This window comes from Malus sylvestris, chromosome 13 (genome assembly GCF_916048215.2).
Source record: "Malus sylvestris chromosome 13, drMalSylv7.2, whole genome shotgun sequence".
Lineage (NCBI taxonomy): Eukaryota > Viridiplantae > Streptophyta > Magnoliopsida > Rosales > Rosaceae > Malus > Malus sylvestris.
In genome coordinates this window covers 21,387,624-21,459,712 of record NC_062272.1, presented here as the reverse complement: position 1 = coordinate 21,459,712, position 72,089 = coordinate 21,387,624, and the positions used below count along the sequence as shown (strand labels likewise).

Here is a 72,089-nt window from a genome sequence, read left to right as displayed (position 1 = left end):
TGAGACCGCCCAGGACCGCCTAGCCCGCCTAACCCACCTAGCCGCCCAGCCCGCCTAGATCGCCTAGGCGCCGCCTATGCCCAACCCGATTTTTCCTCCCGATTTTCCCAAAAACGCCTCGGTTGCTAGGCGCCCAGTGCCTAGGCGGCCGCCTAGGCCGTTTTTTAGAACACTGATCCTTAGTAAGAACATCAGCAAGTTGATCTTCAGATCTCACAAACGGAAACATAATAATTCCAGCATCCAATTTTTCCTTAATGAAATGTCGATCAATCTCCACATGTTTTCTTCAATCACGTTGCACTGGATTATGAGCAATCTCAATAACAGCCTTGTTATCACAATGAAGTTTCATAGCACCCTTGGGTTTAAACCCAAGATCTCTCAACAATTTTTTCAACCACAACAACTCACATACACCAAGAGACATACCACGAATCTTAGCTTCTGCACTTGACCTAGCCACCACTTTTTGTTTCTTGCTTCTCCAAGTAACTAAATTACCACCCACAAACATAAAGTATCCAAATGTAGATCGCCGATCAGTGATAGAACCTGCCCAATCTGCATCTGTATACCCTTCGACATTCAAATGACCATTATTGAAGAAAACCAAGCCTATGCCATGAGCCATCTTCAAGTACCTCAAAATACGGGTTACTGCATCCATATGAGCTTAACTAGGTGAGTGCATAAACTTACTTACAAAACTAACTGCATAAGCAATGTCAGGGCGGGTGTGAGACAAATAAATGAATCACCCCACAAGTCTCTGATATTATTCCTTATGAGTAGGAATTTGATTTGGAAATAAGCCCAACGATGATTCTGATCAATTGGAGTATCAACAGGTTTGCAATCTAACATACCTGTTTCAGCTAACAAATCAAGAACATACTTCCGTTGAGACAGAAAAATACCATGCTTGGATCGTGCAACCTCGATTCCAAGAAAATACTTCAATTCACCCAATTCTTTCATTTCAAATTCAGTAGCTAGGTACTTTTGAAGGCGTTGTATCTCTTTCTGATCATCACCAGTCATTATCATGTTATCAACATAAATAATCAATGCAGTTAGCTTACCATTTTGTTGCTTTAGAAATAAAGTATGATCTGAATGACTCTGGATATACCCAGACTTCTTCATTGAACTTGTAAACCTCCCAAACCACGCTCTAGGAGATTATTTCAAACCATACAAAGCCCTTCGTAACCTGCAACAACACCTTTTCCAGGAGATGTTCCAATACCAGGTGGGAGATCCATATAAACTTCCTCCTTAAGATCACCATGAAGAAAAACATTCTTAACATCAAACTACAACAGAAGCCAATCCTGGTTTGTTGCTAAGGACAGAAGAACACGCACAATATTAAGTTTGGCAACAGGAGCAAAAGTCTCTTGATAATCCACCCCATAGGTTTGAGTATAACCCTTAGCAACTAATCTGACTTTATACCGGTCAATAGAACCATCTGCTTTGTGCTTAATAGTAAACACCCATCTACATCCAACGACTTTCTTCCCGTTTGGTAAAGGAACCAAATCCCAAGTAGAATTCTTTTCCAAAGCTTTCATCACAACTTTCATGGCATTAACCCACTTAGGGTCAGACAAAGCATCTTGCAATTTTGTTGGAATTGATACACTAGATAGCTGACATATATAAGATTCATACGGTTTGGACAAACGATGAGTAGACACATAATTGTTAATATGATATTTGGCTTTGGCATGCATATTAGGCTCATATTGTACTTTAGGTTTTCCACGATTAGCTCGTGGAGGCAACTGATAAGTAGAATAATCGTTAGAATGCACCTCATGTATGCTACCATCTAGTACCAAACTGTTAGAAGAATCATCACTGGACGAACCATCATCAGGCAACTCGTTAGACATATCAGCAACATGCAACCGATCATTAGAAGGTAATTCGTCTGACATACTAACAGGCAACTCGCTGGGCACATCTGATCTGTTGTCAGTAGAAATAGTTCCAGGAATGACAGGTGACCGATCACTATCTGTAGCCAACTGATTACTATCACACAACATAATAGGTTCTGTTTCCAACTTTGCCTGTAACACATCATCCATACCATCTCTTCAAATCTGCATTTCACTCTCTTTCTCTCCCTGAAGTGGAGAGTCGGAAGAGGGCTTCACAAAATACGAAACTTCCTCTTGGAATGTGACATCCATGGTAATATAAGTTTTTTGAGTCGGAGGATGATAACACTTATAACCTTTTTGATTGTTAGCATACCCAATAAAGACATATCGGAGAGCACATGCATCAAGTTTACTCCGTTGATGAGAGTAGACATACAGATACGCAATACACCCAAACACTTTCAGAGAAAGCTTTGATACAGAAACAAGAGAAACATGTTTTTGTAGCACATCAAACGGTGTCTGAAAATCAAGAACTCTACTCGGAACACGATTGATCAAATGCACAGCAGCCAAAACAGCATGACCCCACAAATGATTAGGAACACATTTATCCAACATTAAGGAGCAAACAACCTCCATTATTTGATGATTCTTCCATTCGGACACACCATTTTGTTGGGGTGTAAATGGAGTAGTCATCTGGTGAATAATACCATGATCACGAAAAAAACATACCAAAGTGTGATTCATATATTCTCCTCCGTTATCAGAGTTGAAGACCTTAACCTTGGTCTGAAATTGAGTAGACACCATTGTACAAAATTCTTGAAGAAGTAACGGAACATCACTCTTATTCTTCATCAAGAACACCCAAGTTAACCGAGTACAATCATCAATAAAAGTAACAAACCAACGGAATCCATTAGAAGTAACTTTCTCCGGACTCATCAGAATGTATCAAATCAAAAGGCAAAGTAGCTTTAGAATCACTTACGGGAAAGGAAGCACGATGACTCTTAGCCATGACACATGTTTCACACTTGAACTCTGAATCACTACAAGTGCGAAACAAAGAAAAAAAAATAGATGCTTCATATAACTGAATGATGGATGTCCCAATCGTTGATGCCACAACCAAATTTGATGTCTGTTATCCACTTTAGCACTTAAAACTTGATGATTATTTGAACCGGAAACAACAGTATCCTCCATAGTCAAGATGTACAAACCCCCTATTCTTTTACCATGACCAATTATCTTCTGAGTTTGAATGTCTTGAAAATAACAGTACATAGGGTAGAAGTGAGCAGAACAATATAAGGTATCAAGAAGTTTTCCTACCGATAAAAGATTGCACTTAACATCAGGAACAAGTAAAGCATGGACTAGTGATAAGGTTGGAGTCAGAGAGATAGTGCCTTCACCATTCACAGGGGAAGGTGCTCCATTTGCACTAGTAATATACGGATCATGAACATAATCACATAACTCATCAAACACTATAGGGTCACTAGTCACATGATCAGTGACCCCAATATCAATTATCCATTTATTTGTTCCACCAAGATACATAACAACACTATGATTATATTGAGCCACTGAACAAAATCACGAACAATAAAGGCACAAAAGATATGCAGCGAAATGAAAACAATTTACCAGAACACTGTAGCAATCACTGGTCACGACACTGTAGCAATATGTTCACAAAGCAGACCACTGTTCACGCACTGTAGCAAACGATGTACTGTAGCGCGACACTATTCACTTTTTTTTTTTTTTTTAACGAAGGAAATCACGAAAATGTGGGCACAAAATTAAAGCACACAGGTTCCCAAGAGCGAACTGCTCTAATGCCATATTAAACTAAACATGGTAAATATCAAAAATATATATGACAATATTTAGGAATTTCTTATATATACATTAATCTCCAAAATGGAGTGTATATAGGAGTTACAATTGGTATTACATATGTACTTCAGCAATGTGGGACAATAAACTACTATTTACACTTTAACTAATATATAACTCGCAACAAAGAAAACTATAAAACTAGCAAGATTCTGAGAGGAAAGATAATGCTAAATTAGACCAGTGAAGAAACATTGGACCTCGGGGCTGGAAACTTAGTTGGAATTAACATAAACTATAATCATACTATGAGGTAGGTTAAAGAGCTTTTGGGTTGAGATGAGTGTCTGTTTCTAAGTTAGAACCTAAATATTTAGCCCGTAACCCCAACCATTGGAGTTACCTTAGTAGGCCTGAGATTAATTTACACTCCCAAATAGATTGGTTACTCTTAATAACCTCAAAGATAGAAGTGATAACACAAGAGTACCTTTCCAAAAATAGATTGATAATTATATTGCTTAGAGATAATTAAAAAGAATTTATACATGGCTTATTATATTATAGTGCATTTTTGCTCACCACCCGATTTATCATCGTTAGATGAGTTTGAATTTTGAGATTTATGCCTATCCATTGCACGAATCTTGAAATTCAAACTCATCCAACTGTGATAAATAAGATGGTGAGCATACACCATACTAAATGGTGGTGAGCAAAAATGCTCCCATTATATTAACACCTTACAAATTGTTGAATAAACCTTACATACTTAATACACCCCACATTTACTTTTTCACTTAAAAATTATCTTAATACACCCCACATACTTTCCCATAATACCCTACACCCACATTATCAATATACACCTTATATATTGTACATACACCCCACATCAGATCCAGCTGACCCTTCGACAACACTTTACTGACTGCACAATCATTTACTATTGTGCATCGTATAACATCTGTTCTTGACAGTGACATGGTTCTGCTTCTAAGTCACGGTTAGTATTGCCATAAGAATCCATTCAACTTTCCTAATGATCTTCATAGTTATTTACTGTAATGTGTTTTTGATCATGTTGCAGGTCTTATTGAGGAATATGATTCTCTTGCAAGATTGCTAGAAAACAAATCATATATGGGTTTGTTTTCAATTCCACCATTGAAACCCATCTCGTCTATTTTTAATATTTGGTAGTAATTTAGGTGTTTAAATCTTCATGTAATCTTTGTGATCCCTAAAAGATAAATATGAATATAGAATTTTAAATAACGCAGCAAACGCAAGATTAAATAATTATCGATGTCGTCAAAATCACTAAAACAATAAAAATTATGAAGTCTTACCTCATGTGAAGCTTCTGAAACATCAATTTCGTGTTCCATTCTTCAATTTTTTTTTTCTCAATCAACATGTTTATAGTTTCATTGGTTAGGGTTTTGTTCAACAATGGAGGGTGGAAGGTTTTGATAGTTGAGAAGATAAATAATACGCTAAAACTGATTTGGGGTGTATTTAACTTTTTTTTTAAAACCTAATAAGGTCAAAATTGTCATTGCATAGTGGGTTAAATAAGTCATTTAATATTAAATTTTAATGTGGGGTGCTAATATAAAAAACCTTATACAAGATGTCAGATTTTTTGTTTTATTTTCTTTTCGTTAGAAGATTTTTTGTCGTGTCTGTTTCCTGTTCTTTTGTTTTACATCAATATTCAAATAGTTTCTGTAGATTCAGACATATAGTATTAATATCGGTAACACAAACTTCATATTTTTTTCTTTTACAGTTGAAACATGTCCTCAATAAAAGTTAAAGGAAAACATAAGCAAGCAAAAGACAGTACTTCAAAAACAAAAAGGAAATAATATAGAAAGGAATATGATCGAAAAGCTAAGCACCTGAACCACGAGCAGTTTAGGTGCAACATGACTGCTTTCAACATGATTGTTCAAGATGTGAAAGACATCCTCAATAGTAAGCAAAAAAGTATAATTCTATGAGGGACATTTGAAAAGAAAAGTATAATTCAAAGTAAGAATTGAATTAGGAAACAAACACTTCAACGCACTATTTGAATCCAAAGGCCAAAAGAAAGCACAAAAGGGAAATTGCGTTATAGGGTCAACATTCAAATGGTAAAAATAGAACCAATATTATTTGTGGCTAATCAAAATGGACATTTGAAAAGCAAAGTATAATTCAAAGGTAAGATTTGAATTAGGGTACAAACACTTCAAGCATGAGAATAAACAGTTGCACAAGCTCGCACATGACTATGCTACAAACATGAAGAGGAAGCTCGACCAACTGCAGGAATCTGGTGGTCAAATTTTACTTGATCATCAGAGGTTTGTGGGTTTGTTCCAAAGGCATTTATTGCCTTCGTCTTCTGAGGCTGTACTGTGTAATGAAGCTCCAAAGGATCAACCTTCGGTGCCTCCTCCTTCTGGGGTTTTGCCTAGTACTGAGGCTCCGAATAATCACCCTCTGGTGCCTCCTCTTTCTAGGGCTCTATCGACTGCTGAGACTTCTCCTGAGCAACCTTTGTGAAGGCTCCCTCTTGTTTGTTTATTTTGATTCATGTATATGTACAAATTTGTAACTTATCAGAGATATCAATAAACATTTCAATGTATTGTGTTAAATACACCAAGTGGCCTTCTTCACTAAGTTCTTTGAATTTTTCCTTTTGTTGAAGCTTGTATGTTGAAGCTTTGTGAGGGAAACATGTAGGTTGAGGTAGTGCTCCCTTAATTTCCTGAGTGAGGAAACTTCTCGGTTGGAGACTTGAAAAAATCCAAGTCACTGAGTGGTCGTGAGACTTCCGAGTATCAAGGTGTAGTAGCATATGGTAGGAATCCCCCAAGTCTCCGGTCGAGGGAGTTGACGAAGGAGGGGTCCGGCTAGTAGCCAAGTTTCCAAAGTAACAAAACTTCACTATTTTCCTTTCTAAGTGGTAGCCCAAAACTCCTCCTTCATATATATTTGTTATGAAAGTTGTTAGGCCCAAAGAAGAGGAGGCCTAGGCAAATTTTTTTTTTTTTTTTTTTGAATTTTAGAATTTTAGAATTTTAGAATTTTAGAATTTCTGAATTTTCGAATTTTCAAATTTTCAAATTTTCGAATATATATATATATATATATATATTTTTTTTTTAAGCTTTATAGATGAAGCTTTATAGGTGAAGCTTTGTTGGGTATCATGAATTGATTTTGCTTCACACTATCTTGATCAAGATAGTGTGAAGCTTTTGTGTTGAAGCTTTGTAGGTGAAGCTTTTGTGGGTGAAGCTTTTGTGGTGGGTGAAGCTTTTATGGTGGGGGAAGCTTTTATAGTGAGGGAAGCTTTTGTGGGTGAAGCTTTTATGGGTGAAGCTTTTGTGGGTGGGGGAAGCTTTTGTGGGTGAAGCTTTTGTAGGTGAAGCTTTAGAGTTGAAGCTTTGTAGGTGAAGCTTTGGAGTTGAAGATTTTGTTGGGTACCATGAATTGATTTTGCTTCACACTATCTTGATCAAGATAGTGCGAAGTTTTTGAGAATTTGTAGTTGTCCTCCATTGATGAAGCTTTTGTGGTGAAGCTTTGTTGGGTACCATGAATTGATTTTGCTTCACACTATCTTGATCAAGATAGTGTGAAGCTTTTGAGAATTTGTAGTTGTCCTCCATTGATGAAGCTTTTGTTGGTGAAACTGGTGAAGCTTTTGTGGTGAAGCTTTGTTGAATTTCCCAATTTCCTTTTTTTTTTTGGGAAAATTAGAAATTTGAAAATGTGGGAGAGACAACATATACAAATTTTGTTTCCACACTGTTGAGCAAGAAATTGTGATGCAAGCCACACCTTGTAGTAGTCGAAGGTTTGGATGAACCATATAAATTGAATTTACTTCGAACAGTCTTGATCAAGAGTATGTGAAGCTTTCTACGAGTTGTAATTGCCCTTCATTGATGAAACTTTTGTTGGCACCATAAATTGGTTTTGCTTCACACTGTCTTGATCAATAGTGTGTGAAGCTTTTGAGAATTGTGGTTGAACTCATTTGATAAGGCTCTTGTTGGCACCATAAATTGGTTTTGCTTCACACTGTCTTGATTAAGAGTGTGTGAAGCTTTTGAGAATTGTGGTTACCCTCCATTGATGAAGCTCTTATTGGCACCATGAATTGGTTTTGCTTCACACTGTCTTGATCAAGAGTGTGTGAAGCTTTTGAGAATTGTGGTTGCCCTCCTTTGATGAAGCTTTTGTTGGCACCATAAATTGGTTTTGCTTCACACTATCTTGATCAAGAGTGTGTGAAGCTTTTAAGAATTGTAGATGAAGCTTTTGTTGGTACCATAAATTGGTTTTTCTTCACACTGTCTTGATCAAGAGTGTGTGAAACTTTTGTACGAGTTATGGTTGAACTCCTTTGATAAAGCTCTTATTGGCACCATAAATTGGTTTTGCTTCACATTGTCTTGATTAAGAGTGTGTGAAGCTTTCCATGAGTTGTAGTGTTTGCATTGTTACAGAAGGGAAATGTCTGAAGTAGATGCAAGAGGGCTGAATAGCTTGATCTTCGTATGCCATGCACTAAAGTTGTTGTTGGCTTGCAATAAGACTTTGTTGGTGACTATAACTCTTGTTGGGCATAAGTGCTCCCCTAGTTGAGTTGTCAAGTTTGAGGGTTTTTGATTATTTGTGAATGCTAGGAGTTCACATGTACAAGTTGTACCACTCGTCTTCTAGTAGGTGGAATGAATGGTGAGTTGCTTTCATCACTTAGTTGGTGGTACGAAGGTGAGTTTCTTCATCACCTTTAATCACATTTCATCACCTGGTTGATGGCACGAAGATGAGTTCCTTCTTCACCTGGTTGGTGGCATGAGTGGCAAGTTGCCAAATGATACTAGAGTACAGGTTGTACATTTCATCACCTGGTTGGTGGCATGAAGGAGAGTACGGGTTGTACATTTCATCACTTAGTTGGTGGCATGAAGATGAGTTCCTTTTTCACCTGGTTGGTGACATGAGTGGTAAGTTGCCAAATGATATTAGAGTACGGGTTGTACATTTCATCACCTGGTTGGTGGCATGAAAATGAGTTCCTTCTTCACCTGGTTGGTGGCATGAGTGGCAAGTTGCCAAATGATATTATAGTAAGGGTTGTACATTTCATCACCTGGTTGGTGGCATGAAAGAGAGTACGAGTTGTACATTTCATCACCTGGTTGGTGAGAATAAGGGCAAGATGTCGAGGCACATTGTAGCAAGTGTCGAATGACACAAAGTATGTTGAACCCTTTCGAAGCACAGTTGGTTTATGTATGGATGTGTTGGAATGTATGATGTTTATGTATGAATGTGTTGGAATGTATGATGTTTATGTATGAATGTGTTTGAATGCATGATGTTTATGTTGATTGATATAAGTGATGCTTATGAATGTTTTGCTATGCATGAAGGGATCCATGCTTTTGATATGTGAACCATGTTGGTTGTAACACTTAGTATCACATACTTTGTGTCAAAGTACGCATGTTGAAGCTCTGAGTTGGAGTATAAGGGTAGGTCAGCATAGACCAAGTGTTCCATTGCTAGGAACGCAAAAGACTCAGAAGAAGTTGTCTGAATTCCCTTTTCTTTAAATATTTGCGGAATGGCTTTTGTGACAAAAGATCTCAAGCGGTTGAGAGTCAAAACATTTGAAATGTGTATGTTTTCTTATAATAGCATTTCCTTTAGTACCTAGTCCTCCACTTTGAAAGAGTGAGGCTTGGCCCCATAGTTATAATAGTCGACGGTACGTTCACCCCTGGTTGTCTTGATACGAACTTTTATCCCTCTTGTTGTAATGGGCTTGCTGAGAGTAAAAATCCTTCCTCTTACCAAGAGATAGATACGTTTGGTGATTTAGCGAGTAGCTAAATGAGGTAGGAGATGATGCAATGGGTGTCTGAATGGCCAAGATCTCCTCACTTGGTATAACTTGACTTCCACTTCCCACTTGTTGATAGGGGTTAACCATATAGGGGTTCCCTTGGTATGTCCTTACTTCGGCGGAGGCGTGGTTGTAAGCCTGTGCCATCACCTCAGAGTAAGTCTTCCAAGTGTTGGCATTGATCATGTACTTGAAGAAAAAATCACGTAAGCCTGCTGTGAAGGCCTTGAGGGTGGTCTTGTCATCTGCCTCAGCGCAGCGAGAATGCTCATGGCTGAAGCGATCGGCATACTCTCGTAGTGACTCATCCGGCAAAGTATTAAATAAGGCAGGGGGAGGCACCGCTGCCGTTTGGAAGGTCAAGGTCTTCTCATTTGGTTGGATCTGGCTTCCACTCTCTACTTGCTGATAAGGGGTAGCTGTGGGGGGTTTCCCTTGATATGTCCTTGCCTTGGTGGAGGCATGGTTGTAAGCATGTGCCATCACCTCAGAGTAAGTCTTCCAAGTGTTAGCATTGATCATGTACTTAAAGAAACAGTCATGTAGCCCTACCGTGAAGGCTTTGATGGCAGTTTTGTGATGCGAAAATTAACTTAACACATAAATTTAACCATTTTTTGACAATTGTAGTATAAGTATAAGTAGGGATTGTTCTGGACCGGGGATTAGGATGGCTTGCTAATAACCTCTAAACTGACTCAAAAACATAAAACTAAACTTAAAAACACTTAACAAGACTCACAAGACTCAAAGCAAACTTAAAGTACTCAAAACAGCTTAAAACAACCAAATAAACTTAAACTAGACACTAGGAATGACTTTGGATGAAAATTGACTTTTATTTGAATCAAAACATTTTAAAACACAAATTAAAATAGATTCTAACTAATTAGACACACTAAAGTAAAGGGGGAGTGAGTTTTGGACGAAGTTGAAACAAACAAACAAGTATGAAAAACTAGACAGATTGTAAAACAAATTTGAGAAATAAGATGATGGATGAGATAACTAAAGGCTTTTTCTCCACACTTGATATGTATGCAAATAACTTGATTTCCAGTTACTACTTCATTGAATTATGAACGACAATGCTCCAAATTAACCGTGACATCACTAGTTAACTCTCAGATTTTCCTTGTTTTATTGGATTAGATGACATCATTCGACAACCTAAAACATTCTTCTAAAGTTCCCTACATGACATCATAATAGAGATACAATCAAAGATCATTACGTTTAATGAAAATCATAAGCATTGACAAAGCACTTACAACTATGACATCATGTCACTCATGCTAGGAATTGAACTTAACGCGATCGTTTATAATCGACCTTCACTACATGTGAATATAAGTTTGTAATGATTATGTGAAACTTCCTTATATTCTAGCAACGGATTTATGCATGCCAATTAAGTGTCGACCCTTAATTAACAAATACAAATAAGTTATCAATCAAATAGTTAAGCCAATTGCATTCACGATTCAAGAGTTCATAACTGGAATTTATCAAATTATATTGCATATATAATCATGGCTTTGAAATCACCCCTAGCCAAGAGGGGTTTAGCCACTCATATTTACAACAAAATGAAAGGAAATGAATTTAAACATTAGAAACAAAAGAAAGAAAACACCTAAACGCTCCAACGATCCAAGTTGGACAGCAAGCACGTCCAAGCACTTTCCTTCCCTTCCTTTGCTACGGCATAAGGTGTTGGTGAGTGTTTGAAGGTTTGTTTGTATGAAGGAATGGATGTGAAGATGAATGGATGTGTTTGGATGAAGGTTGTGTTGAAATGGGAGTGAATGATCTAACCAAGTATGAACTAAATTTATGTTACACACACTTCCTTTTATAGAGGAAGTGCATGGCAATGGAGGGGAATATGAAGTGGTGTAGCAATTGAGTGCAATGATTCAATGTAATGATGCATGAAATCTAAAATGATAGAGGGAACAAGGAATGGTGTAGCAATTGAGTGCAATGATTCAATGTAGTGATGCATGAAATCTGAAATGATGAAGGGAACAAGGAATGGTGTAGCAATTGAGTGCAATGATTCAATGTAATGATGCATGAATTTGAAATGATGGAGGGAACAAGGAATGGTGTAGTAATTAAGTGCAATGATTCAATGTAATGATGCATGAAACCTGAAATGATGGAGGGGACAAGGGTGATTATGCATGGCATGAGTGGAAAGGTGAGTAAGTGGTGAATCAATGAGTGCAAGGAGGTGAAAGGATATTGTGCACATGGTAGACAAAGGAAAGGAAGTGGAATGATGCAACAAATGAGTCAATGGAGGGAACATGGATGATGATGCACGGCATAGGAATCCAAAGGGAGTGCAATGGTGGTGCACGACAATGATGAAAATGTGAATGGTGGAGTGACACCTCTTTGTGGCTGAGCTCTTTGTCTTTTTTACATTAATTCTTCTTTCTCTTTAACACATTCCTAGCCTCTTTAGTCTTCAATTTCGTCCATCCACCTTGCTCCATGCATGTGCTATTCATTCCAAGCCTAAAACTGCTCCAAAATGCACCAAAATGCATCTTATTGCTTTATAAGGCTTATGGACCTACAAACACACGAAAATACCTTAAAATACGTAATTAACTTAGAAATAATAACATAAATGCATGAGAACAAGCTAACTCAGTTGTATAAATATGCTGCTATCACATTCCCCCACACTTAGCTTTTGCTAGTCATCGAGCAAAACAAAACAAACGAAACAAACAAAACACAACCTAGATCTTCCAACATTTGCCTCAAGGATTTTTAATGAAACATGACATGTTAAAAATCATCATTCCCACAGATTTTGGTCATCTTTACACTTGAGCACATACTTAATCACAGTCACCACTTACTAGTTCACAATTAACCAATTAAAACAATGTTTTGAATGTAGTAACATGCCTTAGAGAATTTGCTCAATTCCTTACAAGATACTCTCTATTTTCACACATTTTCTAACTACACACCCTACACTAGTATATGTGAGAAGATTGATGTAAACACGAAAGACTAGGACTCGCATATGTTATAACAAAGAAAGCAATTTTCTGGAGTTATTAAGCATGTTTAGATATGATCTCATGAATGGAATGCTACTACTTAGATGCGAGAACCAGTGACACCATATGCTCATACCAATTTCGAACTCCACAAATTGAAACACACAACACTCAAGATTGAAGTCAAGGGTTGTAACAGGGCTTGGGGGTAATGGCTAATAAAGAAATGATAGGAATAACAAACGTTCTTAAAGCGATAGCAAGCAAAGCAATGAAATAGACACTTGGAATTCACTTTAGAATGCAGAGTCAACTTTTAAATACAAAGGGAAGATTCATGCAACACTTAGGGCTCTTTTTCATACTCTTTTCAATTCTTTTTTTTTCTTTTCACTCTTTTTTTTTCTTTTCTACCCGTGCCTTATTAAGGACTTCAGCACACACACACACACAAGAATCATTTCCCCCACACTTGCTTTCTGCAATACATTGATTAAAAAGGAGTTCATTTTAAGTTATGCTTTACTATGCTTCAAGAATAAGGGTATGGATGGTCCTAAAACTAGGCTAGGTAAGGATAGTGTGGGTTAACAAAGAACATAGGCTTAACAAGGTTCAACGGGGTTAAACTTAAACACATAATGAAATAGGGGCACGGCAATTTGGCTTTGGTGGTCACTACACAACTTCATCTTGAATATGTGTTATGCAAATTAATAGCATGCTTTGAATGAAATAGGCATGAGTTCTAGCATTTGGAACTAAATGATGAAACGCCTTCTAAGTAGCAACCAAGCAAAGAATAATGAGATCATGCAACAACTTTAGAAAACAATGGTGCAAAGATTATTAACTCTCCAAATAAACGTTTAGGCTCAAGTCTCACAAGTTTGTAGTGTTCATTTGAGTTCCTTCCTTCAAGCATGTTACAAAATCTGATTTATCCTTTATGATTGCATGTGAATTCATAAATTATAACCACAACCAAGCATACACCAAAGAGTAAATCAAATTTTCATCCATGTTTATAACTCTCTTTAACAGTCATGTAATTAAAAACCAAATTCTCATAATTGTGTTGGAAGGTACCCTAAGACACAAATAAACACACAAAAACAACTCTTTTTGGGTTTTTCAAAACAATTTTTCAAATTTTTATGTGATTTTCGGATTTTTATGTCAAAACACACTAAAACACTCCAAAACAGCTTTAAAAAAAAAACACTTAAAAACAGCAAGGAACAACACTAGAAGTAATGGGTGATAAACTCCTACGAATTTTATGCAAAACAACTTGGTTACCCCCCCCACACTTAAATCAAACATTGTCCTCAACGTTTCAAGCATAAACTCACACAAAAACAAGCAAACAAACAAATAACGAATAAACATGACAAGTATAGCAAAGTAAAAACCAAACAGAGTAGAGTTTAAGAACGCAAATCTGGTTTTGGAGATAGATGATCTTGTTGACTTTCCAAAGCTTTGATCTCGAACTGGTTTGGAATTCTGAGCGAGGGATATAAGAGTCCCTTGGTTGTGCAGTCTGCATTCTTCTTTGCTTATTTCTTCTGCACGACAGGCAGACACGAGTTAGAGGTGATGGTCTGTTTCTTTCTTCAATCTTTCCAAGTGCCTACCATTTGCTTTCTTTCTCCTTGTCCCTAGCTGAGGATGAATTAGCACATTGTCTCCACATGCTTCGAGGTATCATTTTCACTTCCCTTATCTGTTCCCCAAGAAGATGTGGTAGACGAAAAGGAAGCATAAGATGTTGAAGATGAGTACTCGAGAGCAAGGCTAGGTAAGCAATCAGGAAGGGGTTCCAGGCAGTCGGTTCCAGATCGGAAGATTGATACCAAGTGCTGGCTGATTGCTCTCTTTCTCCTTGTCCCGCAGATGAAAACAATGATAAGAAGAAGGACAAGGAGAAAACATGATATGAGATACTCTTGCTTTCAACCTTTATGATATGAAATACTTTTACTTTGGATGAGTTGTTTGCAGAGGTACCCCAAGGAATAAGGAATATTGAGTGACTCGAGATGCTTCGTTGGGAAGGCATTCTCGGAGATGAAGAAATGTTATGTATGTTTGCCTTGCAATGGAAGGTGAAGGTTAACATTTATAGGAATTAATAACTGGTACCATTTTTCACTCTTGTTGGCAACCGTTGGATGATTTAACAATAAACTTCACGTGCCTTCTACTTCACAAGAAATCTTCGACAGATTGCTCGTAATTTCGGCAAGGCTGAGTGTGCATGTGACAGGCGCTGACACGTCTGGAAAAGCAGATGCCTCTTCGATATCTGGAATCGGTGCTTCGACAAACTACCCATGATTTCCGCAAAGCTGAGTGTGCATGTGACAGGTGATGACACGTCTGGAAAAACAGATGCCTCTTCGATTTCTGAGCTTGCCTCTTCGAGTTCTGAGCTCGCTTCTTCGAGTTCTAAGCTCCGTCGAGTGCAGAGGTTGCATGTGACAAGTGCGGACGAATCTGGAAAAGAAGATTGGCCCGTGGTTTCTGAGCAAGCCCATCTTTTGAGAAAGCTAGCGCCTCTTCGATTTTTGAATTGGCCTCTTTGATTTCTGAGCTCACCTCTTCGATCTCTGAAATCTCGTCGAGTGCTGGTTTTTATAGAGGCGCGCGGTACATTTTAAAGCACACTTGAATTTCTGCCTGTAAAAACTCCCTTCTTGCACTTCTACGATCTTGACTTGTTCAACCTCTTCTTTCTTCAAAACCTTTGAAAATGTTTGGCCCCTCCGACCGTCGTTTTGACTTGAACCTTGGTGAAGAGGCAGCCATGCCTTTTCCAGACAAAATATGACGCCCATCCCTCATATCCCCTACTGGTCCTCTTACCGTTGGGGATTCGGTGATGAAGAATGATATGACCGCTACGGTGGTGGCCCGGAACCTTGTCACTCCCAAAGATAACAGACTACTTTCCAAACGATCTGATGAGTTGGCTGTTAAGTATTCTTTGGCTCTCAGTGTGCAGTGTGCAGGTTCTATGTCTAATATGGCCCAACGCCTATTTGCTCGAACCCGTCAAGTTGAATCGTTGGCGGCTGAAGTGATGAGTCTCAAACAGGAGATTAGAGGGCTCAAGCATGAGAATAAACAGTTGCACAAGCTCGCACATAACTATGCTACAAACATGAATAGGAAGATTGACCAGATGCAGGAATATAATGGATGGTCAGATTTTACTTGATCATCAGAGGTTTGTGGGAATGTTCCAACAGCATTTGCCTTCGTCTTCTAGGGCTGTACCGCGTAATGAAGCTCCAAATGATCAACCTCTGATGCCTCCTCCTTCTGGGACTCCGCCGACTGCTGAGGCTCCGCCGACTACTGAGACTTCTCCTAAGCAGCCTTTGTGAAGGCTTCCTCTTGTATTTTCTGCTTAATGTTCCTTTTTTTTCACGAAAATGAATGTAAAAATACCTTGCATATCTGTCAATGTTTCAAAAATAAACCCACACCAAAAACAATTAAACAAGCAACAAATAAAAATGACAATCATGGCAAAATAAAACTGCAGAAAAGGGAAGGTTTTTAGAAATGCAAAACTGATTGTGGAGCGATTCAAAAATCTTCCTCATTTGAATACATGAGTTGCCTCCCAAGAAACGCTTGCTTTAAAGTCTTTCAGCCGAATGAAACTTCCTTCTAAACTTAGATGGGGCCCATAGCATGGAATTGATCCTTGAATGGAAGGTGATACTTGACGTGATCCGACAATGGTTTAAATTCTAGTGTAGGTGCCTGAATCATCAAAATCAGCAAGTTAATATATAATAAAATTGAAGTTGGAGAAGATGGCTTACTTGCTTGCTCCAACACAAACTCAATTACGAACACGACATCTTTGAAGGTTGCAGGGATATGGGATTTGGCCAGATTTGGTGTTTTGAGAGTTATGACTTTTCCCGTGTCATAAAATCCAACTTCTTTGGGAATTTTCGTCTCAAGTGTATCTTCTTTGATGAATTCTAGACATTCCCCGTCCACTTCTTGCTCTTGATTCTTTGGAAATGTTTTGAAGATGCCTTTCTCACCCTCTTCTTCCTTGGATTGCATGATCCTACAAGGAATAAGGACATTTGGTGAAATGGGGTCAAGACGAATTGAATTTAGGCTTACCTTGGTTGTAGTGGACGGCATAGAGGGCATATGGGGCTGCGGCAAGGGTGGTTCTTCCCTTACCATGGCCTTGTTATTCTCTTCTTCTTCGAGCATCAGCTGTTCATCCATGTTTTGGCTTGGTTTAGATGTCTTGGGTTCACCTCCAACCTCTATAGCACTTCCCAAAGTGATAGCATCATGGATTTTAAAATCTTCCTTCAAATTTTCAATAGTTGAGTTGGAGAGTTCACTTTGCTCTTGAATTTGTGCCGTGAACTCCATAATCTCTCCAAGTTGATTTTTCAATTCGCTCATCTCCTTAGCTTGATTGAGCATTGTTTCATTTTGATTTTGCTGCCCCTGCACCAAAGAGGTTAGTAATTGAAAATTTTGATCACTATCCGTGGACATACTTGAATTTGATTGGAATTGTTGTAGGGGAAGCTGTGGTGGCTGTATAGGTGTTAAATAAAACTCCTCTGATTGCTGCCAAATCCATCTTGTTGAGCCTCATTGGCTTGATTTTGTGAGCCTTGCACCAAAGAATTGTTTTCATCAAAAATTCGATCATAATCTGTTGACGAACCTGAGTTTGATTGAGCATATTGTATATGAGGTTGTGATGGCTGCATAGGTCTTAAATAGAACTCCTCTTATTGATGCCAATATCCATCTTGTTGGAATTGTTGAGGTTCTATGTAATCTAAATAATCTCTCCAATCCGAATTGTAAGTGTTGGAAAACATGTTGTCCCATGATTGGCTATGGCCTTGATAACCCCAAGCATTTTCATTCGCAGTGAATTGAGAATATTGCTGAGTTGGATATCCTTGCCCATAGGACACACTACACGTATGGACACTTTGCATTGTGGTCCTTTCGGCATATTGTGACAATTGAGAAGTAAATTCCGCCAATTGAGCTTGAATGGTAGCAAAATCCATGTCTTACTTCTCTAGTACCTGAAATCAAGGAAACAAAACTAAATCAAATATCAAAAGTAAAAAAAAAAAAAACAAAAATCACAAACAGAAACAAAGTCAGTAACTAAAAACAAAAGACATGAAAATAAACAAAAAGAAATAACAAGGGATTAGCAAAGTTGCTAATCCCCGGCAACGGGGCCAAAAACTTGATGCGAAAATTAACTTAACACACAAATTTAACCCTCTTTTGACAATTGTAGTACAAGTATAAGTAGGGATCGTTCTGGACCGGGGATTAGGAGGGCTTTCTAATAACCTCTAAACTGACTCAAAAACATAAAACTAAACTTAAAAACACTTAACAAGACTCACAAGACTCAAAGCAAACTTAAAATACTCAAAACAGCTTAAAACAACCAAATAAACTTAAACTAGACACTAGGAATGACTTTGGATGAAAATTGACTTTTATTTGAATCAAAACATTTTAAAACACAAATTAAAATAGATTCTAACTAATTAGACACACTAAAGTAAAGGGGGAGTGAGTTTTGGACGAAGTTGAAACAAACAAACAAACAAGTATGAAAAACTAGACAGATTGTAAAACAAATTTGAGAAATAAGATGATGGATGAGATAGCTAAAGGCTTTTTCTCCACACATGATATGTATGCAAATAACTCGATTTCCAATTACTACTTCATTGAATTATGAACGACAATGCTCCAAATTAACCGTGACATCACTAGTTAACTCTCAGATTTCCTTGTTCTATTGGATTAGATGACATCATTCGACAACCAAAAACATTCTTCTAAAGTTCCCTACATGACATCATAATAGAGATACAATCAAAGATCATTACGTTTAATGAAAATCATAAGCATTGACAAAGCACTTGCAACTATGACATCATGTCACTCATGCTAGGAATTGAATTTAATGCGATCGTTTATAAGCGACCTTCACTACATGTGAATATAAGTTTGTAACGATTATATGAAACTTCCTTATATTCTAGCAACGGATTTATGCCTGCCAATTAAGTGTCGACCCTTAATTAACAAATACAAATAAGTTATCAATCAAATAGTTAAGCCAATTGCATTCACGATTCAAGAGTTCATAACTAGAATTTATCAAATTATATTGCACACATAATCATGGCTTTGAAATCACCCCTAGCCAAGAGGGGTTTAGCCACTCATATTTACAACAAAATGAAAGGAAATGAATTTAAACATTAGAAACAAAAGAAAGAAAACACCTAAACGCTCCAACGATCCAAGTTGGACAGCAAGCACGTTCAAGCACTTTCCTTCCCTTCCTTTGCTACGGCACAAGGTGTTGGTGAGTGTTTGAAGGTTTGTTTGTATGGAGGAATGGATGTGAAGATGAATGGATGTGTTTGGATGAAGGTTGTGTTGAAATGGGAGTGAATGATCTAACGAAGTATGAACTAAATTTATGTTACACACACTTCCTTTTATAGAAGAAGTGCATGGAAATAGAGGGGAACATGGAGTGGTGTAGCAATTGAGTGCAATGATTCAATGTAATGATGCATGAAATCTAAAATGATGTAGGGAACAAGGAATGGTGTAGCAATTGAGTGCAATGATTCAATGTAGTGATGCATGAAATCTGAAATGATGGAGGGAACAAGGAATGGTGTAGCAATTGAGTGCAATGATTCAATGTAATGATGCATGAATTTGAAATGATGGAGGGAACAAGGAATGGTGTAGTAATTAAGTGCAATGATTCAATGTAATGATGCATGAAATCTGAAATGATGGAGGGGACAAGGGTGATTATGCATGGCATGAGTGGAAAGGTGAGTAAGTGGTGAATCAATGAGTGCAAGGAGGTGAAAGGATATTGTGCACATGGTAGACAAAGGAAAGGAAGTGGAATGATGCAACAAATGAGTCAATGGAGGGAACATGGATGATGATGCACGGCATAGGAATCCAAAGGGAGTGCAATGGTGGTGCACGACAATGATGGAAATGTGAATGGTGGAGTGGCACCTCTTTGTGGCTGAGCTCTTTGTCCTTTTTACATTAATTCTTATTTTTCTTTAACACATTCCTAGCCTCTTTAGTCTTCAATTTCGTCCATCCACCTTGCTCCATGCATGTGCTATTCATTCCAAGCCCAAAACTGCTCCAAAATGCATCTTATTGCTTTATAAGGCCTATGGACCTACAAACACACGAAAATAGCTTAAAATACGTAATTAACTTAGAAATAACAACATAAATGCATGAGAACAAGCTAACTCAGTCGCATAAATATGCTCCTATCATCTTGTCGTCTGCCTCGGCACAACGAGAATACTCATGGCTGAAACGACTGGCATACTCTCGTAGTGACTCGTCCGGCTTTTGGCAAAGGAAAGGAAGTGGAATGATGCAACAATTGAGTCAATGGAAGGAACATGGATGATGATGCAAGACATAGGAATCCAAAGGGAGTGCAATGGTGGTGCACGACAATGATGGAAATGTGAATGGTGGAGTGGCACCCCTTTGTGGCTGAGCTCTTTGTCCTTTTTACATTAATTCTTCTTTTTCTTTAACACATTCCTAGCCTCTTTAGTCTTCAATTTCGTCCATCCACCTTGCTCCTTGCATGTGCTATTCATTCCAAGCCCAAAACTGCTCCAAAATGCATCTTATTGCTTTATAAGGCCTATGGACCTACAAACACACGAAAATAGCTTAAAATACGTAATTAACTTAGAAATAACAACATAAACGCATGAGAACAAGCTAACTCCGTCGTATAAATATGCTCCTATCATCTTGTCGTTTGCCTCGGCACAACGAGAATACTCATGGCTGAAACGACTGGCATACTCTCGTAGTGACTCGTCCGGCTTCTGGCAAATAGTGTACAAGTCATTTGTAGAATGCAAGCGAACGGTCTGGAAGATGTGTTGAGAGATAAATAGTTTCGTCAGTTTCTTAAATGAGTCTACTATCTCAGGTGGAAGACGGCAATACTAGTTTAGAGCTCCGCCAGAGAGGGTGGAGGGGAAGAGAAGACATCGTTCTTCGTCGGTGTGCATTCGATATGCCATGGTGGACTCAAAGAGGTTAAGGTGTTCAATTAGGTCATCCCTTCCAGTATAGAGTTGTAAACCAAGCTTTTGTTTTGTCTTCGTTTGAAGTGGGTGTTGAGGATCCTCCTTGTGAGAGGGCTAGGCCTGGGTTAGTTCCAGTCAGGTATCTCGGCTTGACGTTCAGCTTTCAACTTGTTTACTTCCTCAAGGAGCTGAAGGACAAGGGGGTCCTGAGTAGAGTCATGTACCACTAAGATTTTCTTTCGTAAGTTTCTATCGCCTCTTGGAAGTAGGAAAGTTTGAGCAAGGGCGTGTGATTTTTCCTTGGATTCGCCGTACTGACTTCTAGGGCGAGTCTGTCGGAATGCCTCAGAGTCCCATGTACCTTCATGTTCCTCTGGGACTTGTCGTTCCTTTACTAGATTGACAGCTGGCCTGGGTCGTAGGAGAGGACCGAGTCTTTCAGAAACCCTTGGGTCATTGAACTTCGAGCATATGTGGAGGGGATTCTCTCGACGTTGCTTTAGGAAGTCTTGGCAGTCACGATAAATGACTTTTGATCATTCCAACCCTTCTGCAAGGAGGTGTCTTCCTCCACTTCTCCTGCTTTGGGTCGAAACAACTAGGTTGAGAGAAGTCTTATGTTGATCAATGTTTTGATGATTAGCTCGCTCCTCATCAGGGATACCCATGTCAAAGGAAGGTGACCCTTCGTGTTGGGGGGCACCTAGATGATGGTTGATGTCTACAAGGGCAACGAGCTCGCGTGTTTGAGTACGCATAGTTTCGTGGAGCGTCTCAAAAAGCTTCTCATACTGCTTCTGGAGGACCCCATTCTTCATTGCTATCTTATTGTTTTGAGCTTCTAGCTCATTGACTTTAGCTTGAAGAACAACCCTCTTTCCTTCCTTCTTTCGTTGCTTCGTACTAGGTGCAAGAGGGGTGTTATTCTGTGTGATGTGGCTTCCTTTGCTCCCTATGTTGGAGAGGGATGCCTGGTCAAAAGAGAGTGTACGAATGGTGTTAACCAGCTTGACAAAGCTGAAGACAATAGGAATAAGTGTTGTTCCCATAGACGCCGCCAAATGTTGATGCATAAAATCAGTGAGGACTTTGGTACACCTGAAAGTGTTAAGTTTGTGACCTTCGCTAGATTGCTCCGGTCACTAGTGTGGATAAGTATGTAAATGGATAGAGACAGGGTAGCAAACACAAGATGTACGTGGTTCACCCAGGTTGGCTACGTCCACGAAGTAGAAGAGTTCTTATTAATTGTGAAGGGTTTACACAAGTACATAGGCTCAAGCTCTCTTTTAGTGAGTACTAGTGAATGATTTAGTACAAATGACATTAGGAAATATTGTGAGAGAATGATCTCTATTTATAGAAGAAAGCTAGAAACTTTCTTCTGACATTGACACGTGTCGTGTTGTGATTGGTTTCTGATGTTGACACGTGTCGCGCTATGATTGGCTTCTGATGTCGACACGTGTTGCACTGTGATTGGCCTCCTGGTTTGAGGGGAACTCTTCTGGGTCCTTGACGGTATAACGTTGACCGGTGCTCAGTAGTTTCAGGATTGGTCAAGTATGGTACAAACAAAAGACATCCTCAACAGTAAGCAAAAAAGTATAATTCTATGAGGGACATTTGAAAAGAAAAGTATAATTCAAAGGTAATAATTGAATTAGGAAACAAACACTTCAACGCATTGTTTGAATCCAAAGGCCAAAAGAAAGCATAAAAGGGAAATTGCATTATAGGGTCAACATTCAAATGGTAAAAATAGAACCAATATTAGATGTGGCTAATCAAAATGGACATTTGAAAAGCAAAGTATAATTCAAAGGTAAGATTTGAATTAGGGTACAAACACTTCAACGCAGTGTCTGAATCAAAAGGCAAAAACAGAAGCACAAAATGGAAACTACATTACAGTGTCTGCATTCAAATGGTCAAAACAAAACCAATATTAGATGTGGCTAATCAAATAGACATTTGAAAAGGAAAGTATAATTCAAAGGTAAGAACTGAATCAGGAAACAGATACTTCAACGCAGTGTCTGAATGATGGCTCCTAAAGAACTTTTTTCTCTCAACCCTAGCCGTTCCCTTTTCTTGCACAGAACCCCCACAAAGCTAACTGCTCGCCGCCAACTCCTTCTTCTCTGGTTGGGGTCGCCAGGCAACCTTCTCTCTTCCTTCTTTTCCTTCTCCCCTCTAGCCCACTAACTCATCACTCAAATCCTTTCCTTCCCTCCGTCCTGGTATCTCTTTCTCTTTCATTTTTTATTTTCTACTTTCCTTCCGATTTTCTTTCTTTCTCTTGTCTCCAGTAGCATCTGTTATCCTTTGGTGGTGTGCTTTGAGCTTTTATCTCAATTTTGCTATGAGTTTATTATGCATCTTTCCTCCCCAGTTGTTATTCCTCTTCACGAATCCTCTATCATCACCCTTGGTAATTCGTTTCATTGGATGGCTCTTTCAAGTCTCTCATTTGGAGGAGTGCTCCGGCATTTAGTGGCTTTTAAAATGCTTTTTGCACTATTTGTTAGGATTATAAGAGTGCTCACTACGTGGGTGGCTTGGCCACCCTCATTTTCCGTTCATCCATTTGGTTCCTTGGTTCGTCTTCTTGATGGTGTTGGTGTTGTGAAGGTGCTGCAACTAGCTTGAAGGATGCGACATTTTTCCTTTTTTAGATCTAGGGTTTCAATTGGAGTTTTCTCTTGTTTTGGTCTATGTTCTTTCTTTTCTTATCATTGTATTTTCTATTATGTTGGATTGTGCTTTTACTTGTTTGTTTTGGGTTGTACATCTCTTGTACTAGCCTTCTTTATTAATGAATTTTATAATGTTTGACAAAAAAAAAAAAAAAACACAGTGTCTAAATCCAAAAGCAAAAACAGAAGCACAAAACGAAAACTGCATTATAGTGTCTGCATTCAAATGGTAAAAACAGAACCAACATTAGATGTGGCGTGGCTAATCAAATTAGACATTTGACAAGTAAAGTCTAACTCAAAGGTAAGAATTGAATCAGGAAATAGGCACTTCAATGCAGTGTTTGAATCCAAAGGCAAAAACTGAAGCACAAAGCAGAAATTGCATTACAGTGTTTGCGTTCAAATGGTAAAAACAGAACCAATTTTGTTTTTGGTTTGGATGGTGTTGATTAGTCAAACTATTTATTTGGGTTTGATGGAGGAGAGAGAGAAAAATAAAGAGGTATGGAGAGGAGAGATAAACAGGAGAAAGTGAAGAGATAGAAGGGAAGAGAAAGACATGAAAGAAAATCGGGAGAGAATGAAGTACATAAGGATGAAAGAAGAGAGGAGATAAAGAATGGAATAAAATGAAGAGAGAAGGGTATAATAGTTATTCTCTAACAAGCTTAAACCCATGTGACATGATTTATTGACCAATGTATAATTATTATAAATATTTCATTGATTATGTCAAAAAAAAAAAAAAAAATTGGCCATTCATGTATGGCTAATTAGTCAAGATTTTATTGACCTTTGACTAAATATCCTTAATTATAATGGAGGTTTAAAGTCTACTTTGGGCTTTGAAATGCTTTTGGGATCAACCGGGACATTGAGCCCAAGACAAATTGAACTAGATTAAGTAGTGGCCCAAAAGGCCCATATGATTGCTATGGACGGTTGGTTTTGACCTAGTGTTAGTGGGTTTCGTTCTTATTTTATTTTCACAAATGAAGTGCAAAACAAACTCATGTGATGGTGTAAGTGAAAAGATTTAAAGCGAAGGTTCTCTTGGAAGTTTAAGGATGTAATCTTCATTCACTTCACTGTTCTTTGCATTTAATAGTTCTCTTAGCTCTCTTCCTTCTGTTTTCTCCCCGTGTATTGGTACTCAAAAGGAAAAACTTGTACAGAAATATAAAAAGAAAAAGGAAGGAAGAAAGAAAGAGAGAAACACCATCTCCACCACCAAACTTTCCACCCTATCCCTCCCTATGATAGAATAAATGTTTCATTGTGACCGGAATATATGTGGTACATCACGTGTTTTTATATAAGTGGTGGTAAATTTTATTTTTAAAGTTATTAACTTTTTAACACATATATCCCACAATTTGTTTCGGGACACGTGATGATTACACTGAAAAATCTCTCATATAATAGAGCAAGTGGGTATTAGCATGTCACATTTGCTCTATCCTACACTCACCACACACAAGGAGGTGTCGAAATATTAAGGGGTATCTACTTTGGTGCATAAAGGAGAAGCTACACAAGCTGGAGCAAGGAGAAAGAAGTTGGAGGAGTTACATGCTTAGCTTCAAAGCTAGATGCAAAGGTATAACTTATAATCTTCCATTTAATATTAAAGTAAATGAATATACCAACCATAGGACCAAGATCTTGAAGAGGGGTTTGTATCACTTTAGTTTGCTTCCGCCCTTTTTTTTTACATGCATGTTAATCTACTTGTATTTTATCTTATGCATGCCAGTTAGATTCACTCCTTGAAACCCTTTACAAGCCGACTTCTTGTGCTGGTTTCCGTGGTGGCTGGGCACTCCTTGGCCGTTTTGGTTGAGCCACCTCGTATGCTCAAATGCAAGGCAAATTCTATCCGTCTTGATTCGGCGGTGGTGTGGAACTATTGCGGACCTATAGCTTGATCTGTGGCCAATAAGCCTTCCATGGTTGCAGTTGCAGCGGGTTTCCTTACTTAGGTTGTGGTACTGCAGATCGTTCGAGGGTACGGTGACGTTGTTGTCGATCAGAAGGAGCTACCCTGTTTTTTGTAGTGGTGATGAGCCGTCGGTGGTTTTCCTATTGGCTTAGTTGTAATTTGTGTTCGTTTGTGCCACCTAGAAGTTGTGTGTTCTCACTTTTGTGATGGCTCTGCATGTTGCTCGGTCTAGGTTTTGTCATTACAGATCTATTGTGGCAGGTGTTGGAGCAATATTAGAAAATATGAAAAATAACAATATAATTCCAATAATAACAATAATAATAAAGAAATTCACAACATCAATTATATATGAGATTAATATAAACAACTAGAGTGAAAGTTAGAAAACTGACAAACTTGGAGATTGAGGCTTGCATAAATGCAATGTCCTAAAGATAGAATTTCGCCCCTACTCTTGTGCTTTTAGTTCGATAGGTGTCTATTTTCCAGGATTCAACAATCTATAATCCGAAGTCAAAGCACTTCAATCTTCGGACTCTGGCGAACTTCATATATTCCGTACTCTCAAGACACAACTCGGAATTTGACTAAGAATGAGAGAAACAAAGTGGGGAAACCCTATTTCTCAAGAGTAAAAATTAACTCTAATTTCTCTATATCTAATACCAATGGTTTCATGGGTTTATATAGAATCCAACTTCTACTTATTAAAGAGATGTAACTTTTCACTATAAGTATACATCACTTATCAAGGGAATATCACTTAAACAACATAACCTTTCTAAGAAATTGGTTAACACTATTTTTCATTCAATTATTAAAATTATATATTACAATATTTCATATTATAATATATAATTTCCAACAATCCCCCACATGAATGAAAAATTAGGAAGAATTTGAGAGTACAGGCGGAAAAGAGATGCATCGGGAGAGGTGTCTTTTGGACTTGAACCTACCCTAGTGAATACTTATCGGATTTACTTGGTGACGCAGTGAATATAGAATCTTGAACTGTTCACCGCAGTAGTAAACCGAGACAATAAGCAACACACATCACTAATCCTAATATATTCTAGTTCATACGGTTGTGTTCATTTTGGTCCTGAACAAATCCCGGATTCATGAGAGCTTTAGAGAATTTAGCCATCTCATTCTCATAGAAGCGACCCACTTCTACTCTCACATAGGTGACCACTGATTAAGAATAGTCTGCTCTATTCCTCTTATTTATAAAATATCATTGTCATTAAGTATAAATATACAACCTAAAACATCTGCAGACAACACACTTCTTCCATCTTTGGAATGAGATATATAGTGTGTTAACTTCTTTGAATCATGCCCAACCAGTTTGCCTATTGAACTTAGACCATGGGATCTCCAATCAACTAAGTTAGGTTTCCGCTCGGCTGATTCATTAGTTATGTTGGCTTTAGCCTCATTCCCCTCGATGATCAACTTACTCTCTAGTCTAACCTTTAATAATTGGATCCATTATTAGGTTAACTATTTTTAATGGTGTGCACAATCCATCTTATGAAATTATATTTCATACGAGAGTAGTTGATTTACAATGTCAAGTCCTCAACCGTACATGTTGGGGCTTTAGTTAGTAATTTGCTAATACTTGGGCATACTCCCCCACATTTAAGGTAGTTGTAAGAAGGTCTCTAACCTTGCCATACCTTAAACAATTACTCATTACAGGAGATGACATCTTAAATGTCGTTCAATCAGCAACTTACTTTTAACCAACCCCCACAATTCTTTCATAATTGTAGTTTCTTGTAATGCTATCATTAAATTGATCACATTTTCCACTTTAAGAAGTAAGGAACAATTAAGATAGACTTTATCTATCTTTTTAGGCATTCATGCCTCACTAGAAATTATGAGAAAATCACTTCTTGGCTTTCATTCTTTCCTTACTATGACTAACATGCATGACCCAATGGCCATGTCCAATCATATGCTTACTTAATAAGCATCATTATGTCGAATTCAAATCTGCAACCAACCCCCACAAGTTTTCCAAAGCAACATCAGAATTTCTTCTACTTAGCATTTAGGGCTACGTTCAATGTTATTGATTTTAACTTCTTCTAGTGCACCCCCTAGTTTGTTTACTCCATATTCATACCATCCGCCCCCACATCACCTAAGCTGTAGCTCCTCATCATTGTTACAATCACCAACCAGGCCAAAGTCTTATACTATGTGTGCCTTCTCAGACAGAGCATACCTTTCTGTGAAATTAGCAAATCAACGAGCAACAGACTTGGTGTTGGTTGCTAGCCCCAATGGGCCGCACTTGAGGCTTCTCAAGCAGTGCATGGCATTGGTGGTTTTTTCCCTTAGACCAATTGATCGTTTGGCCATTGTTACCTACTCATCAGCTGCTGCTCGCGTCTTCCCTTTGAGACGCATGACATCTTATGGAAAGAGAACAGCCCAACAGGTTATTGATCGTCTGTTCTACATGGGGCAAGCAGATCCCGTGGAAGGGATCAAGAAGGGGATAAAGATACTTGAAGATCGTGCATACAAGAACCCAGAGTGTGGCATCCTGCATCTGTCTGACAGCCCAATGCGATCCTACCATGCTGCAATGGACATGGATGTGCCGATTCCAGTCCATCGCTTCCATGTAGGATTTGGATTTGGCACTTCGAATGGATATATCATGCATGAGTTTGAAGATTTGCTAAGAAGAATCCTAGGCGGCATGATTAGAGAAATTGAGTTGAGGATGAGAATAGGGGAGGAAGCCAGCAGAAGCAGTCGGATCGTGAGAATAGGAGAGCTAAGAGGAGGTGAAGAAAATAAAATCTTAGTGGACTTGGGCGTGTGTGAACATATTTGTGTGGGATATAGCTACATTGAGGAGGGTGATGAGATGACAACAGGGGAAACAGTGGCGAAGGTAGGACTAGGAGATGATGTTGGTAAGAGTAGTAGTAGTAGTAGTAATGCAACGGTTAGAGGAGGACGGGGAGGATTTGCTTGTGGTGCTGCATCAGGGACGAGTGGTGCAATCATCGGCGGGAGGTCTAGTACAAGTACTAGTAGTGTAGAAAGTTGGGACTACCATGACGCTTACATGGCTAGAAGATGGGCCAAGCATTTGCATGCCTACAGGCTTTGAATCAATTAATCCATTCTTGACATTTCACACTAGGTCTCGATGGATGGGCGTAGTATTGCATGCTTCATTTTGCTAGGAAGGAACCACACTATACTTTGTTATATTCAAACAATCTTAAGACAAGTTTAGGTTTAGTTGCTATAATTTTGTCATCGATTCCAAATTGGCATTACATAAGTGTTACTTCATAATTGTTGCTTGTTTTGCATGATTGCATGCTTGGGTTTTTTTTTTTTTTTGTTCGTTTTGACTTTTGATTTAACAACAAAAGATCATTTTGGGAATTATTGATGATAAATATCATACTGCAATACTTGAATTACAATAAGTCTTGTGAATTTGGTAGTTCGAATTGATATGAAATTGGGTTGACAATAGTATGTGATTGCTAATTATTCTTTGATGTCGTAAGGTACAATGATACTTTACAAAATTAATTAGGGCGTTGGACTGCATTTGGTTTATGTATATATTTATCCTATATATGCATGGACAATACTGTTTAAATGATGCTTTAATATAGAAGTTCCTTTTCATTTTGTGCATGCACTATCTTATGAAAACTTACATGCTTATAAGCCTCATACGTGCAACACAAAAAAAAAAAAAAAAAAAAAAAAATAGGATGAGAAATGGCGTAATTATTTAATTTTCTTTTCACATTAATAGTTGTGGCATTTAAACTCGTGTCAAGATAGAATGGACATTCAGATGCATGCCTTGATTTGGTTGTTGCATTCATATGTGAAGAGTACTGGGATTGGTTCATTGGGTGTTCTATAAAATATATGTGTTATATGTAGAAACCCGTCACAATTGACCAATTGGAGATTCCAGAAAAAGAGAACAACGGTTTGATATCCATTTGAGTAAAGGATCTTGGATCATATAGAACCATGTGGAGGTTAATCTTGGGTCACGCGCCGTGTGGTGGTTAAGTTGCAAAAGGATGCAACTATTTGACAAATCGATGGTTTTATAATGTGGTGGAACTAAATATTGGAATCTACCATGTGAGATCCAAGGACAAAGCATGCCGTTTGAAGTAATGCTTTTGACAGTGAAAGGGTACGACCTTAACTTCTACATACCGACTGGATGTATTATCATATAGTGATAATAATGTTGAAAAATCATTTATCTGATTTCTTCAAAGAGATTAATTTATCAATTTCAAGAGGCCTAGAATGATATCATCATATTATTACGAACAATTATATGACTATAGTCATATATGATGCAACACTTAACTTTCTGGAAGATTTCTTGAGAAGCATTTAGTTTATGTGTTTTGCTTCTTTGCCGAGGAGAGTGATGCATTTGCCATGTCAATCATGGAGAAAATGAATATTATTGAGTGTTATTCAAAATGATATCAATATAGAGAAATAATCTTGAAATTGTGGGGGTCTTTCACAAAGGAAAAGACGACACTAAAAATGTGCGGGGCATTTCGCATAATTGTATTAGACATGCATGATGATACTTATTAAGTAAGCATATTAATGGTCATGGCCATTGGGTCATGTATGTTAGTCATAGTGTGGAAAGGATGAAAGCCAAGAAGTGCTTTTTCCATAATGGCTAGAGAGGCATGAAGGCCTAAGAAGATAGATATATAAGGTCTTAGTTGTTTCCTACTTCATAAAAATAAAAATAAAAATAAAACGTGATTGATTTAACAATGACGTTAAATTAACCACAATTATCAAAGAATTGTGGGGGAAGCTTATCTAATTTTGAGATATGAGATTTATTTAAGAAGCATGTTAAACTCATTTTGCATGAGTTATTCAACTCTGGAAGATGACAATTAGACTGTGGGGGGCAAGGTCCATTTGAAAGACTTAAATCACTCTATAGATGAGTCTTTAACAATGGGAACTTTGAAAATTGTCAAGACAGAGCCCTAACAGGTGAAGATAGATATGATATAGAATGTCTATTTTCATCAGCTTTCTTCTCAAGTATGATGTATGATGAAAGAGTTATTAATAGCATTAAAGCAACCACAATGTGTGTGAATTGTGGGGGAGTGGCTTAGCTATTTTTTAGAATGAAATATACTTAAAAAATGTAAAAGTAACTTGCTTCTAGAAAGAGATAACAATTTTTAAGGTATTGAAAGGTTAGAGACCTTCCGAAAAAAAAAAATACCTTAAATGTGGGGGAATGTACCCGAGTGTTAGCAAATTACTTTTTAAGTCCTAACATATGTTTTGAAGGACTTAACATTGGAAAACAACTACTCTCAAATGAAATATAATTTCATAAATGAAAGTGCGCACCATAAGTGATAGTCATCAACCTAGTGGATCCAATTTTTAAAGGTTTGACTAGAGAGTAAGTTGTATCATCGAGGGGAATGGGTTAAAAGCCTACGTCTTAAGAATCGCCATAATGGCAACCCAACCTAGCTGACTGGAGATCCCAAGATCTAGGTTCAAAGGGACAACCGAATTGTGGATAATTCAATGGGAGCACTGCGGAGATTACCTCCTACCCATGTCCTATGATGAAACAGTGCTATCTGCAGCGTGTTTAGGATAAGCTTTGCTTTTAATGATTCCTATACTTGTAAATAACAAGTGGGGTATTAATGCAGGATACTCTTAATGGGAAAGTCACCTATCTTGAGTGAGGAATGAGGCCGTTCCTGTGAGAATTTTTTGAAGGGCTTAGTTCTCTAAAAGCACTCATGAGAAACCAAGAATTGTTCAAGGCCAAAATGAACACAACTGAGAAACCACGGGGTGTCTGGAAGGGTATTGTGTGATTACTATTGTCTTGGTTTACACAAACGGCTGAGCAGTTCAAGACATCGCGTTCACTGATTAGCCAAGTAAATCCGATAGTAATTCACTACGGACGGTTCAAAGCCAAAAGCCACCTATCCCGATGCGGTACTTTTCCTACTGAATTCTCTCTCTAGTGTCTGCATTGTCATTTGCATGGTATTGAGTCAATTTCCATTCATGTGGGGGATTGTTGGAAAATTTAATAATAATATTATTATATTAAATTTATTAATTGAATGGAAATTAGAAGTGGAGCCTTTTGGTAGAAAGATATGTCTACTTAAATGAAGTGTTGCAACTTTTGACTCTTCATGAATAGTCACAAGCTTTCCAAAGAGGTATCTCACATTCTATAAATAGGGAAGCCCCCTATAATCACAAGATGACTTTTCATTGTTTTACATAATCATACATATAGTGCACTAAATATTAGAGAGTCTCATTGAATCTATATGAGAGAGTATTCAACACAATCGTGGTTCATGAAGCCTTGTGATTTGGAGTGCTACTATGACAAGGACGTGGTCGTTGTATCTTGGGAGACATGCGCCGATCAACCATGAGCACCATAGTGGGGTGTAAACTTGTCTTAAGGACAAAGTGTCCAACACTTGCCTCGACCGTATTTTCAGGTTTTTCTAATCCATTATGTCATGTTTGTTTAACATTAGTTACTCATGTGCATGCATTATTTTGATAGATAATTGCATGAATTATTTCTTGATTTTCCATGAGATTTAATATAGCAATTAAACCCTAATTATTCCAACCAGTGGTTTTTTACAGAAAAATGTATGTCTTGGTGGGACTGATTTTATTTGCTTATTGATATATAACATAGTAGTATTTGTGATGTTGGCATTTAAATTGTATTGTTAAATGCATGATACAATTCAAATATATTCATGGACAAATGTAGAGCAATTCGATGTTTGGTTGTGTCCAATATTTCCTAAAGAAATATTAGTGGATTATAATGAAATGCCTTGTGAGTGTTAGTGCTGGATTTGAATGCAGCCGTGACTTTTAATTGTTATGGATATGTATGCGAGTATTATAAAGGAACATGAATTGGTTGTATTTGATACATGAAATTGTTTGCCTCTTGGCATATGATGTAGAGGTGATAAGAAAATCTGAGAAAAGATTAAATACCTTTTCATGATAGGATGTTTCTTCTCACTCATAAAGTTTACGCAAAGTTATGCGTTGATGCAGAAGAAACTGTATGCGACTTTTCTAATAGTCGCACCGTTTCGTAATGGGATCTATTTTGGACCGGTTGAGTTCTTGCAGTGCAATCGGTTCATATCCATGTGGCATATACATATATGTATGCATGCTCTTAAATCGATATTTTTTCTACATAATTGAAAAGGGAAAAAAAAAAAAAAATTGCATATGGAATGCATTGCAGTCAAACGGCTCTGCTTTTGTTCCCAAGCATATAGATTTCTGAGATGTTGCAGATGAAAAGTGTCCACAACCCAGTATCTATATGTGATACGCATACCAGTTCTGTTCTTGTTTTATATCTAAATAAATTCTTAGTTTTGCAGAAAGGAATTGCATCTATATAATTGATGCAGTTAATCCTTATTAGGCAGATGCGCGAAGGCTTCAAGGCCATAGTGAATTATCTAAGAGTTTTAATTGAGTTAATATGACCTTTCAGTTGTACGGTATAGTTCCGTATAAATGGAAACTGTCTAATGGAAACCACAAAATTGGGTTTGCCATAAATCGGGAATGGTCCAGACTAAAAGCCAAGTCCTTTGAGAACAATAAGACGCCAAAAGTGTGGGGATTTTTTGTAAATTTGCAGAAAGACGTTATGTTGCTTATTTAGTAAGCAATGGCAACCAATGAGTGTGTTTTATCAATGGTTACTCATGGTAAGAAAGCTTTTGTGATAACAAAAGAAGATACTGTATTCAAATTAAATCTTTGAACTCATTTTAGATGAGTTATTATCATCTTGAAAAGAATAGACACTCAATGTGAGAGGAATTATAGATTGGAAGTGTGGGGGGTCTTTGAGAAAAGAAAAAATTAGACACTAAAATGTGGGATATTTGAAAATATGTATTATGCCTGATGATGCTTATTAAGTAAGCATATAAATGGTCATGCATGTATTATGATGGCTTGCCAAATATGGCAAAGAACAATGTCTAAATTACGAAGAATAATTTGCATTTAAAAGAGATAATAAGCAATATCTCTTATTATGGATAACTTGTTTAAGGTATGGCAAGGTTAGAGACCTTACAAATACCTTAAATGTGGGGGAGTTTACCCAAGTACTTAGTGTTAGCAAATTACTTAGTAATTAAGTCCTAATATAATTTTGAGGACTTGACATTTCAAACAATGTCAAACAACTACTCTCGTATGAAATAAAATTTCATAAGATGGATTGTGCACACCATTAAAAAAAGTCAACCTAGTAGTGGATCCATTTATTAAAGGTTAGACTAGAGAGCAAGTTGATCATCGAGGGGAATGAGGTTAAAGCCAACATAATTAATGAATCAGCCGGGCGGAAACCTAACTTAGTTGATTGGAGATCCCATGGTCTAAGTTCAATAGGCAAACTGGTTGGGCATGATTCAAAGAAGTTAACACACTATATACCTCATTCCTATGATGGAAGAAGTGTGTTGTCTGCAGACGTTTTAGGATGTATATTCATACTTAATGACAATGATATCTTATAAATAAGAGGAATATTGCAGAGTATTCTTAATCAGTGGTCACCTATGTGAGAGTAGAAGTGGGTCGCTTCTATGAGTATGAGATGACTAAATTCTCTAAAGCTCTCATGAATCTGGGATTTGTTCAGGACCAAAATGAACACAACCGTATGAACCGGAATATATTAGGATTAGTGATATGTGTTGCTTATTGTCTCAGTTTACTACTGCGGTGAACAGTTCAAGATTCTATATTCACTGCGTCACCAAGTAAATCCGATAAGTATTCATTAGGGTAGGTTCAAGTCCAAAAGACACCTCTCCCGATGCATCTCTTGTCTGCCTGTACTCTCAATTTCTTCCTAATTTTTCATTCATGTGGGGGATTGTTGGAAATTATATATTATAATTAATATTATAATATTTAATTTTTGTATGAATGGAAAATAAGAGTCATGTGTCATAGTTGAATTCAAATTCATAAGTTGTATCTGTTCGTTGAAACTTTAGACAACAGTCATATTGTTTCAAAAAGGGTGGCTTGAGTTATATATAAACTCAAGCATCCCACATGTCTAATAGAATGAAGAGAAGAGTTTTTTCCAATGTCTTAGTAGAAATCCGAGTCGTGTCTTGAGAGTACAGAATATATGAAGTTCGCCAGAGTCCGAAGATTGAAGTGCTTTGACTTCGGATTATAGATTGTTGAATCCTGGGAGATGGACGCCTATCGAACTACAAGCACAAGTGTAGGGGCGAAATTCTATCTTTAGGACATTGCATTTATGCAAGCCTCAATCTCCAAGTTTGTCTCAGTTTTTCTAACTTTATCTCTAATTGTTTATATTAGTCTCATACATAATTGATGTTGTGAATTTCTATGTGATTATTATTATTAGAATGCTTGTGTTATTTTCATATTTTCTAATATTGCTCCAACAATCTAAAGATAGAATTTCGCCCCTACTCTTGTGCTTGTAGTTCGATAGGCGTCCATCTCCCAGGATTCAACAATCTATAATCCGAAGTCAAAGCACTTCAATCTTCGGACTCTGGCGAACTTCATATATTCCGTACTCTCAAGACACAACTCGGAATTTGACTAAGAATGAGAGAAATAAAGTGGGGAAACCCTATTTCTCAAGAGTAAAAATTAACTCTAATTTCTCTATATCTAATACCAATGGTTTCATGGGTTTATATAGAATCCAACTTCTACTTATTAAAGAGATGTAACTTTTCACTATAAGTATACATCACTTATCAAGGGAATATCACTTAAACAACATAACCTTTCTAAGAAATTGGTTAACACTATTTTTCATTCAATTATTAAAATTATATATTACAATATTTCATATTATAATATATAATTTCCAACAGCAGGTTTGCACTGCTGGTTCTTGTGTGTTGTATTGGTGTGGTGGCTATGCAGGGGATTTACTAGTTTTTTGTGCTTTACTCTCTCAAGATCAAGGTTTTGGTCAATGGAGAAATACACCTAGTTTGGCACCCTTTCTGTAATCGTGTTGTAATCATGTCTTAAATTTTAATGGGATAGCACTATCCCTTCGGATCAAAAAACAAAAAGAATATATTTGTATTGTCAACGTTCATTACTAAATTTCTGGTATTGGTATAAAATTAATCCTAGAATAATGTCTGATACAGTTAGGGTAATGCTAGAGAGACTATCTATTTGAACCATATTTTGTATATCACATGATATAACTGTTGTTGGTTGAATTCATTATTTAAATCATTAAAAAAAATATTCAACTATCAACCACCACATTATGTGCTCCGTAAAATATGATCTGAAATTATGGTCTCCTCATTTTCTATACAGTTAATTTGGCTAGTTGGTTTTGTTGTTGTAATTAACTTTTTGAGTAATGATAAGAGACTACATTATTCTCGTTTGCTAAAAAGAAAAACACACTAAGCTACCAAAAGAGACAGAAGCAGTTATAAGAAAAAATCAGGACGTTGCAGATAATGCACTTTCGATAAAAGCATCTTTTTCTTTAAATCACAATTTATTACCATTGTCTTCATTATTAGACTGTTTTCTTTGTTTTTGTTTGCCAGAGTTTATTAGATTTTATATGTCTCTCTCTCTGTCTCTCTAAAATAAGAGGATGCACCATGCATCGGTTAATCCGAAGAATCCAGTCGAACATCGCTCTATTTCGCAATTCAGCCTTGTTGCTTACTGCCTTGTTCATTGCTGCATGGGAGGGACCTGCAATTGTGAGTAGCAGAAAACCGAGCATGGGAACATTAAGGTACCATTTGGTACGTGAGACGGGACGGAACGGAATGGAATGAGACAAGACGTTTCGTTCCACGTTTGGTGTGCCTAAAACAGGTGGAACGCACTGTTTTACGGGACTAGTTTTGGATGAATTTTCGTTCCATCTCCCCTGGAACGACTTGATCCATATCCGTGAAACACAAATTTATAACATTTTAAGACAAAAATACCCCTTATCTTTTTCAATATTTACACCATCCAAAAAACAAACCCTAAAATTCTACCTTCTTCGTTCCATCTTCTCCGCTTGCCACTGCATTTTCCCGTAGCCTTCCTCCTCATTCTCTCCCGTAGCAGCTGCATCTCTAGGTTCGATATTGATCTTCTCCCATAGCCGCTGCATCTCTAGGTTCGATCTTGATCTTCTCCCGTAGCCGCTGCATCTCCAGGTTTGTTTTCTTGATTTTTCCATGGAAAATTTCAATTTTCTGGGAAAGTAGGATGATTATGAGAAAATAAGTTAGTTTTCTTGGTTTCTCTGGTTTAACTTGTGCTTGGGAAAAAGGAACAAAGTCTGATTTTTAAGGTTTATTACGATTCTAGTTTGTAAAGAATTGGATCTGGTTCCGAGCTGTGCAATTTAGTAGGTTCGGTTGTAAGCTTGGCTTTGTATGATGGAAAAAGCTGGTTCTTTCTGCATTTGGTCAGCTGAAATGTTAAACAGTTTGATGCATTTTAATTGTTATTTTACTGATTATTGGTCAGTTTGATGCATTTTAATGGTTGTGAGCTTGGCTTTAACCATGTCAGACATCGTGTAATTTTGTAACTGCTTTGCTAGGAGAGAAGCATGCATGTTGTTTAGGAAAAACTATGTGAAAGATTATGACTTGCAAGCAGTTTTACTAGTGTGTGTGATTGTAAAAGATGGTCTGTTGGAAGTTTATTTGGTGTTCTCATATGTGTTAATATGTATACAGATATATCAAAGAAAGAATTATGAAGAATTTAGAGAGAGAAAGTAAGAAGAGAGAGAGATGAATATATTGTTGTGTATATATTTCTTACTCAAGAAGTCATTACACTTAGACTTATATAGAAGCCAAATACATGTAACAAACTAACTAACTAATTGCACAATCTATTGACAAGTGTCATAATCTCATAACACTAATATATATCCTAACATCCCCCCTCAATCGCAGGTTTGGATGAACCAAGCATGAGATTGGTACAATGAGATCGAAACAAAGGAGAACTAAGTCCTTTTGTTAGTATATCCGCAAACTGCTCCTTGGAATATACAAACTGAACCATGAGACGATGTTTGGCAACCCGTTCACGCACAAAATGAACATCTATCTTAATGTGCTTCGTACGCGGATGTTGAACAGGATTGAAGGACAGGGCTATTGCGGACAAATTGTCACAAAAGAGAACTGGAGCTGTTGGAAGTTTGATGTGCAGAAACTGAAGAAGCTGTTGGATCCAATCCAGTTCAACGGAAGTGGAAGACATAGCCCAATATTCCACCTCTGTAGAGGATCGGGACACGATATTCTGCTTCTTAAAGGACCAGGATATATGATTGCCACCTAAAAACACAATTAAGCCCGTTGTAGACCTTCGATCATTAGGGTCGCTGGCCCAATCTGCATCACTAAAGGCTTTTAACTGTAAGTCACTAGTAGAATATGATATACCAAAGGTCATAGTACCTTTTAAGTATCGCAATATTCTCTTGACTGCAGTGTAATGAGAAACCATAGGGGTCTGCATAAACTGACACACTTGATGAACAGAAAAAGCAATGTCCGGCCTGATGAAAGTTAGATATTGCAATGCACCTACTATACTTCGATAAGCTGCAGGATTGTTAAAAGGAGAACCATCATCCTTGAGTAATCGAGTGTAAGGCAAGCAAGGTGTATCACACGGCTTGCAATCAACCATTTCTGCTTTCTATAATAACTCTTGTATATACTTGGTTTGAGACAAGAAAAAACTTGTACCAATTCTATCAATTCGGATGCCAAGGAAGTAGTGCAGATTTCCTAGATCTTTAATATCAAATTCAACTGTAAGAGAGTCAATGACATGTTGAATTTGAGAAGAAGCACTACCAATGACAATTATGTCATCAACATACAGTAGTAAAATCACAATCTCAGTACCAATATGCTTAACAAACAGAGAAGAATCAGAATAAGTGGAAGCAAAATCAAGAGAAGGCAGAAAATTGGTGAACCGTTCATTCCATGCCTTTAGGGCCTGTTTCAAACCATATAAAGACTTGTACAATTTACATACGAACTTAGGATGTTTTGGATCTTCAAACCCCGGAGGCTGAGCCATATATAACTCTTCGTGCAACAAGCCATGTAAGAAGACATTTTTAACATCGAGATGCCGTAACGACCATTTAAAATGTGAAGCCAAAGCTAGAATTAATCGAATAGTAGTAGGTTTGATGACCGGGCTAAAAGTTTCCCCATGATCTAGTCCAGGTTCTTGACTAAATCCCTTGGCTACTAGCCTAGCTTTATTCCTGGAAATAGAACCATCAGAGTTTTTCTTAAGCTTGAAAATCCATTTACAGCCCACTAAGTTTTTTTGAAAAGGTAATGGAACCAAACTCCAAGTTGCTTGAGTATGTAGTGTTTCAATCTCTTCTTGCATGGCTTTATACCAAACAGGGACCTTAATGGCAGATTTATAAGTTGCAGGCTCACACAGTGTCAAATCAACATAACTGGAATCACTGAGAGTGCTGAGGAATGCTTTCTTCTTAACAATACCATTATTACTCCGAGTTTGCATAGGATGCATATTTAAAGGAGAAATAGGCAACACTGGTTGTAGTTGAGTAGAACTAAACTCAGGATCCACAGGGAGTAAGGAGGAAGAGCTTGCTGAGATAGTAATAGACTGATGAGATGAAGCATCTGTGGGATTCAAAGTAGAAGAGTTTAGGGTTATAGGGGTGGAAATTGTTTGAGGAGGTATGATATATGGTATTGGTTCCACGGCTAAGGGTATTGAAGGATGAACAACAGAAGATGTAGGTAATGAGTCACATGATATGACACACTTAGACTGAGCTAGCAATTGTTGATACGAAAAAATGGATTCATCAAACACAACATGCCGAGATATAAAAATCCTACCCTTCAAAACATCATAACAAATAAAGCCCTTATATTTAGAGGCATACCCCAGAAAAACACACTTAGTAGTTTTAGGTTGTAATTTGGAAGTGTTATGTGGCTTTAGTAAAGGAAAACACGAACACCCAAAAACTCTAAGATGAGTCATCATAGGAGATGTACCAAATAGTAACTCAAATGGAGACTTATGTTTTAAAACTGGTGTAGGCATCCTATTGATTAAATAGGCAGCAGCCTGACAAGCAAAATACCAAAACTGAGAGGGAAGCTTAGCATATTGCAGCAGGGTAACAGTTGTTTCTATAAGATGGCTATGTTTTCTTTCGGCTAAGCCGTTTTGCTCATGAGTGTATGGACAAGAGATTTGATGTAACACCCCTTTGACTTTGAGAAAAGCTTGTAGTTTATGATTTATATACTCTCCCCCACCATCTGTTTGTAAAGTCTTAATGGTTGCAGAAAACTGAGCTTGAACAAAGGTATAAAAACAGACAAATGTATCAAAAAAGTCTGATTTATTTATAAGTGGGAACACCCAACATAATCTAGTACATTCATCCATGATAGTTACATAGAATTTGAAACCATCAATTGAATTACAGGGTGCAGGGCCCCAAAGATCACTGTGTACAACTTCAAAAGGTATTTGAGATTGATGAGTACTAGATTGAAAAGGCAATTTTGTAAACTTCCCTTCTAGGCAACTATGACAGACTATTGGTACATCATCCTTGGAACACCTAATATTAGCTTTACTTAGCATAGTAGAAACAATATTATTTGTAGGGTGACCTAACCTACTATGCCAAAGAGATGAACTTATGAGCTGTCCCAAATATGCAGAAACCTTGATATTGCTTGGTGAATAAGAAGCATGCTGTTTGGCAAGGGATGAGATGGGATAAAGTCCATTACTGCATAGCCCTTTGTAGAGGATCCTCCATGTGGCCTTGTCCTGAATCCAAAAACAGAATGCATAAAAAATCAACCAGTAGTTGTTATCAAGACAGATTCTATGCACGGATAATAGATTCTAAGACAATTTGGGCACATATAAAACATAATTTAATTTGATGGGATGTACTAGTGTATGAATAACAGTGCTGCCAACATGAGATACTATCAAACCTTCTCCATTAGCAGTTTGAACTGTCTCGTTTGTTAGATATGGAAAGACTAAAGACAAGTTAATGAGATCAGTGGTCATGTGATTTGTGGCCTCGGAATTAGCAAGCTAAAGTTGAGGAGAAGTCTGAGATGAAGATGCCTGAGAAGAAGATGGAACCATTGTATGCATGGCTTGCATTACAGGCTGAGAAGGAAACTGCGGTGCTAAAGGAGCATAGGAATACTGAGCCATGGATGGGTATTGTGGACCAATGTATGAAGAACCCTTATCATTATAAAAGCAAAGCCAAGTTGTGTGGTTGTTCTTCCCACAAATCTGGCAACTAGCTTTATCCACTGTCTTGGAGTGGCAAAATGGTGCAGTATGACCATATGCATTACACAACTGACAAAAAACAGATTGAGCAAAAAATATAGTTGGAGATGGACCAAGAACACCTGCAGTAGGGACATGAGGCTGATTAAAGAATTGTTGTCTTGATGCAGGATACCGATACCCTTGATTGAACTTTCCTTTACCCTTCTGCCTATTATTGGTAAATTGTCTAAAACCACCAGTATGACCATTAGTTGATCTAGCAGATGAACTATAGGGCACATGACCAGGATGAGATTGAGTATGATAAGAGGAAGACTTAGGTTCAGAAATGGTATTGGTATTAGCAACCATGGCAGACAAAAACTGAGATGATACATTGCTTTCCACAATTAGTTATTCTGCTAGTAATTGAGACCTAAAGTCTTTAAGAGAAATGAGAAATGACACTTTCCCTGCCTCAAATAACACATCGAAAAGTATTGTACTCAAGAGGTAAGCCATTGAGTGCCAATATGACAATATCCTCATCAGCAAAGTAAACCCCAGCAGCAGACAAGTAATCTCGAGCCTCCTTAATTCGCTGCAAATATTTAGACACAGAATCAGACCCTTTCTTAATAGTTTGCAGATTAGATTTCATCTGAAATATGCTGGTTCTTGAAACGGTAAAAAACTATTCTTTCAATTTATTCCAAAAATCACAGGCACTAGAACTACCAATAGCACAAGAAATGGCAGCAGGTGATAAAGTTGCAGTAATCAGTTGCATCAATGCTCGATCATGCATTTTCCAAACAACATATGTATCATTCTCAATTTGAGAAGAAGAATTACCAGATACTATACCAGATTCACTCGAATTAACAAGAAATCGAGGAGGACAGAGATTAGAGCCATCAATAAACTGCATAATTCCATAACCTTCTAACAACAATTGCATTTGAAATTGCCAATTCAAGTAATTTGTATCATCAAGCTTAATATTCACAGAAGTAGGAATTGTGGAAATGAGAGCAGTAATTGGAGATTGAAGAAGCTGAAGTTGTGATGCAGTTACCATATTTGCAATCTTCGAAGAAAAAATTGTCACTTAGACAACAAAACAAACACCTGGTGTGCAGCAAAGCTTCAACACAACGTCAAAAGATCCTAACTTGCAGCAAACCCTAGAAATTGAGAGAAGAATGAGTGTGCACTCGTACAGAGAAAGAACACAATCACGAGCAGCAACAAACTCTAGAAATGGCGAGAAGAAGATCGGCAATCATAGAGGTTATATCAAATTGGAGAAGAGGAAGGAACAGAAGGATCGAACAGAGTAGCGTTAGCTAATCCGGCGATTGATCCCATGTTAATATGTATACAGATATATCAGAGAAAGAATTATGAAGAATTTAGAGAGAGAAAGTAAGAAGAGAGAGAGATGAATATATTGTTGTGTATATATTTCTTACTCAGGAAGTCATTACACTTAGACTTATATAGAAGCCAAATACATGTAACAAACTAACTAACTAAATGCACAATCTATTGACAAGTGTCATAATCTCATAACACTAATATATATCCTAACAATATGCTCATCTCTCCTCCTAAAAAAAAAAGCATGATTTGGAATTATCACGAGATTGGTCATTCATGGCTTGCTGATAAATTCGTTGAATATTAATTGTCAAATTTTTCAAATTTCGGCACTTGCAGTTTTGTTCTTACTAATTTGCCCTAAAGTTTCAATCTTTTTGTTTGGGGGGGGGGGGGGGGGTTGATTTAGTTGTTTATGAAATTAGAGGCTTCTAATTACTTGTGGGAAATGTGAGTCCCTTCTTTAACTATAATCTATGGCATTCTCTTCCAATTGTTTTTCGTGGCGTTTTTTTTGCTTTGGATGAATGATTGTTGTGGGTTTTTTACTTGTTTTGCGGTTTGTATAGGTACTATGGAGGATGGGCAGCACCTAATATATACTTCTTGGGGTTTGCTGGTGTAGTCAAGTTCGGAAACCTTCGAATTGGTGGACTCTCTGGAATTTATAAACAGCCCGATTTTCTTAAAGGTTAGTTTGCTTTAGTTTTGTACCATTATAGGTGTTTACTTCATTGCTTATCTTTTGTTGGTAAAACAATAGCTGTTTATGTTTTGCTATTATCGTAAAATAGCGATGGCGGTTTGTGAAATTTTGATATATGGTGTTAAATGTTTGAAGGTGGTTCATTTTTTGTCCTTTTGAGCAGGACACTTTGACAGGCCTCCTTATAATGGTCATACTATTAGGTCAGTATATCATGTTCGTGAGTATGATTTTCACAAACTCATGCAAGTTGAGGAACCAGTCGATATTTTTCTTTCACATGATTGCCCTGTTGGCATCACTGACTGTGGGGACTGGAAGGAACTTGTTCGGGAAAAACCAGATTTTAAGCAGGAGGTAATTGCAAGAACGGAAAAATGAGTTAGTAAGCTCTGATTTGTATGTTTTCGAACCACTTATCTTGTTTAAAATGTCATTAGATTCAAGAAAGAAATCTTGGAAGTAAACCAGCTGCTCAATTGCTAGAAAAACTGAAACCACCTTATTGGTTTTCAGCTGATTTACACTGCAAATTTGCTGCTCGTGTTCAACATGGGGAAGATGGTTCAGTGACAAACTTTCTTGCCCTTGATAAGTGCCTACCAGGACGCAAATTTCTTCAGTTAGTTTGTTGAGATTGTAGGAAGGCTGTTAGTCTGTTGGGATTTGTAGGGATACAAGGAAGTTAGTTGGTTAGTAGCTTATGAGTGAAGCAAAGAATACTTGTATAAATAACAAACACCTCTCTCTCTGTAATTCATTCATTGTTCAAGGAATACAATTTTTAGTCATTCACTTTCTCTCTAAATTCTCTGCCATTGTTTTTCATTTTGCTTCTTCTGCCATTGTTTTTCATTTTGCTTCTTCTGCCATGTCTTCAGTCAAGAAATGTCATAGCATATCTTCAGCCATGTGCTACCGTAAAAAATATATCATAGACAAGCATATATGTGTTCAAATATGAACAAGCTAAAAAAAAAAAAAAATCGTCCCGAACCACGTATAAATGTTGTACCAAACAACAAATGGAACAAGGGTAAGTTAGTCATTCAATATTTTGGTTCTGTTCCGTCCAACGCGTATCAAACGCAAAACGGAACAATCGTCCCGTTCCGTCTTGCACGTTCCAAACATAACACGGAACCTCCGTTCTGTCCCGTCCTGTCCCCTCCTGTTCCGTTCCGTCTCGTCCAGTGTGCGTATCAAATGGTACCTAAGAGAACCTCATGACGGCATACATCTGGACATGGCCGATCCTGAGAATTTTGGGGAGGGGGGGGGCTCTAGGCAAGCCTTCGAAGTGGGGCCCTAAATTTTTCTGACTCCCAATCTTTTGTATATTGACATGTGTAAAAAAAATCACTAAATACATGAAAAGTCTATTTATACATCAAATATCATTAAAAATTAATATAAAAAAAAGATATACAAACATTACTCAAATATTACCCGTCTCGCATTTTTAGATGCAAATGCACTTATTAAGTTTACATAATCTAGTTTTTCAACCAATTCAAACCAAAAGAGAAGTCCCTACGCCAAACTACTATCATTTTTCTATTGTTACAATGTTACTTATTACATTCAATAAATGAATGAATGGTTGGATTACAAAGACAACATCTTACAGCTAGGGAAAATACTAGAGTGAAGAGGATAGTAATTTTCATATACGAACCTAGGCGGACGAGACAAATTTGAATAATTTATTATATATTATATCAACTAATTAATTTGAACATTAAATAATGTCATTTTTTAAAAAGGTGAGAGTTTTAACCTTTTAGGCACATAATAAAGATATATGCGGTGCAATATTAAAATAGGGTAATAAAACCTCATAAAAATAAACATAAAGGTGATATTTAAGAGAGAAGTAAAAAAGTAAAAATAAGATAGTGGATACTATTTAAAAGAGAGAAGATGTGCATCTGTAAAAAAAAGATGGTGGGACCATGTAAAGTAAAATGGTGCAATTAAAATGATGTGGGGAATAGGGTTATTTTCTTCCTCGCGCGAGACCAACCTTGCAACAAAAGATTTTCAAATTCCAGAGTTTACATATAAGCCCGCATAGCTCTCGCTTATCTCCATCCAAACCTGCCTAGTTCCGCCTAAAAATTAGGCGCCCTTCCGAAGTGGGGGCCCTAGGCGGGCGAATACTCCAGTTACCCTCAGGGCCAGCTCTGCATCCGGAGAAAACAGTAGTCTGGATTTACAACAACTTAGGTCCAGGGCTAGACCTTACCATCCACTACAAATCCAAGAATGACGATCTAGGAACTCATGTTATACCATACCAGAGTAACTACCAATGGAGTTTCCATGTTAATTTCTGGGAAACAACACCTTTCTTCTGCGGATTGAGTTGGCAAGAAGGATCAGGAGTTTTTGACATATTTGTAGCTATGCGGGATGAGTATAGATGTCCGTACTAGTGCAATTGGATTGCTTACACAGACGGCATGCATGGCTTAAAAGAAGGAACTCAGGCCGTCTCCAACCGAAGGGTCCAGAGGGCCAGAGGGCCGAAAATAGCCCGAAAATCGTCTCCAACTAAGGGCTAGGCTAGAGGGCTGTGGAATCTGTGAGAGCCCCACAGAATTGGAGAGGGCTGAAGGGCTGGCCAGAAAACCGCTTAATCCTGTCAGTTATAACCGACAGGAATTTTTAAAAAGAATTTTGAATCCAACGGCTAGTTGGCGCCAGTTACCGTTGGATTCAAATAATTTTATTTTTTTTGGTTGTTTTTTTGTTTTCTTGGGTTTTTTGGGCCTTTTTTTTAATTCTCAAAAAATCTATTTTTTTTTTCCTATCAATACCTAAACCATTCATTCACCATTCCTCACAAAATTTTTAAATTTAGGTTAATGTTGTTTTCAAATTTAATTTGTAGTTTTTAAATTTAATTTGTCATTTTTAAAATTTAGTTGTAGTTTTTAAATATAAGTTGTAGTTTTAAAATTTAAGTTGTTGTTGTTTTAAAATTTAAGTTGTTGTAGTTTTTAAATAATAAATTATATTTGACCCTCGGTTGGAGACTTTTTTGTGACAGGGCTAAAACGAGCCCTCTGGCCCTTGGTTGGAGACGGAGACAAATATGGTCATGTACTTATAGACATCGAAATTTCGGTGAAATAAATGTTGACCAATAGTTACAATTTCAACACTCACGTGTCACATAAATTTTACACGTAGCGTGTGACTAAACGAAAAATCAAAATAAATCGCAAAAGTCATCAAATAGGACACTTGTCAACACTTGGCAGAAACGATTTATTTCATCTGCATATTATATTCAAAATTAGGCCTTGGAAAATTCTATAAATAGAAGCCATTTCATTCATTTTGAAAAAAAAAAGGAATTCATAACCAATTCAAGACCAATAGATGACCAATTCACTTCACACCAAAACCTTGAAGCTTTGAAACTCCAAAGCTCCCAAGCAAATCTTGAAGGATCAAGAAAGCTCTCTTCGTTCTTCGTCAACCCAACCTTCAAGATCAAGCCCCAACAGCCCTTTGAAGGAACTTCCACCAATTCAAGATCAAGCCCCGACGGCCCTTGAAGAAAGTGTTCATCGTTCATCGTTCGTTCATCCTAAGATCAAGCCCCAACAGCCCTTTGGATCAACAACATCAACAAATCCACACATCCAACCGTTCTTCAAGATAAAGCCCAAAAGCCCTTGAAGATTCATTCATCAACTGTTCATCAAGATTAAGCCCCAAAGGCCCTTGAAGATCCGTTCATCAACAGTTCTTCAAGATCAAGCCCAAAAACCTTAAAGATCCGTTCATCCAACCACCCTTCAAGATCAAGCCCAAAAGCCCTTGAAGATCTGTTCATCACTGTTCTTCAAGATCAAGCCCAAAAACCCTTGAAGATCCGTTCATCACCGTTATTTAAGATCAAGCCTCAACGGCCCTTGAAGAAACTTTCAACCGTTCATCCAAGATCAAGCCTCGACGGCCTCTGGATCAATCGCACATCCGCAAATACACACCTTACGGAGATCGAATCAGAGGATCAAATTTGAGAGAGATTGTAACCCAAAATCATCAAATACAAAATATTATTTTGTACACGTGTTCTTGTCTCGTTTGTCGCAGGAAAATTTCGTGTTCACAAATTTGGCACGCCCGGTGGGACCATCTCTACCCCTCATCTCTTTCTTCGTTCAAGGAATCCAAACACGCCTCAAGGTCAATGGCATCAAGCAAGGGACAAGCCGTTCTCGCAACCACCAAAGGAAGGATCCTGATCACTTCTGCCGCGAACGGACAATCCATTGGCACCACAACCGCTCCTCAATATGCCACTTCAAAGTTGGTGCTGCTAAATGAACAAGATGAGCATCAAAGGCGCGAATCCGTCATCAACCTGACCTCACTGGGGGTACCGAAGCATGATGTTGAGGCACACAAGATGACATCCCAAAGCAGCCAACGACGTTCTTCGTCAGCATCCTGGATGTCTAAAGCAAAGTCACGTCTATTGGTTGCACAAGTTATGACCATTAGCGTTACCTCTATTGAAGAACAACTGGCTCAAATAAATGAAGCGATCGCAAGGTTAACACGGACTGTGGAAGAAAAAGACTTGCAAATCGCTGAACTCGTTAGCCGACTAGGGCCACAGGACGGCGAGAACCCCGACCCAGAGGATGATCCACTAAAGAGAGGAGCTGGCGAAAAAGAGGAACCTCAGGTGGAGAAAATCGATGTGAAGCCAGAGCCAGACCAAGCAGCGACACTCATGGGATCTCTTTCTATCCAGCAGCTGCAAGAGATGATCACCAACACCATCAAGGCGCAGTACGAAGGAAGCTCACATACCTCCTTGTTCTACTCGAAGCCCGACTCCAAGAAGATTGATGCCCTAAAGATGCCAATGGGTTATCAACCACCAAAGTTCATGCAGTTTGATGGAAAAGGAAACCCAAAGCAGCACGTTGCACATTTCGTCGAAAATGGCAACAACACGGGGACAGAGGGAGACTACCTTACCAAGCAGTTTGTGCGCTCACTGAAAGGAAACGCCTTTGAGTGGTACACGGGCTTAGAGCCTGAATCCATCAACAACTGGAAGCAATTGGAAAGAGAATTCCTTAACCGCTTCTACAGCACCCGCCGCACTATAAGCATGCTGGAGCTGACAAGTACAAAGTAATGGAAAGATGAGCCAGTCATGGACTACATCAACCGATGGCGCACTCTAAGTCTTGACTGCAAAGACAGACTTTCGGAGACCTCATCGATCGAGATGTGTGTTCAAGACATGTAGTGGGAATTACACTACATCCTTCAAGGCATCAAACCACGGACCTTTGAGGAGTTAGCCACCCGCGCCCATGACATGGAGTTCAGCATCGCCCATCATGGGAAAAAAGAACCGATCGTCGACTACAAAAACGACAAAGTTCTTGGGACAAAGGTGGAGAATGCTGCGTGGAAATCCACTAAGGAAGCAATGACGGTCAACACAGCTCCCGTCAAAGTCTCTACACGAGGCAAGGTGATTTAAACCAAAGCTTTTCGTGATCAAGAGATGCGTAGACGCATTTTGAAGGAGCTTGAAGAGAAGACTTATCCATTCCCCGACTCTGATGTGGCTGCCATGTTAGAAGACTTGTTGGACAAAAAGGTGATCGACCTACCTGAGTGCAGACGATCGGAAGAGATGAATTGTACTGACAGTCCAAGGTACTGTAAATTCCACCGTTTCATCAGTCATTCAACGGAAAAATGCTTCGTACTCAAAGATTTCATATTGACGCTAGCACAACAAGGGAAAATCGAGCTTGACCTCGAAGACACGGTTGCGGCACACACTACTACTATCGTGTTTGGATCACTCGATCATATGCCTCTCCAAAGCATGCATGACCATTCCCGTCAATGTTCAAGTCACACGGCACCTTCTACACAACCATCACCGGGGGCAAGCAACCAAAATGCATCTACTGGTGATAAGAAAGGGTGGACATCGGTGACCTACAAAAAAACGATGAAGCCAAGACCACAAGCCACAAGGCCAAAAGAGGAGCATAAACCCGCCCCTCGAACTTCAGTCTTCGAAAGGCTGAATCATTCAAAACCTAGAATTTTGGCACTTGATCGCATCAGTGGTCGAGACCGAACTTCCGTCTTCAAATGGCTTGAGACGCCAACACCGCAAAGATCTGTCTTTGAAAGGTTATCAAAACCCAAGAAACAAAGCAGCACAGCTAGATCTCCTTCGCAACGGTTAGCTTTGGACAGACTTGAAGAAACTAAGAAGCCTTCTAGAAACAGGAAGACAACGCCAAAGGGAGAAAAGCTCGACAGTCTAGCAGGAAAAGATAATGTTCAAAGCTTGATTCTTTCAAGGATAAAGCGCCAAGCAACTTTGGAAGTCGACACAAAAGGACCACTGAAGGTAAGGAGGTGTACCATCATTTACACCGGCCAATCTTCACGGCAACAAACCCAAGAGGACCGCATTGAAGAGGAGGCTCAAAAAGACAAAGAAGACGAAATCCCAGAAAAAGGCGTCACTTCCGGCTCTGTCAACTTAAAATCTTCATCTTAATCGCTGGGGGCATGCTCCAAAACCATGCCAGTCAAGCCAAGTGAAGTTGAAGGATGGACTCATGTCACTCCAAAGAAACTGCACAAGAAGCATATGTCTTCTCCACAAGTGCACCAATCGGAAAGGGGGCAAAGCAGCTTTCGCCAACCTCCAAAGCGATGTGAAAGTGTTGAAGATGAGGAAATTTTGACACAAAGATCGACCATGCGCGATCTCTTCTTCCTCAGAAAATTATGCAGGTACTCGGTCAAGGCTTCTTGCTATAAAGATTGCGAAGAACGCCTCTCCAGGCAGCAACCATCTCTTCCACAAGTTCACCAATGGGAAATGGGGCAAAGCAGCTCCTGTTAATCTCCAGAACAATGTGAAAGTGTTAGAGATAATGAAACTTTGACACGAAGATCATCCATCCCCATCACAATGCATGATCTCTTCCCAGAAGACTTCTTCAACTACTCAGTCAAGGCTCATTGCTATGAAGATTGTGAGGAACGACTCTCTCGGATTGATTGACCAACCACCAAACGCTCCTGGTCCGCACGAGCATAAAAGGCGACAACAAACACTCCTTGCCTGCACGAGTTGAAACTGCAAACGGCACCAAAATTCTGCTCGCCCACATGAGTCTAAACTGCATGGCACAAAGCTCTTGGTCTGCACGAGCATAAAAGGCAACACCAATGCTCCTTGTCCGCAATAGCCTAAACTGCAGGACACCAAAGCTCCTGGTCCGCACGAGCATAAAAGGCGACACTAAGGCTCCTCGCCTGCACGAGCCTAAACTGCATGGCACTAAGCTTCTGGTCTGCACGAGCATAAAAGGCGACACCAACTGTTCCTTGCCTGCACGAGTTGAAACTGGAAACGGCACCAAAAGAAAATACCAAGAAAAAAAAATGTATTGGAACTACGTTATGACTTGATCTCTTCTTTGGAGGGGTACGTAGGCAGCTCGAACATTGAATTTCGAGTTCAGTCACATCAAAATAAAAAATAAGGTTTTATTAAATGTTTGACTATTGAGAGCCAATTTTATTACAAATATAAACAATATTCTTTGTACAAAAAAAAAAAAAAAACAAGGCCCAAGCCTTCCTCCATTTCACAGTTGCCGGATCCCATGCCCAATAGGCCCATGAAGAGGCCCAAGTCTCTCTCTCTCATAACTCAGTCCCCTACGCCAGAGCAATCACCACTTCAACTTCCCCGACGACGTCGTGGGGCGCGACTGCCGCGTCTTCTGCCTCGTTGACTCCAGCTCTCCCAAGTCCTCACCGTCTTCAAGCGACAAGGACGACAATCAGCAATCCAGCTTCTTCCCCCAACGAGCAGCCCTAGGTCCGCCACGCCATCGCCGGAACTCTTCTCGCCACCGATGTAGTTCTCCACAGAACCGTCGCCGTGCCTTCACCTTGCAGAGCACCAATATATAAAAAAAAAAAAGAATGATGGCGGATGGCACCAAGTGAAAAAAAAAAATTAATTATAAAGGATCATGGTGGAATCCGTCGGCACATTTTGAAAAAAAGAATTAAAAAAAATGGAAAAGCAAAGGAATGGTGGCCAGTCATCATTTATATATAAAAATAATAATAATAATTGTAAAGGTTTTAGGTGCTTCACGCACCATGTTTTTGGTGCTCCACGCCCATTTTAATATATATATATATATATAAAGGGGGACAAAAGTTCCTGAAGATGAATGGGCAATATTCTTAAAAAAAAAAAGAAAAGAAAAAGAGTAATAATAAAGAAGAAAAAGAGTGATGATGCGATGCTAAAAGGAAGGGATTTGATGGAGAAGCTTATGAAGTTGCAAAGTTCGGAGCACGGCAACGATTTGATGAGGGAGATTGTGAGGGTCTTCTGATGCTTCCAACTAATAAGGCTCTTCTGGATGATCCTGTCTTCCGTCCTTTTGTGAAAAGATATGTTGCGGGTATGGTGATTGAATTTGTTGATCGAACGGGCGAGGCGAAGTCTGTGGCTGTGCTCAGTGGTGTTAGTGGTGGAGCTTCTACCTCCATCTCCTCGCCTTTTTCTTCGGCCCTCAACGCACGTCCGTGCTCTCCATGCTCTCTGTCCTCTTTCTCCAACTTCACAACCGCTGTTAAACGACTAGCCGGTCGTGAAGCTCGACTCTTTGCATTACACTCTGCCTCAAGCTCCAGCTGCTTCTGAACCTCCGCCATGGTTGTTGCCTTTGAATGAGATTGACAAAATCAAAGTTTGTCAACACACACCCAAAGACCTCCTCCGTCTCTTGCCTCGCAGCTACCAACAACCTCAGAGACCACTGTCAAACGACTAGCCGATCGCGAAGCTCGACACTTTGCACCACCACCATTTCATCCATGCTCTCTTCTCAACCCAGATGCAGCATATATATAGAAAAAAATAAAAAAGATAAAGGGTCATCATGGCCAACAAAATCAAAAAAAAAGAAAGGTTTCAAAATGATGCATTAGCATCATGCAAAAAAAAAAAAGGAAAGAAAAAGAAAAAAAAAAGACCATCATTGCTTTGAATGATGGTGTCGTATGGAAAGCAAGAAAAAAAATAAAAATAAAAAAAGAGGGCATCATTGCTTTGAATGATGGTGTCGTGTGGAAAGCAAAGGAAAGAAAAAAAAAAAAAAAGAATGATGGTGGACGACACATGTGAAAAAAAGAAAAAAAAAATTAAAGTCCTTTGGTACTTTTGACACCATGCGAAACAAAGCTCGTTTATTGATTTCTCTAAAAAATTTACAGAAACGTACGTTTACATGAAAAAAAAATTACAAAAAAAATGTGCAAACAAACAGAAGGGAGTCTTCATTGCTCAGGTGGCGTCTTAGTACTCGACGGAGATCCAGAAGGTGGAGGCACCAGAGGGTGATTATTTAGAGCCTCAGTACTAGGCAGAACCCTAGGAGGAGGAGGCACCGAAGGTTGATCATTTAGAGCTTCATTACGCAGTACAGCCCTAGAAGACGAAGGCAAATGCTGTTGGAATAAACCCACAAACCTCGGATGATCAAGTAAAATCTGACCATTAGATTCCTGCATCTGGTCAATCTTCCTATTCATGTTTGTAGCATAGTTATGTGCGAGCTTGTGCAACTGTTTATCCTCATGCTTGAGCCATCTAATCTCCTGTTTGAGACTCATCACTTCTGCCGTCAATGATTCAACTTGATGGGTTCGAGCAAATAGACGTTGGGCCATATTAGACACAGAACCTGCACACTGCACACTGAGAGCCAGAGAATCCTTAACAACCAACTCATCAGACCGTTTGGAAAATAGTCTGTTATCTTTAGGAGTGACAAGGTTCCGGGCCACCACCGCAACGGTCATATCATTCTTCATCACCGAATCCCCAACGGTAAGAGGACCAATAGGGGATATGAAGGATGGGCGCCATATGTTGTCTGGAGAAGGCAGGACTGCCTCTTCACCAAGGTTCAAGTCAAAACGACGGTCGGAGTGGCCAGACATTTTCAAAAGCGTTGAAAGAAAGAAGAAGTCAGACAAGTCAAGATCGTAGAAGTGTAAGAAGGGAGTTTCTACAGGCAGAAATTCAAGCGTGCTTTGAAACGTCATGCGTACCTCTATAAAAATCAGCACTCGACGAGATTTCAGAGATCGAAGAGGCGAACTCAGAAATCGAAGAGTCGCTAACTTTCTCAAAAGCTAGGCTTGCTCAGAAACCACGGCCAATCTTCTTTTCCAGATTTATCCGCACTTGTCACATGCAACCTCTGCACTCGATGGAACTCAGAACTCGAAGAGGCAAGCTTAGAAATTGGAGAGGCATCTGCTTTTCCAGACGTGTCAACATCTGTCACATGCACACTCGGCATTGCGGAAATCACGGGCAATTTGTCGAAGCGCCGATTTCAGATATCGAAGAGGCATCTGCTTTTCCAAACATGTCAGCATCTGTCACATGCACACTCAGCTTTGCGAAAATCACGGGCAATTTGTCGAAGATTTCTGGTGAAGTAGACGTGAAGTTTACTGTTCAATCATCCATCGGTTGTCGACAAGAGTGAAAGAATAGTACTGGTTATTAATTCATATAAATGTCGACCCTCCATAGCAAGGCAGACATACATAACCTTTCTTCATCTCCGAGAATGCCTTCCCAACGAAACCTCTCGAGTCACTCAGTGTTCCTTATTCCTTGGGGTACCTCTGCAAACAAATGACACAAAAGCAAAAGTATCTCATATCACCAGGGTAGAAAGCAAGAGTATCTTATATCATGTTTTCTCCATGTCCTTTCCTTTGTCCTTGTTCTTACCTGCATAGACAAGGATAAAGAAAACAGTATGTCGGAACCTCCACTTAAACTCGGGTAAGGAATCGACTACCTGGAACCTTTGCCTAGTTGCTTACATGGTATTGCTCTCGAGTACTCGTCTTCCACTGCTGTTGTACTTCTAAAGAAGCTGCTACATCTACTTGGAGAACAGATAAGGTAGGTGAAAATGATACCTTGCAGCATGTGGAGACAACGTGCAGAAGAAACAAGCAAAGAAGAATGCAGCCTGCACAGTCAACTCAGCAGAAGGAGTCTGAGCTGAGGAACTCGAGAAGATGCCACATTCTGCCAGAAGAATAGATCAGGCAAAGGAAAATGATACATTGAAGCATATGGAGACAAGCACAACAAAGCACGTGCCGATTCATCTGCTACTTCTTCAAAATCAAAAGTATCTCATATCATCATGGTTGCAATCACTCTGGGTGGAGGACTCGTTTTGACCCTCAAATTCTTGGGTCGATTCGCTAGGCGTTGTGGGCTGCACGTGCCGATTCACCACCCTTGAATCAAATCCTTAAAGATCAAGTCACCAACTGGAAGAAGAGCCCATCAATCTTGAAGATCATACCGTTGACCAAACTGCTCAGGTGTGAATTAGAAAGATTGAACAAAGCAACAAGTCGTCACCTTCACCTCGTGCCTGCTTGCCATGTGTTCGAGTCAACCTTCAAGAATCAAGCCTCAATGGCCCTTGAAGAAGCTTCCAGCCAAATTCAAGATCAAGCCTCGACGGCCCTTGAGGAAATCACGTGTCCGATTCAAGATCAAGCGTCCACCACCCTTGAATCAAATCCAGTTCAAGAATAAGCTGAGGAAAGTCAACAATTGGAGGAATCCAGAAAATCCTCCAACCCAATTCAAGATCAAAGCTGTGGAAAGTCAACAAGCGAAAAAACAAATACGTGCCAATTCATCCACTGCCAAAGCCAAAGATCATCTACCACATGAAGCTCCTTGTGGTCCAATTTCAACCTTCAAGATCAAGCCTCGACAGCCTTTGAAGAAATTTTCAGCCCAATTCAAGATCAAGCCTCAACAGCCCTTGAAGAAATCTCCAGCCCAATTCAAGATCAAGCATCGATGGCCCTTGGATTGACATCTACACTAAGGGACTTCACAACGCATCTCTTCCACGTGACAAGCATATGTATACGACGCGCCTAGAAGTGGGGGCATTTGTAGACATCGAAATTTCGGTGAAATAAATGTTGACCAATAGTTACAATTTCAACGCTCACGTGTCACATAAATTTTACACGTAGCGTGTGACTAAACGAAAAATCAAAATAAATCGGAAAAATCATCAAATAGGACACATGTCAACACCTGGCAGAAACGATTTATTTCATCTGCATATTATATTCAAAATTAGGCCTTGGAAAATTCTATAAATAGAAACCATTTCATTCACCTCACACCAAAACCTTGAAGCTTTGAAACTCCAAAGCTCCCAAGCAAATCCCAAATGATCAAGAAAGCTCTCTTCGTTCTTCGTCAACCCAACCTTCAAGATCAAGCCCCAACGGCCCTTTGAAGGAACTTCCACCAATTCAAGATCAAGCCCCGATGGCCCTTGAAGAAAGCGTTCATCGTTCATCATTCGTTCATCCTAAGATCAAGCCCCAACGACCCTTTGGATCAACAACATCAACAAATCCACACATCCAACTGTTCTTCAAGATAAAGCCCAAAAGCCCTTGAAGATCCATTCATCAACTGTTCATCAAGATCAAGCCCCAAAGGCCCTTGAAGATCCGTTCATCAACAGTTCTTCAAGATCAAGCCTAAAAGCCTTGAAGATCCGTTCATCCAACCACCCTTCAAGATCAAGCCCAAAAGCCCTTGAAGATCTGGTCATCACTGTTCTTCAAGATCAAGCCCAAAAGCCCTTGAAGATCCGTTCATCACCGTCATTCAAGATCAAGCCTCAACGGCCCTTGAAGAAACTTTCAACCGTTCATCCAAGATCAAGCCTCGACGGCCCCTGGATCAATCGCACATCCACAATACACACCTGACGGAGATCGAATCAAAGGATCAAATTTGAGAGAGATTGTAACCCAAAATCATCAAATACAAAATATTATTTTGTACACGTGTTCTTGTCTCGTTTGTCGCAGGAAATTTCGTGTTCACAGTACTGTTCATTAAAATAGTAATATCTTGGAGGATCTTGGAGGACCAGATGGCTAAAATGAGCTATCTGACCAGCCATCGGTTGAAGATAGTCTCAAAAGGACCCTGACATAGTGGATATATGGGAAAAACCACCAAAGTTATGCCCAAGCATGTTCATGAAAACTGAAAGCTACCTATGCTTACCCAAGGTCAAATCTTCTTGTACTTGATGTAATTATACATTGTAATCAGGGACAAGTTAAAAATAATATATATGGCCTGGGTTCATTTGACATCAAAGTTTTGCAGATTGAACTTAATTTGGCTTTTCTTTTTTCATTATTTTCCTTTAAATTTTCGTAAAAAAATAAAATTTATATTTGTGATGAGCAGGGTATAAAATATCGATGATATCGGAAATATCGGTAGTCTAAAAACACGGAAATTTCGATGGAAATATCGGGATATTATCGATATCGATAAAAATTGAATAAAAACCACGGAAATTGTAAGAAAAACTTGGAAATTTTTATTGAAACTTTGTAGGATGTTTATTTAGTCAATTATCTATTAGTTTATCACAAAAAATTGGAAGGACATGTATTGCATGATAGATATAACTTATTAAAGTTGATTATATAGCGAGCTGGCAAACATTGTGAGTGTAGAAAATATGTAGTTATTAATAAAAGAAGTTTAAACACACCATAATCATTTATATATAATGAATTAGTACAATATTTTACACTTTATACATTGCATGGTAAGATACATGAGTGACTTAGCAATGACTAAAATATCGATGATATCGAAAATATCGGTAGTCCAAAAACACGGAAATTTCGATGGAAATATCGGGATATTATGGATATTTTAGACCATGGTGATGAGTTGATAGCTCACTATGGCTAGTCAATTCAAGAAGAATATCATCAAATTGATAATACAAATCCTAATAAGGACATCAATTTTTCTTTCAATTTCTTTCATTACTAAATTTAGTGTAGGTAAATAAATAATTACATATTTTCCCTAGATCAATGATCATTTCTTTGTCTAGCATTACGTAAATTGAAGTAATCCTCCTCTTCAACTGAAGTCAACAAAATAATTTTCTTCTCTTCAACAAAACTCAATGTCGCTAAGATATTCTTCACTGACCTCTTCTTAAAAGTACAAAACGTCAATTTTAATTTTAAAAATATTTTATGACCTCAAAGTTCAAATGTGTTTATCCCGTATTTCATCATAATATGCATGTCATGTATTATGGCTATATATAATATATGTTTGTATGTGCTAAATATAATAGTATTTGTCTTCCTCCTCCCAACAGTAACTTTACAAAAAAACCCTGAATCTGGAAACTTAAGTCTCCCACCAAATTTGATGCACCGTTGCAAAGCCACCACCACCAAAAAGTAGGGCCGTGTTTTGGTGAATAGAAACTTATGGAAACTTTTGGTGAATGTTTGAGTACGATTATGAGTGGAGAGATTATATTCTGATGGCTTTTATATTAATTGAAAACCTGTGAGAATTCGGCACATTTTGCCAACTGAGGTGAAGAAGAAGCAAGCCTAATGGACGTGGAGGATGACGGGAATATTCTTATGCACGACAAACGAACGCCCAACACGAATGATGTTGTTCAGTTAAAACTGGAGATCAATCAGTTGAAGATTTCTTTGGCACGAATGGCACATGAGGAAGACAAATAGGAGAGGAAAATGTGGAGCAAGATCGATGAGTTGTCTGCTGTCGTGGAAGAAGTAAGAAAAGGAGGTAAGACAAAAGCGATTAAGAAGAAGAAGAAGCGAGGATGAAGGTGAGTAAGAAAGGAGGCATGTTGAAAGTAAGGAAGTGAACAAGGGAGAAAGTGAGGAAGAAACAGAGGCATAAGCAGAGGAGGAAGAAAGGAATGACTAAGATTCTGATGGAAGAAAGTGAGGAAGTGGGAGAGAAAGATGGTGAGGACAGAGAGAAGGGCATTGATTTGGTGAATCCGAAAATGGAAGAAAAAGTAAAGGGTTTGGAGTTGGGGGATGAGACTATTGGGGCATTCCTATAGTTATTTGTACAGCATGTTGATTTGTTGGGAGAATCACTGTCGAAGGGGTATGAAGAAGATGGTTCTGATGATGATAATGACGAAGTGGTAATCACTTCTTAGTGGAGCATTTGGGAAAGAAAAGGAATGCCTATTTGACAAGGGCGATGGCCAAAGCTAAGACACAGGGAAATAACAAAAAAAAAGAAACGCAAAGTGACTATAGATTACACGGTAATAGTCTATGACGAGAAATTTTTCATTGTGACCGGAATACAGAAGATACATCGCATGTTTTTATATAAGTGGTAGAAAATTTTATTTTTTAAGTTATTAACTTTTTAACACACATATCCCACAATTTGTATAGTAACACGTGATGCACCATCTCGTGCACCGGTCACATTGAAAAATCTCTCGTCTATGACCTCACCAAAGGTTAGAAGCTTGATGTTGATCAGCCCTTGGAGGACATGGTGCACGAAGATGGCCCCAGCAAAAATCTAGATCAACAATGCGTGGTTGAAATAATGGAGTTTTTCTATCATTTCAGCCCTTGGAGTTTTTCTATCTGTTTTAAGAAAAGTTAAAAATATTTGTTAAAAAAAAAAATTAAAAAAAAATTAAAACTAGAAAACGAAATATCAAACAACTCAATGAACACACAAAATTGGTATATTTAACATACACACTTTCTAATATAAGTGTGAGTCCGACCACATATAATCGTAGGTCTTACCATTATTAAAGATCGTCAACAAGTGTATTAGTTTTCTGTTGACATAATTTTTATTTGATAATTACACTACAAAAAAAAAAAAAAAAAAGGGCTGAGAACACAAAAAATTTGTGCCGTTTACATTTTCATTGTGCACAAATGCATTGTTGTGCTTTTTGAACTTCATTGAGCACTAAACTATCTCAAATGTGCCATCTGAACGAAGGGCATATTAGTTGGTGTCCTGCATTTGTGGCCATTAAAATGTTTGCACCAAAATTTGTGTCATTGTTTATAAATATCAGTAATCATAATTTTTTATTAATTTACGTACACACATAAATAATTTTTGTGCAATTTGATTTAGTATATTTAAATTATTTAATTTCATACACATAAGTATCTTGTCTTACTTCAACCCCCCCTTTCTTTTCCTTTACTCTCTCATCTCTCTCTCCGTCTCTGTCATTTCTCTTTTCCTGTCTCTCATCTTTCCTTCTCTTTTACTTTCCTTATCTCTCACTTTCATCTCTGCTTCCCCAGATTTAGTTCAACCACCTTTTTATCTCTACCTTCACCAGATTCAGTCTATCTCTCTCAATTTCCCGATCTTCTCTCATCTCTGCCTCCTTCAGAATCTCTTTCTCTCACCTCTGTCTCTTTGTCTCTCTCTCTCTCTCTCTCTATCTCAACTCTACCTCCCTTATACTCTGTTGCTAGACGTTGACGGTCAGATCGACAACCACCGCATCACCAACTTCTCTCACCCATTTCAGATCTGGGTTTTTTGTTGATTTTTTCTTTGATTTTTGTGTAATTTTTTAACAATTTATTTTTGTAGGCGGGTTTCTGTGAGCTCGTGTGCTCCACAATGGAAGTCCGAGTCGGTTTTCTAAAAGAGGTTAGTCATCTTAATGATTCTGGACTGAGTTGATACGATCTTTGCTAGCTGCCATTTCAGTGTCCTTGACGAGAACAAGCTCTATAACTATACTTTGGACTCTCTCATCCCTTTCTTCCCTCATGGTGTTCAAAGAGAAGATGGGTACTCTCTCTCTCTCTCTCTCTCTCTCTCTCTCTCTCTCTCTTTCTATTTCTCTGCTATGTTTAATACTGACACCTCTCTCAGATCTGGGCTTTTCCTTTGTTTTGTTTAATTTTTTATTTTTTTTATTTTTATTTTTTTGTATTTGATCTCTCAAGAAACTCAACATCACTTCAATTAACGATTTTTGTTTGAAATTCTTTTTATTTTGCCCATAAATTCATAAGTTTGATGGAACTCTACTTGTGGGAATGATGAATTTATTTGTGGAGCAACAAAGATGGGATGAACAAAGCTTTCTGGGGAAGATGTTGTTGTCCAGAAATGATTGTTTTCGAATGTTATCTTAATTAGCGCTAAAATATATAAAATGTTTGTTTTTCGTTTGTATGGTTTTTCGAATTTTTATTTTTTTAGGGTTATTATACAAAATGGTCCCTGGGATTTGCATGATCAATATAAATGGTCCCTGAGATTGAAAATAAATAGAAATGGTCCCTGAGATTATCCACCATCCATGATTTTGGTATTTCTGTTAAAAATGATTTTGGGCATTTTTCAAAGCTTTGTAACTCAATCGTTTCTTAACCAAATTCGACCCATAATATATCAAAATGAATTTAGGAAAGTGTAGAATAAGATTATACCTATTTCGAAGCCCAATGGTTGCCGGAGATGGCCGGAAAAGAGCCTGAAAGGTGACTGTTCCGCGGGAAAACTGGAAAACTCGCCGGAAACTGGGTAAATTTAAACGTTCATAATTTCTTCAATACCCAACTAAATTGAGTGATTCGAAAACAAAAATAATACTTCTTGATGAGAGGAAGAGAATGATACCTTTTTCGAAGGCTAACTCGCCGTGGTTTGGTCGGACAACGGCTCAAAAGTGGCTAAGCATTTTCGAGTTAGCCAATTTCGAGTAGGTTTTCGGCCAAACCACGGCGAGTTAGCAGTAAATAAAGATTCCATTCTCTTCGTCTAGTCGAGAAGTATGATTTTCGTTTTTGAATCACTCGATTTGGTTGAGTATTGAAGAAGTTAAGAACGTTTAAAGTTTACCCAATTTCTGGCGAGTTTTCCAGTTTTCCAGTTTTCCCGCGGACCAGTCACCTTTCAGGCTATTTTCCGGCACTAGTACAAAAAATACTTTGCGCGACGTAGGACCGTCGTCGCGCAAAGTCAAAAATACGTCGCCCAAAACTTAGCGAAACGAACCTTCGTCGCGCAAGAACCGTCGCGCGAAGGCAGTGAAGGAAGGGTTTGCGCGACGCAGTGCCTACCTACGTCGCGCAAAGCTACTTTGCGCGACGCATGATCTACGTCGCGCAAAGCTACTTTGCGCGACGCAGTGCCTACCTACGTCGCGCAAAGCTACTTTGCGCGACGTAGGTCTGCGTCGCACAAAGTAGCTTTGCGCGACGTAGGTAGGCACTGCGTCGCGCAAAGTTTTAGTTTTTATTTTTATTTTTTGTCATTTATATTTTTTATTTAATTTTTAATAAATATTATAATTGAACTCTAAAAAATAATTAATAAACCAAGAAAAAGTAAATAATTATAGAATATATGAAAATGTACGTTTGTCCGAACAAAAAAATAAAAAACTACGAGTCTTCTAAGTTTAATACATCATGCTACTCGGTATCGTCTAGGCAAAATGGCTGAGATGTCGAAGGTGGAGCAACATTAGGTGCGGGCATCGTCGGGATTTGGAGGCCGGACATCGCTAAGGCCTGAACAATCATATTCATCCTCTCGTCCTGGGCCCTAATGTGGTCGCCCTGGGCCGCAACCTGACCTCTTAGGGTTGTCACTTCCTCCTTCAAGGAATTAACCTCTCCTATGGACAATCTGGAAGAAGAGGCACCCGTTTCACGAACCCCCGCCTTCCCCGTACACCGAACAACCTTACCATGACGACGACCGAACTTCTGATCCAAGACCTCAGTCACGATCTGAACATCTGCATCCTTGGGTACAATGACGTCCTCGATCGGGGTGTCCGGGGGAAGTTGCGATGTTGCTTCTTGGAGAATAGCAGTGCTCTTTTCCACCATATCACCCTGTAATAATAAAGAAAAAACATATAATGTTTAATAACAAAATATAAATAATATTTGAACGATTCATAAAAATAAGAAAAATAACAATTACATATACTTACATAAAGCTGGTCACTGTTCTCATTGTTGGGATGAACGTAAACATGCTTGAACAGGTCAATCTGTGGGAACTTAGAACCCTCCTAAAGAAAAAAAAACATTAAGAAAATTTTATTAATCAATAATATAAAATAAATTGTATAAAATTTCAAAATTAATATACTTTTACCTCACGTCGTGCCTCAACCCTATACGAAAAGGGCTTCGAACCAGAATGGTGGAGAAGTGTCTTTGAGTCCCGAGCTTTCTTGCCAGCAGCAGATCTCTTCTGTTAAACATACAATATATATGTTAGTGCGACTATTTGAAAGAAATTATTAAAAAAAGCTTAAATAAAATAACAAAAACAATAAATTATTATTAAAGTATTATGTACATACCAAAAATTTTGGATCCGTAAAATGTGTGCAGAGCCACTCCCAATCCTCTCGCCGCTCCTTATACTCGCGTGGGCAACCCTGTAGGCGAGCAATCTCCGGAGATTCCCATAGCTGAAAATGTGTGTGAAGAGCGCTCTTCCAATCTTTGTACCGGCTTGCTAAGGTCTCCTCTAAGTAGGCACTGACCTCAGGGGATATGTCCTCCATTTCAAAAACAACCTACAAATATGAAAAACAAAATGACAAACAAAATGACCATGTATAAGAATAATTGACAACTAGTTTATAAGATATTGATAAAGTTTGTCGGTTTACAATAATAACTAGAATCTTAATTTGTTAGGAAGCAAACAATATAATGTTTATATTCGGAAAGCAGTATCAAACCTTTAATGTTCAAACCATAAGGTTAACACTCAAATTATTTATCAAAATCCTTTCCTTAGCACAATTTCTCAACAAAGGATTTAACTCGACTATTTAAGGCTGCTTTCGTAGTTCACTTTAATAAATAAAACCAGGACAACAACTAAAAACAATTCACTATCAAATTGAGGCAAAGTCAAGAACCATACATAGGACTCGCTCGGTAAAAGATCGATTACTTGATTAGTATAGCCAGTCCTAAGAAGCACTTAATGATTAAAACAAAACAGCATGTATAGGCATAATGTTTAGGTATCATGATGCTGCTCAACCGGTGGATACTATGGATCAGGTTAACTGATGCACAACACAAGCAAAGCAATGTACTAGAGACGGCATGCATACTCACCTAAACACTATCATAAATCATTTAGCAAGGACGTAGACCAAAACTAAAAACCCATAAATATGCATCAGATAAGGTAGTAATCCTTCCACCTAATCAACATAATCATTATTTTAACAATGGTTCACGGAATTATTTTTCAATTTCCTTCCCAGGAAGCATTCAGACAACAAAGAACAGTGCCGCAAATCACTGAAATTAACCAAAACTAAATGACCACACTTGCTCCCAATTATGAACAGAAGAAGAGTGTGCAAAATACATGACCAAATTATTCATCACAACAACACTCGGCTATCAGGTGCAAAACAATGAAATGCACCTGATTTCTCTTTCCCCTTACATTTTCTTAGCAACCAAACAGAAATTGAGAGAAAGATCTTGACTTTACTAATCAAGATGATGGCCCTGCACTAGTTTAAGCAGAGAAAGATGTTGACTTTGCTAAAAATTAATATACTAACCTCCAAATTGTCTCGCACCAGGGCCCTCGTCTCCTCGGGAATTTTTGCCCAACTCTCCCACCGCATAGGACAAAAATTCCTAATAATAAAACCACAGCAATTAACGACGCTGTTATGCTGCTGTGAGGTAACCGCTCCACGATGTCGCTCATCATACGCAATCTTGATCAAGGAGGCAGACATACGTACAACCTGTAGCTCCTTCAACATTCGATTGGGCCCCCTGGTGTTTTTTTTAGCTGCCCAAAAAAACTTAAATGGTAAAAACCCTAAGCTTAAATTTGTACAGAAAATTTGGCAAAACCTCCCCTAATCATAAAAGTACCTTAAAACAGTAATTCACAATCCGCAACACATTTTCACAATCATAAAAGCAATAGTTTTGAAATGAAAAAAAAATGCAACATAGTGAGAATTAGAAAAAAACTACCTGGTTGGGAGGCCACATCCTCGACTCTGGAGGACGAGGAAGTGTGATCAGAAGGCTCCGGCTCGCGGCGGCGCCGATGAGGCCGCCGTGCACTGAGGGGCTCAACTGACACTGATGACGTTGATGATACGGGCACCTGGGACGTTGTAGGAGTAGCCTCCGTAAGGGGTGTAGGCTCCCCAATCAACGGAGCACTCACGCCTGGAGCACTAGATGCTGATAATGCAGGAGCTGCATTGGACACACTCCGACGACGAGTGATCAACTGCGACATCTATACACTTTATGAACCATAAAAATATAACATTAGAAACTAATCCTTTCTTGCATTTGAAACTAATAAAATAGCAACCAAAGTAATATAAGTAATTAGAGCAATAATATCAATACAAGAATATCAATACAAGAATGGGATATGTGGGTTATAATGCAACTGCTCAAAAGTACAGTATTTAAATGGTCGGGTCCTGCACTGCTTAAGTCTTTTGAAGTAAAATTCTCATCTAAGGTAATACCGTAATAGCTCGAGGCGGTGGGTTAAGCAATCATGCATATCATATATAAGTATGTGCATCAAATGTTTTCTAGTTTCAATCCCCTGTGAAAAGTTAACACTTCCTACAAATCTGGAAAAGCCATATGCAGGGCTTATTCTTCAGAACAAGAATACAGGTTTTTCACAACAACTATCTAAAAGAACAAGATTTTCCAGAATACATCTAACATGCATGAATACTATATGCAAGTCAATGCCAATTAAATAAGCAAAAGGTTTGTCTGAAGGAGAGGCCATCGAAGAAATCCAGAAATCCTTCCATGGCATACTTAGTTGTACACCCATGGCATGTGTGTTGTATGCTAGATGCCCTCTCTCTTTTAACAACACACAATAGCTTATGCAAATGCGCAGAGGACTTCAATATGTTTCATTGAAAATAAATTTACATTTTGTAGCAAATACATATGGCGAAATAGTCCATAAGTAATCATAATGGCAACCAAATACAATAGTTCAAAAACTTCAATGCAAATATAAATTGCAGAAAAAAAAAACTTGAATTTCCAAACCTACAAAATAAAAAATTCAACCAGATTATGTGTAAGAAGAAATACCAGAACTGAGAGCTGCAGGCTACCAAAATGCTCATGATCTTGTTTGTGCTGATGAACTAAAAAACTTGAAATCGAATTTACATAGGTAGAAGTTGAGATTCCAATATGAGACAGAACAATCCAAATGAAGATAAGGCGCCTAATATTAAATCAGGGCTCGAAAATAAAATTAAAATTTTTGGGGCAGGTAAAAAACTAATCATTGATTAATTAAGACAAATGACTGAAATTGTCAACTTTTCAAATTATTTGTTCTGAAGCTAATGCCTGGAACAAACTTCAGCCAAACTGGAAACCCCCTAAAGAAAATAGAAACATTCAAAAAGAAATTCATTGACGAAACGCGCAAAGCCGAGGAAAATGATCATTCCCAAAATTCCATTATGAACAAATATATGGACCAATCTTAAGATGAATATAGAGCCCTGCCTTGTAAACCATCTTTGAGCCAACCAATTACACAAATCTAAATAAGAGATGGCAGAAAAGGAATATGCTGGGCAAATGCTAAACTCATATTCCCTCCAAGATCTGAACCCTCTCCGGTAAAGTGCATCAAGAATCAAATTTCATAGTTTTTGTTTGATTCCGAAATCCAGAAGAGAAAGGGAAACCAGGCCAACCGAAACTGAAAAGTACAAGACCCTGTGCCAATCTCATTCAGCCCCATCCCGAATATGTGGTTCTTTAATTTCACACCCTAAACGGTGAACGGTGCAGACTTTTGGTGTAATCTCAACAGACCCACATAACCTCAAACCCTCACAAATCCGAAACCCTATCAAATCAGAACCAACATCCAATTTTATCTGGAGATTTCGACAAAGTACTCAGAAATCAACATGCAATTTGACCCTATACCCTAAATAACAAAAACCCTTCGAAAATGAGAAACCTTTACCTTGATTTTGGGACCCTATGTCGCGTCGGCTTCGAGATTTGGGGGTTGAAGGTTGTGAAGAGGAGAGAGAGGTATACGGGAAAGAAGGAGCGAGAGGGAGAGATGCAGGCTACGTACGGGAAAGAAAGAGCGAGTGGGAAGAGAGAGGTATACGGGAAGAGCAGATTTGGGGGTTCAAAAGGTTGCCAAACTTGAGAATTGAAAACAAGCGCCTATTTTTCACTATTGGGGCGCCAAAATTATCACATCAGGCGCGACGTAGGTATACAAATTGAGGTCGCGCAAGGTTTTTTTTTTTTTTAATATTATAAAAATTACTATTTACTTCTTTCAAATTCAAATTTATTTTACATAAAGTCCACAATAATATATTTTTCTAACAAAAACTCACAATAATTATTTTTTTTACATATATATCATTAAATTTCTTAAGTGTTATAAGTACAAAATAAATAAATTAAAATCAACTTAGTAAATATATATACCATTGAACTTGATGGGAAACGCATTGTATGAAACTAATTTCAACTATCCAACCGTCAAACTTGTTTGTATATGCTTCGAGATCGCAGACGCCAAAAAATTGCAAAAAACAAACATTCAGATATTATGTAACGGGACAAAACTTTTTTACGGTTATAAATGAAAAAGCACGATTTTTCTTTACAAGTTTATATTAATCATCATCCGAACTACAATAATAACTCTCGCTATCCTCACTACTATCATTTCCGGATTCCCATTCATCTTCATCTTCGTTTGCCTCTTCTGGTGCATTGTATTCAGGTAGATCACCAAGGTCAATTGATATTTCGAATTCAGGAAATCCAACTACGTCAAACGGTTCTTGGACAATATTAGTATCCCGGAGTGTTTCTTCACCAATTTCTATCGAAGATGATAACTGTTGGTCAACGACGTTATCGTAATTGTCATCATGATCTTGTTCTGGAATATCATATAGCCCTCTTCGATCAATCTTTTGAACAACTTTCCAACCATTGCCAGCTTTAGGGTCGTCTAGATAGAATATTTGTTTCGCCATTGTTGCCAAAATGTATGGGTCTTCATCGTACCAATGTCTCATAGTGTTTACTGATAGTAAACCATGGTCTCGCTTAACACTCGTTCGGTTATGTGGGTTTGTATCAAACCAAAGACACTTAAACAGTATCACTTGACACCTGTCTTTGTAAAGCAATTGTACTACACTAGTTAGTTTGCCATAAAAATCAATGTCTTCACTGTCACCCGCACCCGGAACATGGACACCACTATTTTGAGTAGACAACTTGTCATCACGTGTTGCCCCCAAGAACTTGATCCCGTTGACATGACAACCTGAGAACAATTCAACGTGAAGCGGTCCTCTCGCCAAGTTATATAATTCTCCATCGTAAGAGGGTGAATTCAATTCCTTCAATTTGTTCATCTAATATAACATATACAAAAAGTTAACTTGTTAGTATAACCAAATTTAAAGACGGGCATGAACAAGTTGGAAAATATGCTCAATTCAAACCACATACAACTTACATGTGCGTGAAACCACGAAGGAAACAAGTCACGGTGCTTCTTGGCATATAAATGTGAAGGATGTTCCTGCTTCATCAATTGTTCATGCTCTTCAAGGTATGGCAAAGCCTCATCACAATTGTTGAGTATGAACCAATGCGCTACCTCCATGTCCTTTTTGGTAAACGATTCGTCTTTTACAGGATCGCCGAATGGTCGCGCAATTTGGGCAAAAACAGACAATTTCTCTTTTCTGACACCACCGTCATTATTGCATTGAGAACGATTGAAAGCTGTCTCAACATCTTCAAGATACATTGCACAAAAAGTAAGTGACTCATATGCGACCCATGCCTCCACAAGTGATCCTTCAGGCTTTGCCTTGTTTCGAACAGACTTTTTCAACTCACCAATATATCTGCACAAATAAAAGGTATGCTACAAATTATTCAAAGCGTTCGTTGATCATGAATATGTTATATATATATATATATATATATATATATACGCTTAATTAAATACCTTTCTATTGGATACATCCATCGACAGTTCACTGGTCCGGCAAGCAATGCCTCATCTGGCAAGTGAATCATCACGTGAATCATACTTGTAAAAAAAGCTGGGGGAAATATCTGTTCGAACTTGCATAAGACGTTCACAATGTCGTCCTGCAATTGTTTAACATCTGACTTCCGCAAACACCTTGCAGTCAACTGCGAAAAAAATCTCGACAATAACACGATTGGTTTCACCACATCAAGAGGCAATAAGTGTCGAATACCAACTGGAAGAAGGCGTTGGAGTATCACATGACAGTCATGACTCTTCATGTTTTGAAATTTACACCCATTCACGTTCACACAATGCGAGATATTGGAAGCATACCCATCTGGAAACTTTATAGAAGAAATAAAGTTGAAAAACTCTTTCTTCCCATTCGGCTTAACTGTAAAAAAAGGATGGCCTTTCTTCAACGTACCACCGACCTTCTTCATCCACAAAGATGACCTAATGCCCATTCGTTCCAAATCGAGGCGAGCTTCGATCGTGTCTTTTGTTTTTCTTTCAATGTCTAGAATTGTCCCGACCAAAGTGTCAAACACATTTTTCTCAATATGCATAACATCGAGGTTGTGTCTCAATTTTAACTTTGACCAGTACGGAAGCTCAAATAGCATACTCTTGTGCGTCCAGTTTAGATGTGTAGTTGGTCTGGGGTTACTGACCCCTTTGCCGAAATGACCAAATTCCAAACGGTTTAACTGATCCAAAATCTCATCTCCGGACCATTCTCTTGGTCTTAGCCGAGTCTTTTTTGTGCCGTCGAAGGCTTTATCGTTCTGACGCCACTCGTTGTCCCAAGGGAGCCATCTACGATGACCAAGATAACAAACTTTTCTTGCATGCCAAGATGATGTTACGTTCTCCTTGCATATTGGACATGCCAAATAACCCTTAGTCATCCACCCAGAAACCATTGCATATGCAGGAAAATCGTTTATTGTCCACATCACTGCCGCTCGCATGGTGAACATCTGCCCAGTATATTTATCGTATGTACGAACACCGTTTTCCCATAAATCTTTTAGCTCATCAACCAACGGCCGCAAATAAACATCAATGGACTTTCCTGGATCTTCGTTAATTAATAGAGTCAACATCATGTATTCTTTTTTCATGCACTTCCAAGGTGGCAAATTATAAGGAAACACGACGACCGGCCAAGTGCTATGCTTTAGGTTTAACACCCCGAATGGATTAAATCCATCGGTGGCAAGTCCCAATCTGATGTTGCGCGGGTCAGCTGCAAAATCAGGGTACATCCGATCAAATTCTTTCCATGCCTCTCCATCTGCAGGATGCCTCATAACATCGTCATTTACCCGTCCTTCTTTATGCCATCTCATGTCGGTTGCGGTATGCATCGACATGTACAATCGCTGCAATCTAGGCTTTAATGGAAGATAGCGCATTACTTTTTGTGGAATCTTGGTGTTTCTATTCTGTGATGTCATTTTAAACCTCGGCTCATTGCAAACAGGGCATTTATCCAACGCTTTGTTCTCCTTATAGAACAATATACAATTATTTACACATGCGTGAATTTTTTCATACCCCAATCCGAGACCCTTCAACACTTTTTGGGCCCTTTTATGATCTTCAGGTAAACAATTCTCCTTTGGAAGCATCCTCTTGATAACTCCCAAAAAGTAATCAAAACACTTGTTTGATAAACGAAACTTGATCTTGCCATGCATCAACTCCACAATTGCTGTGAGCACTGAAAAGTTCTCGCAACCCGGATATAATTCTTGTTTGGCATTTTTCAATAGTTTTTCGTAGTTTTTGAATGCCTCACTGTCCATGGTTGGACGGCCGTCATCTCCCTGTTCTCCCCCTTCCTGATTGGTGTTGCTTGAGGCGTATGGATAAACGTCATTTAGAATATTCATAACTTGTTCATTAGGATCCACATTAGATTCAACAGTTTCCACTCGTGTCACGTATGAAGACGAAGCTTGGTCTAATCGTTCTCCATGATGATACCAAGTAGTATAGGTCTCCAACATCCCATTTCTTACTAAATGAAATCGAACATTCTCGAATGTCTCCCACGTTGAGTTGTTACACCTCCTACATGGACATCGGATATGAGTTGAACCTAGGTTGTGTCTAGTTGCGAATTCAATGAACGCATGTATTCCATCCAAGTACTCAACATCACATCTATTATGATTATGTATCCATTGTTTGTCCATTTTGTCTGCAATCCGAATAAAAGTACAAGAATTACAACAACGTCTACAACGGAATCCTTATAAATGTGTTACCAAGGAATAACCCTTCGTGCTTCCCCACGCTCAAGAAGTAACTGCAAAATCCACCGTGAACCAGTGAGAAAAAAGTTGTATAGATCTTTAAGAGATGCAACTGCTGCAACTAATAATATCTAGAAAAGTTTTGCATCCAGCGATCATATAAAATTGGAATGAATAGGTATATAGGTAAATGGAGATATAACTAATTAAACTATATGAAATTGGATGCCATTGAAAATCTAAACCGTTGCTGACATTCATTTTATTCAAAAATTGGAATTAAGTACAATTGAAGCAAATTATGAGACAGATTAGGACATGAAAACTATTGTCTTGTCACCTTATTCCTCCGGTCAGGGCCCTATCCCATTCAAGAATGCACAGTTATGTGCCGTAATTTACGATTCCAATGGATTAAATTTCGACGTGGGCTAATTTCGGCAGCATCTCCTTACAGTTCTTCAAGTGCACGTCGTAGATACATAATATCCACCGTGTACTCAAAGAACATTAGGAAATGTTACCAAAATTTCCACTATCGAAACCTAATCCGTGGACCGCAAACTACAACACATAACTAGGGCATTCCCAAACTGTCCAAAAAATGGGACAATTCAAGAATTAATTGGACCGCAGTCATGCTTTCGCATCCATGCACGAAATCCAACTAATTCTCAAACGGGAAACTAAGCTTTTCCTGAGAAAAGGGTACGAAGTTAAGTAGTATTAACTTCGTACAACACAAAATAATTTTGTAGGTGATGTACAAAAATATATGCATACAAATAAACTAAATCACAATAATTACTAAAACTAAATAAAATAGATAAAATTAACCAAAATTAATTTAGCGAAGAAAATGAAGTGATTTATGTACACTGTGACATCTCAAATGTAGTTAAATTTCTCTTAGACTTCATTTTAATATAAAGTGATTTATGCACCCTTTATTTCACTTTACGCATCTATCTCTTAATTTAGTCCTTAGTTCTCCTTTATTAGTTCTCCTCTTATATGAGATACAATAGCCATGCCTCTGTCATCACCAATCAGAGTATATAATGACAGTGAAAAAGTTGATTACAAAAGGCAGTAACAAGTGAAAAAAATTCAAAAATAAATTGCTTCACATGTGTACACGTATAAACCAGATCACTGCATGCACACACAACACAGAGAGAGAGAGAGAGATAGAGAGTTACCGAGCATACTGAACTGTTTATGCTAGATTGCTTTGGATTACGGATATCCTCTACTGGGGAATCTTGAAGAGTCCTAAAAACATCTGTGATTTGAGAAATCAACTTCACATTTTCAGCCACCTGCACCTCTCAAACAAAGGAAGGGAAAATGAGTATACATTTGAAATATATAATTTGCAACCATAAATAACTTATTTGTGGTGGTCGAAATGCAAACCATAATTATTATGCACAGAGTTTCAAAATGTCAACCGCTATGGTCACCACAGAATTAAATAACAAAGTTGCATAGACTAGAACGGTAAAGTACACAACATTATATTCATAGTTATAACACCCCAACAGAATTAAGAAACAAGCACATGCTATCCTGTGAACTAGAACGATTGAGTATTCATTATTCACCAAAAAC

The 72,089-nt window shown here is 38.3% G+C and overlaps 3 protein-coding genes and 1 long non-coding RNA gene across 6 annotated transcripts in view; 2 read left to right on the top strand and 2 right to left on the bottom strand.

Annotated features, from left to right (window-relative positions):
* Positions 1–27,631: 27,631 nt before the first annotated feature.
* LOC126595647 (E3 ubiquitin-protein ligase WAV3-like) lies at positions 27,632–28,755 on the top strand. The gene has a single exon (XM_050261947.1). The coding sequence runs from the start codon at positions 27,738–27,740 to the stop codon at positions 28,665–28,667; it is 930 nt and encodes a 309-aa protein (XP_050117904.1). The 5' UTR covers positions 27,632–27,737; the 3' UTR covers positions 28,668–28,755.
* A 7,554-nt stretch (positions 28,756–36,309) lies between these two features.
* On the top strand, positions 36,310–43,735 carry LOC126595356 (lariat debranching enzyme-like). The gene is made up of 5 exons (XM_050261677.1): positions 36,310–36,449; positions 36,802–36,867; positions 42,964–43,085; positions 43,264–43,457; positions 43,541–43,735. The coding sequence occupies exons 1-5, from the start codon at positions 36,310–36,312 to the stop codon at positions 43,733–43,735; spliced, it is 717 nt and encodes a 238-aa protein (XP_050117634.1).
* Positions 43,736–61,461: 17,726 nt separating this feature from the next.
* On the bottom strand, positions 61,462–66,271 carry LOC126597665 (uncharacterized). Of its 2 annotated transcripts, XM_050264481.1 has the most exons (7): positions 66,142–66,271; positions 64,128–64,408; positions 63,698–63,936; positions 62,462–62,680; positions 62,251–62,349; positions 62,084–62,164; positions 61,462–61,982 (listed from the first exon to the last, which is right to left on the bottom strand). In XM_050264481.1, the coding sequence occupies exons 2-7, from the start codon at positions 64,399–64,401 to the stop codon at positions 61,554–61,556; spliced, it is 1,341 nt and encodes a 446-aa protein (XP_050120438.1). In that variant the 5' UTR covers positions 64,402–64,408; positions 66,142–66,271; the 3' UTR covers positions 61,462–61,553. The 2 variants fall into 2 exon arrangements, with proteins under 2 accessions (XP_050120438.1, XP_050120437.1); XM_050264480.1 differs by lacking the exon at positions 66,142–66,271 and having other exon boundaries at positions 64,128–64,528.
* Positions 66,272–70,175: 3,904 nt separating this feature from the next.
* LOC126597667 (uncharacterized) overlaps positions 70,176–72,089 on the bottom strand; it is a 2,792-nt gene continuing 878 nt past the window's right edge. For both annotated transcript variants that reach the window (XR_007614296.1, XR_007614297.1), the window contains 2 exons: positions 71,678–71,797; positions 70,176–70,528 (listed from right to left, as the gene is read on the bottom strand). This is a non-coding gene — a long non-coding RNA (uncharacterized LOC126597667). The remainder of the gene's footprint in view (positions 70,529–71,677; positions 71,798–72,089) is intronic.

Bases quoted from the DNA above. Each gene is read 5' to 3' on its own strand.
- LOC126595647 (XM_050261947.1), top strand. From the start codon at position 27,738: ATGTGTGCCTTCTCAGACAGAGCATACCTTTCTGTGAAATTAGCAAAT.
- LOC126595356 (XM_050261677.1), top strand. From the start codon at position 36,310: ATGCATCGGTTAATCCGAAGAATCCAGTCGAACATCGCTCTATTTCGC. The intron at 36,450-36,801 runs GTACCATTTGGT...TCGATATTGATC, and splicing joins CCGAGCATGGGAACATTAAG to TTCTCCCATAGCCGCTGCAT. The intron at 43,086-43,263 runs GTTAGTTTGCTT...CCTTTTGAGCAG, and splicing joins ACAGCCCGATTTTCTTAAAG to GACACTTTGACAGGCCTCCT.
- LOC126597665 (XM_050264481.1), bottom strand. From the start codon at position 64,401: ATGTCGCAGTTGATCACTCGTCGTCGGAGTGTGTCCAATGCAGCTCCT. The intron at 62,681-63,697 runs GTTAGTATATTA...TCATATTTGTAG, and splicing joins TGGTGCGAGACAATTTGGAG to GTTGTTTTTGAAATGGAGGA. The intron at 61,983-62,083 runs GTAAGTATATGT...TTATTATTACAG, and splicing joins AGAACAGTGACCAGCTTTAT to GGTGATATGGTGGAAAAGAG.